Genomic DNA, 72,089 nt, shown 5'->3' on the forward strand with positions numbered 1-72,089 from the left:
GACATTTTCCTGCAGTCTGTAGTCTCAGGAATTGGAGCAAACCTCATGTCCAGAAGGGCACTGACAGGGTTCACAAGTCACAGAGGGGCTCCTATCAGCCCCTCTTCTTCCTTGTGAGACAGTCTCTGGGTGCTCCAGAAGCCCAGCACAGAGGCCTTTTGTGAAAGCTCTTCCCCTCCACATGGTTACTCTTCCCTCTAAATTGTTTAACAAGTTGTAAAATTAAAGGATACTCAGCCTAGCCCAAAGGGATTATTCAAAATTGCCATCATCCGCACACTGTTAACTAGCAGATTTATTTCATGTAGTCTTTCCCCTCTCGTCCACAAAGATGTAGAATCAAACAAGTCACCCAGCTGTTAAGGTACCAACTCATGGCAATATTACTAACTCTCCAACAAGTTGTATTTTCAGTGGCAAAAGTAACAATGTCCTCAGAGTTCAGAGCATTTAGGACTACTATTAACATCTCTATCACATTTCTATGTGTATCCCATTAGGAGGTTTTCCCAGAAACTAAGAATGCTATATTTCTTTTAAAGATCTCCAAAGAATGCCCATTGCTAGATCCAATTCATTCTCCAGCTTATCCATCTACGCCCTCCTTTACATTCAGAAAAAAAACAACTGGGTTCTGCCTTCAGACTGAGATGGCTCAGGTTCCTTCTCCTTCTCTATAGACTGTTAAGGCAGGCCAAACTTCTCTTTACAGCTTTGCTTCAAATGTTTGCTCCACTAGTACACCCACAGACAACGCCTGTAAATGATTGCCATGGAATATATTAAAATGTAAGTGACAGAATTTATCTCACATGGTGGGGGAGGGAGGCATGGTTATTATCACTTAGGCACAAAAAGACTGATTTTTATTTTTTTTTTTAATATAACATACTTTCCAGTATACTTAGAGCCGCTAAGGCAAAGATATTTAAATAGAGAATGTCCACCATAACCTGAGGTCCTCAAGTAACTCCAAAACCATATCTGACATTAGTTCAGGCTTTTGTTACTTATGCATGTAGTCCCACGGAGTGGCGAACAGCCCTTGTGAACTGAGAGGAGCTGTGGCCCACACACCACAGAGTATCAAAATATTCAGTGCTGGTCAAATCCAGTGGGAGACAAGCCTTCTGGCTGTACCATCATCACTGAACAACTCAAACATAAACCACTTATGCATTTCCGTAAGAAAATGTTTTATGCACACATTTCACATGAGCAATCTGTAAAGACTAAATAGCACCCACAAGGTAACCAAAGAGAGATAATGAAAGCATACAGAGGATATTATACCTTTTCCTTCCCCTCTGTAATCACATTTTAGTAATTACCAGTTATTTCTATATATCTTAAGTGATTCACTTGTAAATAACAAATACAGGAATACAGTGCTGGAACACACTATTAGCGTATATATGAGGAGTCAGAATTCAGAAAACTGAGTTTATGAATTATGTTTATATCTACACATTTTATTATATAGTCTAGTGATTAAATCATAAGGTATATTTGCCCTTATCTTAATTAGGAAGGCTGATTATGCAGGCCAAAAGGTAAGCATATGTTTGTTTCTCCATCTCATTTTCATTAGAGCTGAAGAGCATTGTATTATTTGTACTCTTCAAATCACAAGAACCTTCCAAACATCATTTTTACAAAAATAGTTTTTAGAAGTCACATATTGAAAAATTTCACATTTGATCCATCCAAATGAGAGCTGTTTTACCCAGAAGTAAGGCTCTCACTTGTCAGAAAGATACGAGTATACAAAATAATCACAACTTACCACCCCATGACTTTTATCACTACTTTTTTTTTCCTCTAAAATTTCTGTGAGTAAATTTCATCACTACAATTTCAATTATGTCATCAAATGGCCCTCTGCCCTAATTCTTCCAAACAGGAATGTATGAGGTCATTTGATAGAGGTCTTAAATACAGAATCTAAATTAGGATTCAAAAACAACCAAGCAAAAACCCACAGCCTGCAAACCCACAACAGCCCAAAAGCCACTCCCACACTATGTGTTTCATCCCCAGGACAGATGTTCAGGAAGTGAAAAACAGACCCCATCCATTACTTCCTTCCTAGTTTTAAGAGTATTTGATGCTCCTAGTACCACCAGCTCTAATATACCCATTTTCACATGCCCTTCCAATTGCCTTTCTCCTATTTAGAGTTTTGATAGTGAAGCACAACAACTCCAATAATCAGGATTAATTCAGTATTATACATTACCTTTCTGAACTATTTAAATGACCACTGTGATTTCTGCAATCCTGGACATCTTGACAGATGTTCTCTGAATCCTGCAGACGATCTCCACGTAACATGGGTATTTTTTTTTAAGGTAAGTTTTCCACAGAAATAAGCCGTACAATACACATGGAACAGCTGCATTTCTGAGCAACTCTCTTTGCTCAGCAAGGAAGAACAGCAGGGCAGAAGACAATACAACCTGACTTCTGCCATCCCACTGCAGGGAAGGGACCTTCTGCAGAGGAATGGGACAGGTCACTATAGTCAGTAGCACCACTATAGATAATTCTGACAAAGTCTACCTGCCGCAGCACCAAGCAATAAGCTAATAAGAATAAGATCAGATAGCAGATCTACACGTGTTTATAGCCCATGACTCAACTTTCCCTCCTGTACAGTGACCTTTACGGAGGACAGGAAAAGAAGATGAGCATGCTTATATGTTCAATTCATACAATCTATTATCCAAAGAGTAACTGATATCTGAAGCTCTAAATCTCCTTAAGTAGCAGAACAGCAATGCCCTATGATATCCCCAAAAGGCTGCAACAGAGGAAATTTGATTTGTTTCTGTGCTCCTGGTATCTTGTGAAGCATGCACAATTTTCCTCAAAAAATAATAACAAAGTCATAAGGTAGAGCCACAGAAATAGCATGATCATCAGCATAAAGAGAATATTTTAAGATCTGCTTTAATGCTTGAGTTCAGTTTTGCAGATACAAAATACTGCCAGTATTTGCCTAGACAGGGCTCTGAAGACATTAGATCTAGAAGAACCACACAGCATTGTAATCCAAAACACCCAGCATAACCCAAAAAGTAGTGTCCAGATACTGTTTGTCTTCCTTACTGCACTCTGCAAACCAAACTAGAGCAGAGTAATGCGAAAGTGAAATTGCCCAGAAAGCCTGAAGAGCACAGAACAGACCCTTCTTCCATTAAGGAAATTCACAGTACAAAATGGCTAATGATAAATAAAAACTGAGGTCCAGAAGATAAAGTTTGGGAAAGTGACCTTTTATGCACTTCAGATTAAAAAAAAAAATAGTTCAGTCATATGTGTGCTGAGATAGACTTGGGCACACAACAAACTAGCTAACAAAAATACCCCAAACAACAACACAAACCACCAAAGCTTGTGAGCCAGCACTCAAAACAGCTGTGTTAAAGAGCTATATGCAAGAGACACTATCAAACTTCCATGTTTGATATTGCAATCCAAAGACAAACCAGAGTTCAGTAAACAGTAAATGTGATTCTGCACAACCTTGTTATCTTTTCATCTCGACAGTTAAACCTGCGTGAGGGAGTGCAAAGAGGTTACAAAATGCTTTCAGTTAAGTTTATTAATGCTCCTTTTGCATTTATTTTGTAGCAGGATAAAACTTGAGGTAACACAGAACCACATGCCAATAAGTAGAGAGGACCAGGACTGAGTCTTGAGAAATCATCTTGACTTAGAGCAGCAAGGGGCAATAGTTCATCAAGAAATTTTGCATTCTTACATGGCCACTCTTGAACAGTTCAGAACAGATACGTTCTTTGTACGTGAACTAAGCAAAAGTGAATGGCAAAGGTGCACAGATTTTTGCCTTATTTCCCATAAATAGGCCCTGCAGTAACAGATAAAGGACATTTTTCAGCTGTTTTTGACTTTTCACCACACATCTTCTCCATTATTCAGTGAGTTTTAGGACTTCAAAGTATAATCTTGGAATTCAGGTGAAATTTTTGCCTTACTGAAGTCAACAACATCATTCCTTCCAATTTCAAAAGTGAATGATTTTCACACTTATCTGTGGTGTTCCTCCTTCCTACCTCCTCACCCCTTTTAGATCATTATATTCTGGTTTTGAATTTTAGCTTCTTATCCTCTTTCTCACATCTTGCCCAAAGAGAAATTTTGCTTAGCTCTCTTCTGAAACCACCTTTAGATCACTTCAAGTTAGAATTGTTTTTATAGATTCAAGAAAGAGATGCACATTTAGGAGGCATGGACTAGAACCTGAAGCCTTCAGCTCCTACAAAAATGGCAGGGGAAGGACACTTGGTTGTGAATTATTGGGTATCTCCACAAGGTAGAAAGTCAGATAGGACTACTCATTGTATTAACTAGCCTTTAAAGGATATTCTCATTATTGCATAATCAATTGAGCACATAACATTCTAGTAAGCAGAAGTTAGCTACTGCAACAAGAAGGAGCCCATGTACTGCTCTTGTTACAAAATTAATAAGTAAAAGCAAGTACTCTGCAAAATAAGGCCAACATAGCCAGCAGCCCTTGTTGGCCAAATCATTCCAGAAAGAGCTGTGCAGAAAAAGTTGTTTCCAAGTTTCAGGTAGCTTTGTCTTCCCTCACCAAACTCAGCCCAGTCCAGGTCTGGTAGAACACACTTGCCTGGACACCACTACCAACCGGGGATGTCCACTTCTCCAGCTGGGAACCACATTTCTAGAAAAACAACCGTGAGCAGGAGATCAAAAAGGTGTGGGAAAAGAGTTTTTTAAATTGTGCTTGTCACATACTCATCTCTTTGATAACTACAAAAACTCTGAAGTGAGCGGGGGGTGGGGGGGAGGCAACAACAACAACAAAACCCACAACACACACACACCACCACTCAGGCAAGCAATTTTTTTCCATAAATGATGAGCAAAACAACTATATTCAAGGTTGAGGCATACAGATAAGAAAGCAGAGGCCTAGGCCCTGTTCTTTCACAGAATCACAGAATGTCAGGGATTGGAAGTTCATCTAGTCCAATCCCCCTGCCGGAGCAGGAACACCTAGATGAGGTTACACAGGAATGTGTCCAGGCGGGTTTTGAATATCTCCAGAGTAGGAGACTCCACAAATCTCCCATGGGCAGCCTGTTCCAGTGCTCTGGCACCCTCACTGTGAAGAAGTTTCTTCTCAAGTTTAAGAGGAACCTCTTGTGTTCCCGTTTGCACGCATTACCCCTTGTCTTACTATTGGTCGTCACTGAGAAGAGCCTGGCTCCATCCTCATGACACTCACCTTTTATATATCTGTAAACATTAATGAGGTCACCCCTCAGTCTCCTCTTCTCCAAGCTAAGGTCCCCAGCTCCCTCAGCCTTTCCTCATACGGGTGATGCTCCACTCCCTTAATCATCTTTGTTGCCCACCTACTGCCTGAGAAACAGAAAGCAGAAACCAGTAACTTCATGTTCTTCCCTGCTGCTTTACAGTGCTTTTTCACTTAATTTTGGCAGTAGTGGGAATAAAGAGAAAAGAAGCACTGAAGAACAAAGTTCGAATCCCATTCGGGCAAAAAGATGGAGGGGGAATACAAGACATAAGTGGCTGGACTACTTATAGCAATTATTGTCAAATATTTTTGCACTTCCTTCCTTAATGTAGTTCCTTTCCTACACAAAGGCCTACAAATAATTTTGAGACGTTTCCTTTGTAAAACAAGGAGAAAGGAAGACTGTAATAACACTATGCAATGAAGATAAGTTTTCCCAATAATACAAGCTACAGGAAACACATAAAGGTCAAATAAAACTATTATTTGCCTTTTCAAACACTATTTTCTTCAGTTGCTAAATAAAAAACATTATGAAGCCATTTCACACAGTAAAACTTAACCTTATATTAACCTTCCATATTAAGTAAACAAACCTTTCTAGCCAATAAGCATCTCTGTGAACTCTCCAAGATGATAAGCAATACCTTAATTACATTCATTTACATGACTTTGAAATTGTTCCAGACCAAAGTCAATGACTACAAGGTCAGAGAGTATGGAAATCTAAAATAAGGAGAAATCCATAGTCGGCCAGTTCACACAAGCATAGTCCAGCATCCTTTCTACCCAGTTTGTAAAGGGTCAGGGATAACAACCTTTTCATCACTTACATGAAAAAAAAAAAAAATATCCTCTGAAACACCAAAGAGACTATCCAAAATTGAAAGCAATGGACATTGTAGATTTGTTTTTAATGTCTAGTGGCAAATCAAGCCATATAAATTTTTATGCAAATATTTTATAACATACTAACTGAAAGGCACAAGACAAAAGATGATATATTAAAAAAAAAAGATGCAGCCGATTCATTGACAATTACAGAATGTTTGGTATAGTGCCGTTATATTCAGTAATGCTAAACTGAATAGTTTTGCTGAGATTTATCCAATGATGAATGTGGAACACTAGAAGAGAAGCCACCATAGTGACTGCATGCCACTGTGCTTCAGGAACTGTGCAGACATGAAGAGAATCCCAAGCCCAGTAAAAATCACTGCCCAGACTTCCACTCTCATCAACAAAGCTAGACTATATCCTTAAGATACAGAGAGAAAACATCCTGTGTTCTAGTCCTGAAAACAATCCTTACTGTGTTACCTGAAAACCTTTATTATTCAATCTGTGCTATGCTTAGAGCAGGAAATGCTAATTACACTCAAGCAGCAATCACAAAGATTTGAACAATAGCTGTTGCAAGAAACTTGGTAAAGTATGTTCTGGCCTGAAACAGCAGAAGAGCAAACACAGTGACCACCCCATTCCCAAGATATTAGATAACGGCTCGAGCATGCAATCAAATTAGCCAAAATATAGCATACATGCATGCTGCACTAATGGTTCATTTCAGGATTATATTTTGTATATTATGACCGTGAAAATATGACAAATATGCATATATGAAAATGTGAAGTACAGCTTTTGCATTTAGGCAATCCCATATCAATGCACTGCAGCTGACAACATTTTCTTGGTATTAAACTAAATAAATCTCCCTGCACTCTCACTTTACTAGCAAAGCACTTTTTACACAACTCTCAAGCCAACAGCCTTCTGCAATTTAAGTATGATTTAGTGCAAGAGAAGCAATGAGTATTATAAAATTTATGCTTGTTCACCTTCTCTCCCCACAGAGAAGGGCAAGATGTTTTTTCATGTAAATACGTATTAGATCCAAATCATTTAAATAGATATTATTCCACAGAGAACATGATGCTGCATATGCCCATTTCAGCTCCATGTTACTAAATAAACTGGGAGATAATGATGCTGCCTTGCTCATCCTAAAGGACAATGAAAATATTTCTGGGCATTTTAAACAGAAGCAAAAGGAATAGACTTCCACAAGAACAAAGGAAAAACTAAGGTGTCTCTTACAGAGCTAGATAAGGTAAAAACAAGTCACTCATAAATCACAAATTAGTAAATCTCTTCAGGAACAGGCCACTGTTGTTACAGCAAAAGTATAGCTCGTTACATGGAGCAGTTTTTATAGTATGAATATCAAGTCACTAATATCTTCAATTTTTATTTCCATTTTCTTTTAAATGAAGCAAGGCAAAGATGATGCTGTTTGTAAGGATAAAAACAAGAAGGTTTAGACAGGTGACTAATTTTAGAAGTTAAGGTAGGAATGTTAAATGCAAGGTGCCAAATGTTAATGTAATGAAGTTTTATTTCTCAGTTATATAGCTACAAGTGTCACTGCTTCAATGGAGAGGAAAAAGAAAATCAGGAAAACTTAAATGTCATCTAAAAATGAGAGCTTTAAGCATTAAAGTGAACACATACGTATCACTGCTTTTCACAAAATACAAATGAAGTTAATCAGTATGTTATCACAAAATACATTTATAGTTAACAATTTAATTCAATATCGTGTATTTTAAAGCAAGGAATACTGTCATTGGTCGTGATGCTATCTCATACCATTTGAGCCACAGTCAGTTATCTTACAATACAGTCTGACCTCTGCTTGATTTTAAAATAGGATGATCACCTTCAACTATGTATGAACCTTGAACATTATCAAAAACAGTTTTATTGCATCAACGATTTATTAATAGTCTTATATTAATAGTAATGTAACTTTGACTTTACAAAGTCATAAAGATGACGAGAAACACAGTCAAGACTTATTGTGCTACGTATCTTATTTTAGGCTTAGAAGGCAACCTCATGATACAATCAGAAAAACTATCCAGAGACTCACAGCTACAAAGGAAAAAACAACAGAATATGAACGAATCATCCCAGTTAAACAATGGAGTGGAAGGATACAGACAGTGTAATGAAGTTAAGATGAATCCTGAAACCTTTTAAGTACTGAAATTCTTCCCCTAGCCAACTGTCCTTGGAACTGGAAAACTGCTCATGCAGAGGAAGGTAACTTCTGCACGAGCACATCAACAGCAACTGCTCTTAAGAAAAGGTGAGAGCCTTACATCGGAGCACAGTAATTGGGATTCCCCCTCCAAGCAAAGCCCTGCAAGACCACCAAGGCCTACAGGCCCAAATTCAAAACAAGCTCGACAAAGGAGGAAATGTTCCTCCCAGAGCTTTCTGGTTCAAAACGCTTGCCGCAGCAGCCCTGCCAGCTTCTTCCTATTGCACCGTCACTTTTATAGCTGTTAGCCCCTTTACAACACAGTTGACAGTTTAAACAAAGAGCAACCAAGAAAGTACAATATTCTATAACTGGCATTTACAGCACTGGCCTTGGACTTCTAATCTTAACCAGACGGGCATACAAATCAATCTATCAGCTCATAAAGGTGTGCTTTTTTAACCTCTAAAACAGATGGGACTGTCCAGAAACGTCTGGCATGTCAAACTGCTAATCACGGCTGCCCTTTGCACAAAATAAGCCACTTAAGTTGAGGCATGGTTGCACTGTAACAGACATTAGTCTGTGGGAAACCCATTTAACTGTCACATACTCCCGCCACTCCTGCTCTCCCTTAATTAAGCCTAATGCCTTATGCTTTGACCTTTTGTTCTACCCTATTAACCCTATCTAGTACAAGTTCAAATATGTTAAACTTAAAAGTTTGCTGTAAAATATTAAATTCCGAGCTACAGAAAGAACGAGGGACAATTCTCTACCGTGCAAGTTACCAATCCCTTTACCAAATTTGTTAGGCTAACAAAACTGAACCACTATGTTAATTTGCAAAGATAAAACATATCCAAACGCTAATCAGTTTCACAGCAAAAAAGTGAAGTTCTTCCACTTGCATAGCCTACTTCTTCCTCTCTGAAGGAGGAAAAAAAAAAGCGAAACTTCTGTTTGCAACTTCATATCCTCAGGCTTTGGGGTTTTTACCCAAGAAAAGCACATACTATCAGCCAAGATCATACTATGCTGACTCGCTGTTCTCTGCAACCTGTCATTAAACATAAGACGTAGTTGTTTTACAGTGCCCAATTCCTCCTCAATTAAAGGCTGTGTCTGCCAACTCTGCTCATGCTGAGTCACCCCTTGTTCTTTTGACAACATAGTTACAATTACTATTAGTTTTTCACACTCATCTGTATGTTTTCATGAGTCGCATCTTTTGATATTTCTTAAGCTTGGATAAACTTTAAAAAAAAATGATGTAATTTATAAATTTCAGCTCACTGCTAGAGACTTCTTTTTGATGTAAGCTCAGCTTTAGACAGCATGAGTGCCTTCCTCTCTTGTAGCTCTTACTTTATGAAGGTTACACAGCATCAACAGTTACATTTGCAAAGCAGCACTCTTCTGGTGAAAGACCATCCTAAGGGTCCAGAATTCCAATTTAAAACAAGAAATCCAATTCCAGTGACAAAAACAAAGCTCTGATAAAGACAACTGTACTGCACTCCACATTAAAGCTATTTACAACGGTATGCAATGCAAACTCTGATACCAACACAGGTATTCTACAATTAGTGCCTATAACCAGCAAACAAACCTGTTGCCTGCACCTCAAAAAAACAAGACATAGCACATAACAACCATTTTATAACGTTGGAAAAAAAGAATGCCAACTGTGTCAGGATTGCCAGCCATGTATCCACTAAGAAACACATTCTCGCAGATCTGTAGTTCTACTACCTTACTGACAAGCTGAATACTTGGTGCAAGATCCTTATTTCCAGCTTACGCAATTCTGACTAAACAGAATTGCATTTAAACAGAGGTGACAATCTTGAAACAAAGCTTTGAATTACTTTAACTATTTCTGAAAACGTACACACTTCAAAAACCTTGCTGCCACAAGACCTACTGTCTGATAAGTTCTGTTAAGGCTGTATAAGTGACCATCTGCTGCTGATCACAACTACTCAGGTTTTAAGTAACTAATTAATTCATTGTGTTTTAATTCTAAAGTGCCTGTCTTACTGACTCTGAGACCAGCAAGTAACACAATTAACTTTCCTGTAAATACAGTTGCTCAGACAACTAAGAAGCACTACAGCAATGCTAGACTTCTTTTTTTTGAGGAGTCAAATAGGAAACATTATGGGGAAAAAAGAAAAAAATCCCTCATCTTGATTTCCCTTTATTAAAAACAAAACAAAACACACTTCTGGACAAATCTAAATCTCCTCAATTAATTTAAAAAGCGCAGATATTTTCTAACGATTTCACTTTGCTATATTCTATTGTGTTCGAGATACTTAAACTGCAGTACACAGCCCATTGCTATATTCAAACGTAGCCAAGCAACACACAGATTTAAAAAAAAAAAAAAAAAAGAAAAATTGTATATCCTTGCATCTGCAATTTATGTCATTACAGCAAACACACGAGAAGTTTTGCAGGCTGGGATTTGGTATGACTGCCTCCAGCTTATAGACCTTCCCTACTAATGCTGACAAAAGTTGCCACTGGAGGCAATGCAAATGAGTCCTAAGAGAGAGCAGAAACAAAACAACAACTGCTTGTCAACCATTACATGCCCAAATTGTATTCTTTATGCTCATCAGCATTCTCAAGTTCTTAGGCATGCATGTAGGCCCACCGAGTACAGTGGGGCTACTCAAGTGAATAAAATTACTCACAAACCAAAGTGTGTATACATAAGCAATCACTGGACAACTCTCAGGGAATTATTCCCCAGTATCAAAGAAAAATAGGATTTATGAAATGGGAACCAAGGGAGCAGATCCAAACAAAATGACAGTGGTGCTAAATGTCTACAAGCCATTGCAATGCAATATCTAATAATGATTTTACTGTGGCGGTCCCTTGCCACAGCAGCTCAATTTGGATCTGTTTTATTTAAAAAAAATAAGAGAGATTGTAACATAGTTTTATTTCATCTTCTCTTTCAGTCTGAAATTACATGTAAATGAGGTTCTTCTCTGTTTAGTAACTAGCTCCCACACAAGTGGGCTAAATCTTCAAAATCTTCAGGACTTATCAGCATACAAAAAGTTCAAATGCTTCTAAAATGCTTATTTCTCTTTAATTGGCACAGGCTAAAAAAAAAAAAAAAAAAAGTCAAACTAACAGGGATTAACTTGAAAATGTATCACTTTAAAACATATTATCATCCTAAAAGACTTAGGCATCGTAGACAATTGTCTCACAGAGTTGGCAAGACAAAGAAGAAACCCTAAACCAGAGACAAGGTAAATAACTCAAACAAATTATTTACCTTGAAAGTAGTCCCATCAGGAAAACTCTTCCTTCAGGAGTCCAAGGATGCACTGATTTTCTTCCTCAACAATTCCATGTTTGATCTGAAAAGAACAGCAGAAATTGCCCTATGAAAGATCACATACCAACTTTTCCTACCCAGTATACCTCTACCTGCTTTCTTATTATTGGTGTAATAGAAACTGATGCTTTATTTTGGATAGCAAGAACTGCAAATAAGATTTCTATTTCAGAAGAAAAATGTAGGTCCAAACTTCAGAAACCAAAACCTTCCAAACAGAAACATCAGTAAAACAAGGAGAAACAACTCACATTGTCTACACTTGTAATGACTAAGTGGACAGTATCTCTGCAAACAAAATCCATGTTGAACTGTGATTCAGAGCCACGCTCCTCTTTTTCTTCCGTTCAAAAAACAGCTGTAATATGAAAGCCCTTCTTCCTACATAGCGATTAGTGCTGAACACTTCAAACTTGCACCTATAAATGTCAAAATAGTGTTTTGTTTTGTTTTTTGAAGAGCCCCTATTAATTCAAACATATATCTATACAAGGAAAAGAGAAGAGCATAGCAACTGGTAAATGTAATGCCAAATGCCATAAAACCAGCAAAAAATTATAATATTTGCTTTGGGGATATTTAGGAACTAAATAGTACATATTATTATAGTTAGAAGACTTTATCCATCACAAGCACCACCTTAAAAATTCTTCTTAGCACTTCTCTAAGTGAACTTCTGCTAAAAGATGCAAGCTTACAGCTAGCCCCGATCGCAGTTACTTGTACTATTTCAGCCTTGTTCTTGTGATGACCCTCATTATTAGAGGTTATGTTAAACATTCTGCCACCAAGTTACCACCCAAGCAGCAAGTGTATTATGCACATAGTCCAATTTCACAACAATTACGGAAAAAAAAAAAAAAAAAAGGAAGACTTTCTCCCCTATTTGGCTGAACTTTCCCCTCTTCTTGCTTGTCAGAGGGGAGAGTTCCTCTGCTCTTTGCCTCACCATTAAATTCTGGTCTCACAAAAGCTGCATACAAAAGCCTTTAAAACACAGAATTTCTCCAGCACAGAGGACCCCACAGGTGGCTATGGCCATGTGGGGTGGAAAGGGGCAAAGAGAGAAGTGTGCGCATCGGGGGCAGCTCAGAGCATCTCCCCCTTCTGCAACAGCACTCGGGCTAAAGCCAGCTTAGAGAAAACACCTAACTGACTACTGCAATGTGCTACCTGGAAGAAAACAAAACAAAACAAAACAAGCCCCACACCACACAGGTGTTGATAGATGGGCCATCACCCAAAAAAGATATATTCAAAGCTTTCCAGTGCATGAAAGATAACACTGGAAGCACACTGGTCTACTGCCAGCATCAAGACCCAACAAAAACAGCTGATCCAATTAAGCCGAAAAATAAGTAAATACCCCAAAATACTGCATGCAGACACTACTTCAAATCCTTCCCCTATATACATCACAAAATAAAAAGCCAATCTGCATCACAGAACAGTAGCAATCCCTCAACATTTGGATTCCGTTTGGAGCAAGGGGGGATTGGGAAGACAAAGCTACCATTGCAGTCAAAATAAACAGAGAAATAACAGGGATAGTGACAGAGGTGGTAATGAACACAGTTCAAAGCCTCTCCAACCCCATTTCACTGAAAGGGCAAATAATTTGCATGTGGAATCTTTTGTGACCGAAGGAAAAATAGGACAAGAGGTTGCTCAGAGCGGAAGAAAACAGCACTTAAAAATATTCACCTTTTGAAGTCACTTTAATTTGAGAAAAATACTTAATTCCAATATTTCTGTAGTATAGATGTAGACAAAAATGTTTTCTACCACTGACAAGTGGTTTAAGTATTCCTACTTCCAAGAGAAGACAGACTTCTGTTGGAGAGAAGGGCAGGAGGGGAGGAACCACAACAACAATTTCACCCTGTATTGCCATCAAGGTTCAATGTATAGACAGGATTTCCTTTAGGTCAGCATTAAACAGCCCTTTCTGCATTGCTCTAAGTGACTAAAAAAGGTTTATCAGAGGTTCAGAGAAAAAAGAAATAGTTATATCTGGGGAAAACTATGTATTCCTTTAACAATGTTTTCAAAATAATAAAAAAAACACCACCAGAGCAAAGAAACAAACTTTTTTAGAATAATACTTTATTCCCTACATCTTCACAGATGGATCACTTGGTTTGCACACCTTTTAGTTTTTCCTCAATGCTTATTTGTTTCCCACTATAAGTTGTTGAAAGTAGGATAGGTGATGACACAACACCAACAGGACAATCTCCTGTGGCAAGAACGATCATTTCTTTCTACCTCTGAGGCAAGCTCTGCTTTTCTATATCACTGAAAAGGCCTTTTCAGTTTCCTTCCCAACTCCATTTTCATAGTGGGTTGGGGCAAGGAGAAGTACTGGAAAGCCCATGGCCATGAATCTTAAAGTTCACTGCGACAAAAATCAGCATCAGAGTGTCCGTATCAGCCTAGCACCAACAGGAACAAAAATACTGTTCTTCTGTGAGTAAGACATAGTACTTAGACACAGTTCAACACAGAAATTCATTAAGTTGTTGTCAGGGCAAATTAAATACTCCCTTATTTGTTTTCAGATAATAGTTTCGGTCAAGACTGAAACACATTTTATACCTAGTGCTGATCAATCTTGATGGCTCCCTCACAACTTGCTTTCTTTAGAGGAGGAAGGGACACCCACCAGAAGACTTCCCCAACACTAAGCTGCTTTTCTATGCTAAACTCAACTTCTTCAAAATCAGTGACTAACAGAAGATCTGCAGCTTCTGCTTTTAATCTGATGAAGACAAAGATATTTAGAACTAAGTGGTATGAAAACAGAATTTCTCTCAAGACAGGTGATTAAACAGGAGCAATGAGCTCCAGTAACAATTTAAGTATAAGCAGACTATTGCAGGAGAGTTTGACCCAAACTAAGATGGCTAGCAACTGCTTCGTCCCTTTTCTACACATGAATATTTATTTACAGGAGTCTTGGTTCCTATTCTCCTTCTTCAACCATCAAGCCAAGTGACCTGCAACAGAGGGCCAAATAAACTACCAAATTAATTATTTCAAGCGCTAAAGAGGTCTGTTCACATTTTCAAACATTTAAGATAATATAGAAACACTAAAATGCAGACATTCATCTTTACAAACAGAATCCTTCTGCCCGCTTTTCCTGGGGCAGAATTTCCCATCAGATAACACAAGAAAGTTTTTACATGATCACAGATGTCCACCCAAAGTATTGCCTGCCAACCATAGCATGGTTTTTCAAAGGCAACTAGCAAAACTCTAACACTGTAATATCAAAAATAAATGCCAGAAGCCTTTTAAATATTTTCCTCATAACTTTCCTCATATTTGCTTAAGGCAGGCCAGCACAGCTCAGATAGTTACTGTTCTTATCGTTTCGGCCTGTTGGCAGGAAGAAAGAGCAAACCACAAATGCTGTTACCATTAACCTTTTAGTCTTTAGTTTAAGACTGTTTAGACAGACTATCAAGTTTATGTTTTTTATCTTTTTTGGTACACTTGTGCATATTCTTTCATACGTTTTCCTCCTGTTCAGGCCTCATTCCCTACCTGCATTATCCTTCCACTCACCTGTCATTAAACCCCTGCTACGCAGTAAGGATTTATACTTCAAAATTTGCACTTCTTGTCCCAAAAGAGCATTTATCCTTTTTTAATCCATTGAATAGTTATTCTATGTATCCTGCCTACCACTCGTAACCCAGCCCATTGCTTGGCACATCTCACCCAGCAGCTATCGGCCCTGTCCTCCCTGCCCGCAGGTCCCATGTGTGGGAGGTTGGCCACCAAAGCCCCACTCACAACAAGGCTTGTGCCCCACACCAGGTGCCCGGCTGGAAACCCCACGCTCTCCCCAGTCTCTCTTCTCGACCCCCTCAGCTCCCTATACATTCATCTACAGGGGAAAAACAAACAAAAGAACCAACCACCAAACCAAAAAAACCCACAAGCCATTTGGCTTTTTAGGTTCAGGCAAGTTCTGGAAAGCTATTCTAAAGTTAACAAAATATTACAGCCTTCATGTCTTCTATGACAGCCCTGCAAGGAGGTGTCAAGCGCAACCCTTGAGCAAGACAGCTGACTGTGGGAAATGCAACTCCCTGGCGTTGCCTTGGGCAGGTTTATACATGTGCTCGGCACAGCGCAAAACATAGTTTATCTTTTAATACAGTAATGTCCTGCACTGTCACTGGTAAAATTAACAGTGCTCTCACTGCTAACAATAATACAACTGGTATTACAGAAACCTTTTGCCAATGTTCAAAGCCAGAAAAAAAAAAAAAGTTAGTTCTGAAAAGAAAAACAGAAGCTTTAAGCAAGCAAGCCTTTTTTCAGCTCTTTTAAACCAATCCCACATTAAGCAACACCTACAGGCAAATATGATAACCATAAAGTTAATTCATGTTTAAGTTCTATAACCTTTATTGAATCACTTAAAAAAAAAAAAATTAAAAAAAAAAAAAAAAAATCAAGGCTTTCCTTGATGCCTTCTACAGAACGGATTGACCCTAAATACAGCTATCAAACACTGCAGACCATACAGCTAGGTTCTAAAACATCAATTTAAGTTTACAACAGAAAAACATTAGTTCACTTTTACTTCTTTATCAACACAGTTTTTATTACTGTAATAAATTTTGGTTATTTCATTTTCCTCCAATTTTGATTAGCACGTATTTCACTTCAGAAGAAGAAACAAGTATGGGGACCAAAGAGGAAGAGCTTGTTTTCATCTGGTAATTTTCTACCCCAAGACTAAAATTAAAATTAAAAATAATAATAATAATAATCCCTCTAATACGATTTGGCATTTGACAGTATCTTGTCTTCTGTACATGCAGGATCTACAAAAATCTGAAAACGACTGACAGCTCTGGCTCATTAGATAACTGGGAACTGTAGGCCAGTCTAACAGGAGGTCAGATTTCACCCCTGCCTGAAACACGCAGTCACTACTTGTTACCTCTTCCACGCACTCAACAAAAGCATACACCCCTACGTATACATTTCACTCAAGACAAACTTGCTGTCTTGGAGTCAACATCAGCTCTATCTCAGGAGACCACTGATAAAATAACGAGTCAGACTTCTCAGCCACAAGTTTGGGCAGACAGTTGCCCCAGACAGCAGAAGCCCTAAACCTGCATGAACACCTTTCTGGACAAGAACTTTTGCTCTCCCAGACTCCAATTCTTGCTGCCTATATAGCAACAATTATTCAGATGTCATTAGATCAGATTTTAACCACAAAATATCCTGAGCTCAGAAAGCTTTTGTCATATGGCATCTTAGTGTGTCACTTTCTAGAGTGTTCAGTCAGCCCCAGAAACAGTAAATCACATTTGAATATTAAAGAAGAAGGTTTTCTACCACTCACTCAGGGATATACCACCCCCTTTCCACATCTGACTGCTCCCTCCCCATGGGTCTTCACAGTCTGGATTTGCACTCTTTGTTAAATAAAGCTTTACAGTATCTCTGAACATTTATAGTGTCATGACTCAGTTAAATTCTAATCAGACCATGAGCTGTCAGACGCTGCAGGAAGGTCCCCTCAAAATAAAATAAGTAATGATATAGCCTCCAGATTCCGGAGAGACAAGGCAGAAAGGGACAACTTCCACTTCAGCTTTCCTAACATCAACATAATCCCAAAGCCAGAAATTCCACAATTTTTTTCAACATCCTCGACACGTCAGGCATTTTACTAAAATCTTCTTTAAATTAGAAACCTAATAAATCATCAGAATGCACAATACAGGAGAAGAAAAAGAGAGATGCAGCACAGACACAAGGCTGTTGGCATGTTACAAAGCTGCCCCTTATTTTGCCTATGCCCTGACACTATGTTTCTTTAGGTTTCATTACCTTGCAACTTAATTGCCGACTGACAAAAACAACAGCCTCCAACAACATGTTCCATAGGGAGAAAGGGAGGGGAAAACGAGGGAAAAAAAAAAAAAATCACCTTCAAAGGGCTTCAGGGACACAAAAACACGCCTGGAAAAGTAACCTTTAGTCTAGAAGGGAAACAGCGACGTCCCTAAGGAGCTCGAAGCGATGAGAAGGCATCTTTGGGGGATGCAGGGGGCCGAGCGTGTGCCGCCTGCAAGCGGCAATGGAAAAGGTACCCGAGACACAGGCTGCCCGCTCGCAGGTAGCGGCGGAGCGGGCAGCAACACGCAGTCGGGGGGACAGGCGAGCAGAGGGCAGCGTGGCCTTGCCCGCAGCTGCTGGGGAAGCAGCCGGGCGGCGGGAGGCGAGCGAGGCCGCGGCCGGCGGGGCCGGGTCTCCCCGCACCCCCGGGCGGCCGCCGGCGCCTCCCCGGCCGCCGCAGCCGCTGCGCACCGAGCCTGCGGCTCTTTAAATAATTCACACGCACACCGGGAGGAGGAGGAGGGTGCCCTTCCGAAACGGGGGCCGAGGCTTGCAGCCAGCGCTCTGGAGAACACTCGCGGGTCTCGGGGGTAAAGACTAGTAACTTTTCCGTCCCTCCAGCTCCCTCAAACCCACCCTGGCCGGGCAAACTTTCAGCTCGCACCGGGGGCTGGGGGTGCTGGAGGGGCGGCCGTCACCGGAAACAGCCCCCGCCGCCGCGGCCGCCCCCTCGCCGGGCTCACCCCGGCATTGTTCCCCGCCGCCGCCTCCTCGCCCGGCAGCGCAGCCCCAGCCCGCCCCGCTCGGCCATTTCCCCCGCCAGCCAGCACGGCTGCCGGCGGAAGAGCGCCGCACTCACCCCGCAGCGGGCCCGCGCACCCCCCACCGCGGCGGCGGCTCCTCCCGGGCGGGCTGCCTGGTGCCGGCCTCGCCTGCGGGAGGCTCCGGCAGCGGCCCCCACGCAGGCAGCAGGGACACGCAGCGCCCCGGCCCAGCACCCAGAGCAGCCTCCGGTAGCCAGTCCCGGCGCGGAGGTCCGGGGAAGCGGCGGCGGCTCCCAAAGCCGAGGTGGGCGACTGGGTCCCCGGGCTAGAGGACAGAACGCGCCGCCTCCCCGCTCCCCGCGTCTGTCTGTCCGTCCGCCACCCCCCTCCCCGCCCGACCCCGCGCACATACACAGCGAGCTCCGCTCCTCTCCCTCCGCGCCTCTCCGCGGCTCGGGGCTCTGCTGCAATGCCTGTGAGCCTGACTTTCAAAGCCTAACCCGCAGCCGCGATCCTCCCCGCCTTCCACCTCGCCCGCCGCGGCGCAGCCCGGCCCCTCCCCGCGCCGCGCCATTCATCTCTCCAGCCAAGTTTCTTAACCCTTTTCTAACCCCTGGCGACGGGGGGAGAGAGAGCGGGAGCGATGCGCCCGCGCCCCCCCGCCCCGAGCCGTTTGGGGAAGGAGGCTGCGGAGCAGGTTGCCGCGAAACGCGTCGCACGTACGCAAGTCGCGTCGCCTCCTGCCCTCTCTAATTAATCTAACTGAAGGCGCAGAGCCCCCGGGAAACAAACTTACGAGCGATAGCACCGGAGGGCCTGTATTTAATAAAAACAGCTTAAAAATAACTTTTTTTCCCGGCTCTCTTAGAATAATGGGGGACGCTTCCAACGGTTACAGTTTCTTGTCGCTTTAGAGCTTATAGTTTCAGTGCTAGAAACTTTTTTTTTTCTTTTTTAACGAGAAGCCGAGAGCCTCCCGCCAGCGCACGGCGGCCGCTGCCGGGGGAGGGCAGCGGGCTCCCCGGCACCTGCGGCGGTTCCCGGGGGAGCCGGGAGGGCCCTGCCGCCCTCCCCCGGCCCTGCCCTCACCGCTCCCGCCATGTCTCGTTATCCCTCGGCCTCTGCCTTCCAGCCAAGGCTGCACGGAGACGGTCGCCCTGCCCTGGAGGAGAGAGGGGAGACGGGGGAGCATCCCTCCGGGCTTCAGCCAGGGCGCCCGCCGGTCCGTGCGCCGCGGACAAGGGGGTAAAGCCGGGGGTAAAACTGCTGAACACTCGGAAGCGTTTAGAGAATCGAGGGGCAAAGCGACTCGTCAAAGCTATGCTGCTTGACCACGTGGCAATAACTACAATTTGGGAGAAAACCCAGCCTTGGGCAGAGCCTCCAAGAGGAGTCAGCCCTCCTCCATTTTGGGAGGTGGCATCACCATCCGTCTGAAGACAACCTCTGTTGTCAGAAATGGCTTAACACCTCAAATTCTTTAGACTTCATTCCGATCAAAGAAGAAAGTATGTGTAGATATACGCTGAACTTGGCTGTACAGGCTGAGCTACAGAGTGCATGTGACCTTCATCACATCTTCCATGTGCCTGTGTTTAACAAGTCTCAACGCTTTGCATGTTGTTTGCCAAATGCTTTACAGAACAACCCATGATACTTCTTCCAAAAGTTAAAAGACTGACAAAAGAGAAATAAAGTTGTTTACAAGTCGCTTATAAATTGTGTGATAATATCTGCATTAGCATATGCCACTATTTAAGTTCTAAAACTTAGTAAAATAATTATAAATGATACAATCAAGGATCTTATTATTAAAAGACTAATATTGTTAAAGAACATGAATTTTCACTTTAAAGAAACCAAAAGGGAGCACAACACTTGTGAAAAGTCAAATATTTTAACCTAGGGATACCATGAATGAAACTAGATGTAGAAATGTTAAGCAAAACCTCTTTTGCTTTGGAATGTACGGATTGTGTACAGGCTTACAGTGGAGCTAGCAATGTATTACTTGACCTATTTTTTTTAAGCCAATGAAAGATTTAGGTTAACTTCATCATCATGTGTTTTTAACCACTTTCTTCCAGAAACGCAGCAGTGTTTTCTAAAGCTACTGCATGTCACAGTGTCTATACAACAGTCTCTTTTTTGAGAATATGTCTCATAATATAGCCTGATTATGCTTCCATTAAAACAATAAGTTTTTCTCTTCATTTCCATAGTAGGCTCATTTAGCAAATTCTGATTGTGAAGAAATGATCTTTAATTTTTTATTTCACAAAAAATCTTTATCTCAAAAGTGTTTCAGTGCTAAGCAGCTGAATTATCTAAGGGAAAGGAAATTTTCTCATTACTGCAGCAATTTAGCTGCTATTTCAATCAAGAATGTCTGTAGTAGAGACCTTTCATTCTTAACCTTAGGGAACGTATTGCGTAGACAAGAGACCTACAAAAAGGGGAATCTTGAACAACCATCAGAAAAAATGTGCATGAGGAGTATCCATTAAAATTATTTTTGTTAGGTAACATATAGTCGGCTGAGGAAACAAGTTTCTGTATGATACAATCAACTGAAATTGTTTTAAACAATGCCATGTATGTATTTAGTGGGCTATTTCCAGCACTTATTATTCATATCACACATATCTCCTTGTGCCACTTGCTCATACTTAGCTAAACTATGAGAATTCAAACAATATACAAAATAAATGGTACACTGTACAAGTGAAGGAAAAATTCCAGCACGCAGTGAAACCCGTCTCTCAAGAAGTATGAAAGTACTGATGTGTGTTTGTTGTTTCTTCCTATGCAGTCTTCAACCAAATCCAAACAGACTCTCTCTAAGCCTAAAAGCTGTGCATCTACCAATGTACCTACCTATCTGACATCTCTGGGTGGTGTCTCTGACTTCACTTCATTGTAGATGTTGCAAAAGCAGATTTTTAAATTTTTTTCAATGGGAATTATTCACTATAGGATGTCTGTAAGTGGAAGGCCAGTTATGACAGGAAAACATAAACTACTTTTGGATTGGTCTTGGGAAACACTTATGGAAGGTACATTAGAAATTCCCCAAATTGTGAGCACTTGGTCAAGAGCTGTTGATACTATGCTTTGCTAATATCAGTGAACCACTTCTTTTTATATTTATTAAATATATTATAATACACACATAGATACACACACAGCCCTACCTTTACAATTGCTAACCGGAAATCTCAAGACAGAAAAGTATGGTTTTGACCTATTAGGAATTTTGTCAAAATCAAAATATAATTGTAATTTTGACATTCTTGAAGTACAAAATTCATCTGTATGACCGTTTAAAAATGGCCACATAAATTGTTGGCTTACCCCCAACTTTTTCTTTGATTGTTTTGATGATTACATGTCCTGAGAGAGAGTGTATGGGGATGAGATAAGAGAAACTGTGACATTACAATAATGCATTTAAAATTTATCAACAAGATTACAGTTTCAATAACAAATGTTTGTCTTTTTCTTGCTGAAGTAAAACATATAGGTCTGTGCCATGCAGTAACAAGAAATATACTATTTTCAAAAAGAAAATGAAAATGCAATTACATGATTCCCAAACATTTTTAAGCTAATGCTAGCCCATTTTAAGTCACATGAAGTGCTTTCAAGAGCAAATACAGTTGCTCTTATTTTGATTTTCCTTTAAGATTATATCAGCCTCTCAAAACACTAACAGCTCTGAAACTACCTTTTTCAATGAAAATAATTAAGGCCTTTTTTATGGCATCCAATCATGATATGAAAGGCTTAGGATGTTGCCGAGAACCTCACTAGCTTTACAGGAATTCACTTCCAGACTAAACCTTACTCTAAAATAGTTTGTCAGCCTTACATAGACAAATAATGAAATTCCATCCTTGACTCAGCCTAGTTCGATTCATGTAATATGTCAGATTACCCACTATTTGGAAGGTGCTTTCACAGATTATTAAATCACCTAATATTCTAGAACTTATATAGGCACACAAAATGAGAGATAGATGATAGACAGACAGACAGACAGACAGACAGATAGATAGATAGATAGATAATCATTATGATTCTTACTTATTGAATAATTGACTTCAAAGGAAATTTGCCTAAATAAATGATAATCATGTAGCAGTGTTCACCCCTAAATCTGAAGCAGTAAGGTGGGAAAGTCTGCCTCCGTTCAGGAGTACCATCTAGGGCTCACTGAAATCAAAATGGGAACTGTACAAGTGTAATCAGGGGAAAAACAGGTCCAGAGCAAGTGTTTTGCAGGGTGTACCATGGTGCATGTCCTGATTTGTTCATGACAGCAGAAAGTCTGCAGCTGTGGGAGGTAGAGCTGAATTCCACAGTAACATGTAAAGGGAAGAGTAATAGACTCTCTTTATATAACTGAAAGATACCATGAGTACATACTGCTTGTTACTTTATCTACCTACATTTAAAATTATGAAGATATTTGTATGCTTACATAACTCATATCTTTCCCTATTGGAGTTGTTTTCTGCCTTTTTTATCTTTTCCTAATGACACGGTTTACTTCTATTTTTTCCAAGTACTTTGAAGCAGGTCATCTGAGAGAAATGTACCCGTAGGATCTCAAGTTTTTGTGGTGTTTTTTTTTTCCTACATTATTTAATAGTAAACTTCAGATCGTGACTTTTTGATCTAAGAGTAATAAGCAAAGGACCAGATGCTAGAGCCTTTTCAATTACAAAGACATTTAAAGACAGCTGTACCATATAAACTCTTATGAAGGAATCATATGCTTGCAGCATCTGGTGAGTTTTGGCCATGCCTCTAGTGCGCTGTATCTGCTCTGAGGCATGAGCTAGGGTGAGGCTTACTTTCCCATATGCATTTTTGGGGTGGGAGGGTGAATATTTTGACTACTGACAGGAACTAACACTTTGTGTCTTGCATTTGGTGGTAGGAAATAAACACTGCTTTCAGCCCCTGTAACACCTTTCATGGAAGAATCAAAGGGGCTTATGCTAAGTTGGTGTGACTACCTTACATTAATTGTTAATATTTTAACCAGAGTAAAATACTGGGGTTTCTAGCCAGAAGAACACATCTTGTACTTGTGAATTTTCTGCAATTTCATCCCACTCACACAAACATGAAAAATATACTTCTGAGAACATTGCTCTGATGAGTCACGTTCCTGGTAGTGGAAGGCATGTCCAGAAAATAACCAGCCTGGAGTTACTACTCCCAAACTGATGTGACAAAGTACCAGGAGAGCAGGTATAACAGTTTGAAAACACTGTTACTGCCTGTGGGTTGATGACAATAACATTTGAGCAGGTTATATGCGTATAGCTGAAACCATTTAGAACATGTATATTCCCTTCAGACTTTGTATTTTCACTTTTTCTGTGACAAAGATGTTCCCCATGTCAGCAATAACAGATTGAACAAGGACTGAAGAATCATGCCCTCTCTCACACTCTTCATCTAGAAGTTACTCTCAATCACAATATTGTTTCACAGCCCCATTTTTCTGGCTGGCTATCATGAAATCTGGATAACCCTTTGTCATGGTTCTCATGATGACACAAGCCATGTTGTTGAAACAGTATGTTCTAAAATAAAGTGAACAGTACGTACAAATTATACATACGGCGGTCTGGCAGCCTGTAACACGCTGCAAATGAATAAAGTTCTGGAAAGGACCATTAGGAAACAGATTAAAAAGCGGAGATAAAGCGTCCTGTGTTTGTCCTTCAAAATAATAGAGGTACGAAGCTAATGTTTTAAAATATTTGAACACTTTAATTACATATTAAAATTGTCATAATATTCTTTACTATAAATGATCTTCTGGTGTGACTCAAGTAAATTAAACTGCTATTTTAAGCTAAACTGAATATTTTATGTATTTTAAAAAATATATTTACCTACTCACCCTACTACTGTATGAACAAGAGAACCTTTGATGGAAAACCAACGATATAAAATACAACTTATTTAAAGAAGCTTAAGCTGTCATTCTACCCACCCACTAATTTGCAACATGTGCTTTACTAACATTAACTCAAATTTTCATTTATTTATTCTTTTTCTTCATTTTTTTTAAAAAATAATAAATAATAGCTTATTTTATTTAACAACAAATAAAAGGAAAGCAGGCAAGTCCAGGTTTATTTTATCTGATTTCAGCTAGAAAGAACCAGAGTTCAAAGATGAAATTTCTATTGTGGCATAGGCTACCTTACTTTAGCCAGCTTAGTCCTCATACCTCATAAGAATGGCCTTTTATTGATGAAATAATACAATGCCAGTATTTTAAATGCTAAAGTAGCATCTTTTCCATTTGTCTGTATTTTTTTCAAAGTTGTTGATTGTTTTATTTTTTAAATTTTTTTTCATTGTGAGAGTTGGAGGGAGGGGTGAAGGAAAGAGATTGCCCTCAGAAGATCATTCGAATTCAGAAGTACTGAATATGTTTATAATTTTCTTGTTTTATAATTAAAAGGAAAAAAAAAAAATGGAAAAACCTACACTTAACAGTTTTCACAAATGCACAAAAACATAACAGAAAGAGAAAGATATGGACTACTACCCATCATTTCCTAACATTACTCATGAAAGCCCTCAGAAAAGTAACAACTAAGAAATTCTCTAAAAATATCTGGCTTCTTTGGCTAGGTACCTAAAAGGTGACTGTTTGGAAAACATGGTCCCAGTTCTCAGGATTAAATATTCTCAAAAAAATTGGTGGTTACCTACCTAATGTCATACATTTAGTCACAAGTGATTACTGGTTCTCTTTACTTACAGGTGCCTAATGGGAAAATCCATTTAAATTGTGTATCAAAAAATCTGAGGAACACAAATCACTGGGACATGGAAGCTTAGATAAGTTTCTGCTTGTTTGTATTTTATGTGATTAGTTTATCAGAATCAAATTAGCTAGGCTTTTATAACTGATCCAACTATGTATCTCTGCATATTTTTATTAGCATACAAATATGTAGGTTTTATTAGGAGACATTAGCTTCACTAAATATTAGATATATAGCAAATCCAGCTTTGATGCTGTTGATCATCATAACGATATTTCACACGTGACATAAAGCTGGCAGAAGCACAGGAGTGATTCAGCTCACCATAAACCTGATAGCAACCCTTATGTTCACGTAAGTTACATCCCCTCATAGAGCTGGGAAATTTCTCTTGCTACTTTTTGCATATATTTGAGAGGCCTGCCTAGCCATGATTGCTCTTGCTTTGAAAAGCAGGAAGTAAGAACATGGGGATACTTCCATACGTAAACAGCGGATACTATAACCTGTTTCTAAATATATATACAATTCTAATTTTCAAATAATTGCATCTCATTTTTCTTGTATGGTGTGTCGTAAAAAATATATGAAGGTGTTTTCTGTGAAGGAGAAAATTCATTCCGAGTTTTGATGACTTAGCACAGAGAATGTCTCAGTTACGTTCTTCATTTGAACTGCATTACAATTGCCAAAACAACATTTTTAAAGTAAATGCTGGAGTGGACAAAAATAATTACATTTTGTGAATAGCTTGAAAGTTTTGTTTCATATTTATTTGGACTGAGAAGCAATATTTTAATTCCTCCACTAGTGTTATAATTATAGCCCACTGTACAATTCATGTCAGAAGCCAGGACCTTAATGTTGTTGTCTTGATAAAATATTCCCAGACGAGTCTCATACAAAATACAAATGGATCCATGTTTTTTCTGGAAAACACTGTTTAAAACTACTCCATTCCCTAAATCCCCTTATTTAATGTAAGTGATACTGAAACTCTTGATACATCTGTTCTTTAACACTGTTACTAACTTCCTTAATAGAAGGTTAAGGACTCACACAACTCCTATGTTATGTCTAAAATACGTTATGTTCTATGTCCCTAATAACAGAAATGTATAAAAAAGTTTACTTGAAAAAATACATTTGGGAAAAAAACAAGTGTGTGTGGTTTGTCTAGAGCAGATTTAAACTCTTGAAAATGTGATCACTATTCACAATTATTTAACGAGTAATTTGTTAGCTGTTAAATTTGCCAGGATAACACCATATACATTAACTAAATACATAAACATTTCTTCAAGTCTCCAAAGTCACAATATGTACTTGTTATGCGTAATTTTCTACTCATGCTGTCTGATTGATGTTGCTCATATGGATGCTTAAAGAAAGCTAATAAATGAAGCAACAATTGAGATGAATTCTTGGCATTTTGAAACAGTTTCATATCTTTTCCAGAGTTATTCCTTTGATTGTAAATAGACTTTGTTTCATTTCATTTCTATAAAGAAAAAGGCAGACACAATTTACTGTGTTATGCCGCTCACTATTCTCTGCTGAAATTCTCTTTGCCAGTATCAGAAATATACTGTGGTTCCACTAACAAGCTGTACTTGGAATTATGAGTAAAACACACTGTAAATCATGGCATGAAGACATGAAATTCTGTTTTCTGATATATCTATATATATACATATTTTTTTTTTTAATAATGGATTAAATTGCATGATCCAGACCATGCAAAAGAGGATATACAACCTTTCCTCCTGTTGTACAGCTTTTCTCTTACAAGTTTTCCTTCCTTCTTTCCCCTATCTCTTCACTGGTGGTTGAAATATCAGTGAACATTTTTATAAATATTATCTGATCCTGGTAGAATACTTCTGGTAGAAAGAAAATCTATAAGCTAGAAGATAAAAAGTAACCTGTTGAACATTTTCTGAAATCCTTAACAATTGTTAAAAATCAGATTTGCAGAATGTTTCACCCAATAATTACAATTAATTGTCTTTTTCTGGTCTCTTCTGAGGTTAAATGAAAAATAGTAACAATAAGCATTATTTAGTTGCTGGAATCTGAAAGAAATCAAGAGATGCAACACCATGCACAAATTCTCTTATACTGAAAAAAAGAGCTGTGTTGATGCATAACACAAAGCATGAAATGCCTCCATGAATTACTATCTTATTTCACATCCCCATAATCCAGCATCACCAAAATACATAAAAGACTTACCATTGGCTTAAGTGAGTGTGGAATTAAATTCTGTATTTTAGGTGGGTTATTTTACTATTTAAAATTTTCAGCAACACAGCAATGAGATGTAACCTTCTCCTAAAGACAGGTTCTCATTCTCCAGCAATTCTCATTTTGCTGGATCTTAATGTTCTTCTTGAATGCCTGAGGGACTTTATCTTCCTGTTTGGCACAGTTCTAAATTGGCTTAAATCATATTTATCCAACAGTTACCTGCATTATATTTTCAAGGGTAATTTGTGTCCTTCTCCTAGAGCATTTATTTCTCGTGCTCTGTAGGATTCCATTTTGGCCCTGTTCTTACTCAGCAATCCAAAGCTGCCTGTGCGCAGGGTTGTTCATTGTCGTGATGCTGGGTTTCATTTCTATGCTGACAAGACACAAATCTATTTGTCAACCAAACCAGCAATTTCAAACTACGCTATTACTGTATTGACAAGCTGGTGACTATAAAAGCCTCTACGAGCACCAATTTTCTTCAGTTAAAATCAGACAAAACGGAGCTGTTCATGGCTGGCTCTTGCCATCAACCCAAACCCACTTTAACTTCTAACCCATCTTTAAAATTCAGCCCAGGTTCATTGGTTAAAAGCCTTATGTGTTTTTTGATTGCAAGCTCTTCTTTCAGTATTGCAGTCAAAAGATTAAGACTTGCTATTATTACTTGAAATAAATGTGCTTTGCTTATTGCTTTTATGTTCCCTAGACTAGATTATTTTAATGCCCAGCTTGTTGATCTGCTGATGAGACTGATTATCAAATTTCATCTTGTATATCAAGTTCTGTTTCCAGGGCAATGTATTATACAGACTAACGCATGTTTCATACCTACTGCCCTCTCACAGTGGCTACTAATACACCACAAAATCTATTTAAGCTATTACTGCTCTTGCCCTACGAAAAGATACTCGTCAAGGGGCTGATCCTACCAAGTCAAGTTAATGGAAGCTTTATCACCAACTTCAGAAAAAACGAACTGCAAACCCATGTAGCCTCTGCTCATGTCCTTAAGGCTTCTGCATGGACAGTGAGTGATGGCTTTCTGCTCATATCCTATATATTTTTCAGAAAGAGTTGGTATATACCAACTGGCAGACTCAGAAGTGCTTTACAGCTCCTGAATCCAGGTGCTTGTGTCCTCTGGCTATATGCTACATATTGAAATGAGACTTGGGTATAGGCACTGTTTCTTTGGAATCCCTGATTTTCTTCTGAAGGAAACCCTCACATGCAATAGCCCTTCTGTCAGGGTAATCAGCACAGGGACTGACAGAGGCAGTTTGGGCTACTGTGCCTGATCATGGTCTGTATGCCACAAGCTGCATGAGATTTGCATTGTTTTCTGAGGAGTTCTGGCTTGGGAAGGTGTTTTGTCTGTCAGCTACAGAGCATTAAGAAGATGTTGAATTTTATTTTGGTCCTTGTAGTCATTTGTAGGAATCTGAGCTAACCACTCTTCACTATTAACTAATAAATAGATACTAAAATAACCCGAAGCCTACCTGGCAAACAAACAACAGAAGCGTTAGCAGCCCCTTTTTTCAGGCAACCTTATTCCAACAAGTACCTTACTTCTTGGGTGGTGCCACTGAAGTCAGTGAAAATTCTCCATAACAAAACATCCTATAACCTAAGTTTCTGCTGGAAAGTTGGTAGCATCGTGGTCACTCAGGTTTGCACACTCAGGTGTAGTTGCACTGATCTGAGGAGGGATCCAACTTTAACATATTTTATTATCTATGTTTAATATGTTCTTATCAGTATAAAAATTAAACAAACAAACAAACCCCACACAGACAAAACAAAAAACAACAACAACAAACAAACGAAACATTAAGAGTTTTGTTCCCAGGATTTGGCTTTCAAATGACAAGAAATTAAACCTACAAGAATAGTGTTATTAGAACCTTTCCTGAGAACACAGAAATTAGAAGGTGAGTAATGGAGAAAGGAAAGATTTATGACTATCTAGCCACTGACAATGAAGGTAATATCAGAACAGACTGCAAAACTTGTTTATAGAAAAAGTCCTTACGAAGGCAAGAGTTGCTGCACAAAGGAGTGGTGCTGTTAAGAAAAAGACCGGTTGGAGAACCCCTAAAGTTGTAGCTAAGAATATGGTCCTACGGGGATTATACCGAAGATTAAAATACTTTGGCTCTAGTGACTGCTGTAATGAGAATACATATAGAGACAAACTGACAGAGCTGAAAAGTATTTAATTTAGATGACAGCCTACAAAAATTAATGTGAAAATGAGAATTGCTTAGTGGTAATACATTGAGGGTACACGATTCATTTTCTAAGTGTTAACCTTTTACATGACAGTGTGATACTGTAATTAAAATGGCAACATTCTTTGTTTGGGGAATTTATTTTACATTTCTAATTGCTTTGTAGTTCCTGCGTTAGAATTTTTTTCAAGCAATTTCTGACTGACAAAAGTCAAAGATTTTTCACAGCAATACAATGGATTGAGAGAACTTCATTGTACTAAGCAAAAAGATTAAGCAGCAACTTGTTTTAATTGCTGTAAGTAATTAAACTATTCTTACACATTAATATTTGTTCTGGTCCATGCTGAATATGAACATGGAAATTCAATGAATTTCTTTCTAGTAACCCGATCCTTAAGAACTTGCCCCAAACTTTGAGAAGCTTTGATGTTCAAAGGCTTTGGCTGAGATCAGAGACGAGAAGAAAAAATGGGGACCTCTTTACTATATTTTTAACTTTGAAGTCTCAGGTTAAAAGTACTATTACTGTTTGCTTAAACAAGCAAAAGAATGAAGGATAAGATAATGAATTAGAATAACAGACAAATGACAAATGTTTTCATGAAGTACATTTCCTTCTCAAGAGATAGAGTGTTCTAACAGATTTCCGAAGAGATTGGCAATTTGTAGAAAGTCGGTTGTAGGGAAGAAAGAGATATTTCATTGTATTTTGGTTTTCACCATTTAAGTGGGAATTAATAATTCATTTGGAATTTTTCACTTTGTTTTCTTCTACATTTCATAGTAATGGTAGCAAACACGCACGTTATCCAACTGTCAACAAATCCCCTAGACTCAAGCCTGGAACAGCACATCCCACATCTCCCGCATGAAAGTCTTTCATGAAAGCTCCTCTGTCATTCAAGATCATACTATTCCCTCCTGTATTTATTTCTAAGTGTCGCTCAGCTCCATTCCACCAGCTTGGAAAAACGTCAAGAACTTTTATCTTCAGAGTCAGTTGCCAGTTCTGTTTAGTGAACAAGCCAGCAGGGACCTCTGGTGCCATCAATACAGCTCAGTCAGTGCCCCTCTCTTTAGGGATGGAGTATATCATTATCCCGATGGCTGGACAGAAAAAAAAAAGAAAAAGATGCATTTTTAGAATAGTTCTCAGGGAGCAGTTACTGGAAATCTCCTCCCTTGAGACAGTCTATTGGCAACAAGTTTTGCTGCTGTGACATGAGGTATTGCATCAAGGCCCAATCCTGTCACTAATAAAGTTAGTGGGAAATGTGCCATTCAACAGGATTAATGTAGCAAATAAGAGATAAAAAATATACCTTGCATCTACAAATGCAAATAGAAAGTCATGCTGCAAGTGTGAATGTCATTTTATGTCTGTTTTCAGAATTTGGCTTTGTTTCAAATCAGAATAAGCCCCTTCCCCAAATTTAAAACTGACACTAAAGAAAATTGAAATTTTATTTTCATATTACAACATTTCCATTTTGGGGTTTGAGGGCATTTATTTAAGTTTGTATCTACAAAAAAGTCAGGAACAGGCTGTTTCAGTGTTTGACTTGTTTTCCTCTTAAAAAAAAGCCCTTTTTAGTTTCCTCTAAAATGAGGCATAGACAGTGTAGAGGATTTTCGTTTTTAACAAAACTGGTTTTGGACAGAAAACAGTTTACTTGGAGTGTTCCCTTAACCATCTCTAGCAGGCTCTCTTAATTGCCAGCAGACACATTAGACAGCTGTGCTAGAAAACATTACTTAACCTGCTCAGCCTGAATGGGCAATTTCTGTTGATTTCAGCTGTCAGATCCACGGACCCTTGCCTGCACTAACAGGTAACAGTTCCACTGCCTCAGTTAGTGAAATTTTCCTATACAGAAGCAACATGGTGCTGGGATTACCTTTTTTTTTTTTTTTTCTTTAATAAGTGTTGGTTCATTTTTTTCATAACATATTATCATACTTGGCAATACTGAGTTTAATTCCACTTAAAACGACAGAACTGAATTGTCATCATTTTTAATGGGTAAAATCTATGCAGTTCGTCAGAGGTGCTGTAAAATCTAATCAGAAATTAGACTGTAAAATTAATAGGCATCTATCCTATATAATACTCTTTTATGAATCTGGAGCTGTAGCAGATTTGGAGTTTCACATACAGTACAATTAGGCAGGGGTGGAATCTTCAGTTTAAACAAATAACCTGTGAAATAAGCAGTACATGATACTAAACAGTTAGTGCCTGTGTTTTACTTTGAGTAGTAGGGTACCCAATCCATTAATTCCACTTCTGGGCTTTCATATTAGTGTATTTCCATACTGTAGCTGTGGGATAACCTCCCTGCACTTTATTTTTACACAGCAAAGGTTAAGGATGGCTGTTAGATACTGGTTTTGACCATGCATCCCTTGTGTGTGAATGTCCAGGTGATGAGAGGGCAGTGCTCACCCATCCCCTTCATTTGGAGCAGAGTAACAGGGAAAAATGGACCAGAGAAGCATGAGGCAAGCTAAGGAAGGAACCAGCTGACAGCTTTTTCTTACCAGCATCACTGAGAAAAAGGGCAGCAGAGCCAGTGGCTCCCCAGCACTGCCTTGCGCAGGGGAGGCTGCAGGAGCCTTGCCACAGGAAGGGAGATGGGTGATCATAGAATCATTTTGGTTGGAAGAGACCATTAAGATCATTGAGTCCAACCATAACCTAACTCTAGCACTAAATCATGCCCTTAAGAGCCTCATCTATATGCCTTTTAAACACCTTCAGGGATGGTGACCCCACCACTTCACTGGGCAGCCTGTTCCAGGGCTTCACAAACCTTTCCATTAATAATTTTTTCCTAATATCCAATCTGAGCCTTCCCTGGTGCAACTTGAGGCCATTTCCTCTTGTCCTATCACTAGCTACTTGGGAGAAGAGACCAACAGCCTCCATGCTACAACCTCCTTTCAGGTAGTTGTAGACAGCGATCAGATCTCCCCTCAGCCTCCTTTTCTCCAGGCTAAACAGCCCCAGTTCCATCAGCCGCTCCTCATCAGACTTGTGCTCCAGGTGCCTCACCAGCCTCCTCACCCTCCTCTGCACTCTCTCCAGCACCTCTGTGTCTTTCCTGTAGTGAGGGGCCAAAAACTGAACACAAGATTCCAGATGCAGCTTCACCAGTGCCACCATCTCCTCCCTCCTTGGGCTTTGCCCGCCAGCACATAGGTGCGCTCACAGAGCCCAGGCCAAGGGTTCCCATGCCCAGAAAGCAGTACAGGAAAATCTCAAGCAGGACTCCTCAGGATTTTCCTCCCCATCACAGCAGAAGGGTGTGAGGGGGTGTGTTTGTTGTGTCCCGGCCCAACCCCCGGCAGAAGCGGGCAATCTGGCTAAACATATGTAATGTTACGTAAGGCCATAGGAGCCGCTGCTGTTGATGGTGAAGGATGGGAAGGCGGCAGTAAGCTGATAACTAACCTTACTTTTCTGTGCTAAAATGATGCGCTCCTAATGGTAATTTGCACCATTTTAACTCCAAGTACCTCCCATCTAATGATTATACAGTGTTACTATAAAACCTTAGGGTTCATCTGCAGAAACATTTCTTATGCTGGTGTTCTCTGTGGAGATATACTTATAAAAAATGGTATGAGGGGAAGATTAAATAGATAAGAGCATAAAAACAGATTATAGAATAAATAAAGTCTTGTAGATCAGCTTTATCTGGGAGGTGGAAGCTTACACCCCTGATTCTCCTGCTGACTTCTGTAATACTGGACAAATTGCATCATCTCTTTGCACCTCGGTTTCCCAGATTTGAATGCAGGGCAATGCCTTTTTCAACACTTTCTTTACCTTCATTAGAGACATAAACATTCTGTCTAGCCTATGGAATCTGCATCTCAGTTTAGTCTTCTAACTTGAAACAAATAGTTATCAACATATACACATTTTTCTTCTTGGTTTGTCTTTTCTTTTTTTATAGATCCTGCTATTCATTCCATCTCTACCTCCATTCCAAGAGCAAATGAACAGTATTTGACAAGAGCAAAAGAGCAAAATCAGTAGGGAAGTAATTTTTATTTATTTATTTATTTTAAACCACAACAACTTGATAGAGAATAAAGCATGGTGAAAACGAGATTTTTTTTTCTTAAAGTAGTTTTTTATAAAAAGCTTTAGTGGTGCTTCTTTATATTAATAAAGCCATTCACTGAAGTAATCTTGCCTTACATCATTAGTGCATGGCAATGCAAAATAAGGTGAAAACCTTCAAAAAGGTGATTAAAGGAATAAAGCTGTAAGAAAGAATACACTTTCTTGCTATCATAATTGCACACTCAAGAGGCCTCTGCTTTACTGGTGACAATTCAGAGCGACAACGTTTAGCTCAGTGCTGTCATCGTGTAGCTACTATTATAGAAATTGTAGTTGTACTACTTTCGAAGTGAGTAATTTTATGAAGTTAATTGTGCAACATTGTTTATGAATTTAAACCACACAATTAATCTATTATTCACAGACATGCATAATGGACTCTTTGCATTGAATGATGGTTTAAGAAAAAAAAATGCAACTGATTTTGGAGCTACAATGATTGATTTATGAAATAAAATTAAAAGTGCTAAGTATGTATTACTTGGCTACTCACCAGCTTAGTGGATGGGGGTAGTATGAAGAATATCTATATACAGCTAACTGCAATGTAGGAATATCAAGGAATCAGAGAAATTATTTAAAGCAAGGGGATTAACCTAGAAGTAAATGGTGAAAATTTAAGAAAGGCAATTGGCTATCAAGAGAAACTAGACAAGAATTAGATATACTTGCCTATAAAAATCTCTGTGATGTAAGGTAATGGAAGCTTTATTCTTTGAAATTTTAAAACAACTGGATCAAACAATATAAAATTAAAAGACAGCACTCCAGTAATATCTCTTATTAATATCTGTTTTTTTAAGTAGATAGTGGGACATTAAATGGAATGCTACCCAATATGAATAATGGAAACTACCTGTCTCTAAAGAAGAAAGGACTTCTGTGGTACCAAGGGATCTGACTTCTTGGTCCTTAGCAAGAAGTACTGGAAATACTTTCCATTTTTAATTCATTTTGAAAAAAAAAAGATGGATGTCATTACAGATGGTGAATGTCACAGGAGTTCATAGGCAGTTCTATTAAAGAGCTTTACACCAAGTAAAAATTCACAGTTTAAAGAAAAGCTATGCCCCAGTATTCTGCTTTAGCTTTTTATACTAACAAATATTAACTGAACAACAAATTGAAGAAGTCAATTGTCTTCTTTTCACCAGATTTTCTTCCCTGAACTGATAGTTAACCAAAGGATGTAAAATCATATTAACATATGTGACAGATTTGGAAGAGATACACCAAAGTAATACACAAAACTTGCTTCTTCCACCATCCTCTGAGTTCCACAAACATCCCACTATCCCATCTTTGAGCTAGCCTGCTTCAGAAAAAAAATATGCATTTCCATGAAAATTACTTTAGTAAAGGGCAGAAGGAGATGGGTTTAGCAAGCATGTTTATATAATTTAATAAAAAAAAAGTCAATCTAAGTGTCTCCATATCAGTAGGTCTTGATTTAAGCTCTAAAATTTAGGAAGCTCCACACAAACCTAACACTGCCAAGTCCCACTAAACCATGCCCTTAGGAACCTCATCTATGTCTCTTATAAACACCTCCAGGGATGGTGACTCCACCACTTCCCTGGGCAGCCTGTTCCAATGCCTGACAACCCTTTCTGTGAAGAAACATTTCCTAATACACAATCTGAACCTTCTTTGTGCAACTTGAGGCCATTTCCTCTTGTCCTATCACTTGCTACTAGGGAGAAGAGACCAACATCCTCCATGTTACAACCTCCTGTCAGGTAGTTGCAGACAGCGATATGGTCTCCCCTCAGCCTCCTTTTCTCCAGGCTAAACAGCTACCAGCTACCAGCCCCAGCTACCTCAGCTGCTCCTCATCAGACTTGTGCTCCAGACCCCTCACCAGCTTCATTGCCTCCTCTGAACTCTCTCCAGCACCTCAACGTCTTTCTTGTAGTGAGGGGCCCAGAACAGAACACAGGATTCCAGGTGCAGCCTCACCAGTGCTTTTAGGCTGAAGTAAAATAACAAGTGTACTTTGCCTCAACTGACAACTGTCACATGTTTTGAAATAGAAGCAGGACAGATGGATCATATATTAATCTGATTTTAGATATGTAACTCCATCAAAGTATTACAAAGCAAAACCATTGCATCAACATGGAGCTTTTTACCCCTGAATTGCCGATGAGAAAAATTAAATAAAATCCACCCAGCTCTTGTGATTTTTGTCTTCTGTTGAGTACGTTTATATAAATGTCTAAGTTACAGAATCTTTGTGTATAAATTATGTAACATATACATATATATATATATATATATAAAAGCAGGGCTTTTTTTTCCCTCAGAGCCTTATTACTGCCTATTCCATATTACTTATAGCTGAATAAGTATTAACTTCAGTTCGTTTTACAACTCAGCTTTGTATTCATTCTCCATTAATTCTCCTGCTAAAGCAACCTGACCCTTCTTCAACCTGAACATTAACAGGTATTATAAGCTTCAGTTCTTCCTCTTTCATCTGGAAATTTTCCTTCATACTTTGTCAACTTTATATCTCATATTTTCATTGAGTTTCGGTTATGAGACTATAACAGGTCCGAGTGACTATGTTTGAGTGTATGTTTACACTCTTTGGTCATGTGTGTTAGAATCACATTATGAATTCTCAGAAGAAAAAGCAGACCATGTGTACAGTATACAGATAATTTTTATAATATTTCATATAAAAATTAAATGGAAGTTCATAATAATCTGACACTATTGCCTTTCCCGATGCAATTTATTGAGCTTATAGCCAATTGAAATTTGTGTATATGCTAACAGTTCTGTTCACCCACTCCACTGGCTGAAGTACGGTTATATTCTCCCCAAAGAATGAATGGCCATTAAGCACAATATAATAACTAATGGAAAATTTCATATGTAGCAATATAGGAAAATACTAATAAAATGTAGGGTTACAAATAAATAGCTGAAATTGTCATTTAAAAATCAAAAACAAAAACAAAAAACAAAAAACAAACAAACAAACAAAACAACTTATCTGCTAGACTTCATTTGTTATTGAAAAAATTATGGTACAGTCTACTACAGATGACCTGGTGGCCTTCTAGGATTACAGACTAGAGCATGGGCTATTCAGCCCAAAGGTTAGGGCCCGTGTCCAAAACTTGGAAAGGAGATGAATGTTCATAGCCAAAAATCAGGAACCAGAAAGTCAAACCAAGGGTCAGCAGCCAGAGATAGGAATAAGCATCTGCCCAGGAATCACGAGCTGAAATCAGAAACCCGCAAGAAGAAATTACAATCGCAGGGCACAATACAGATGTGGGTCTGAAAATGTACAGTATGATGCACAAAAGGATGCGCTCAGGTTCTGCCTCAAAGACCTGCTTCTGAGTCACTGGCTGCTGTGCTCTGGCTAACCCATTAAAAAATGGGTCCGAACTGCAGAGAACCTGATTTACTGCTACAGAAGAAGGTTTTATCCCAGATTAGCAATACAGAGGATAATGTGAAGATAAGGCAGCTGGTATATCCATGTGAATGGTACATGCGGTATGTATTTTCATCGTGCTGCAAATGGGACAGCCATCTACCAGCCCAGTGCTGGTGGATACACAGTCTGCACTGGCTGACAGGCATGGTTACTAGCAGAGAGAATTACCCCTAGCTTCTCATAAACCCAAGAGCTAGCTATAGTAGACATACTACTGCAGAGAGTGAGTGCAAATAAAAAAACCTCCATCTCTGCATCACAGTTGCAATTAGTCTTACGACAGATTCTGGGTTAAACATGTTCTTCTTTGATGCTTGTGATTCTGAGAAGAGGTACAGAGGACCTGAAAGTGATGAGGGGTGGGGTGGGGGTGGAGGAAGAAAGCTTAAAAACCTCTTGGTATAAGAAAAATTAATATTCACATACCTTACATAGATCTACAAGATTGTCCAAATGAGTAGTAAAACAATTGCCAACAGAAGACTATCTTGTTGCATCAAGATAATTGCAGCCTCTGAAAAATTTTCCATGAAAATATGGCAAATAAGCCAGCCTTCTACCCTTCCAAATTGTCTGGGTGTTGAGAAAGATGGAAACTCTTTTCTCAGTATCATACCTGTTAGGTAGATTAATAGAAGGCTACCATTTCTGCTACTGCTGACCCAGCAGGTTTCAGAAGCATTACATCCAAATACCACTTTTAAATTAGGTACTAACATGCGATTTCCAAATCTGTTAAAAGCAGGAATTAATTAAAACAAACAGATCAGTGTTGCAGTAATTTGATAAGCCTTTGACCTTCCTAAGGCTTTTGCTTAGTATCACTGCAGAGAGCGGTGCCAAATGGTCAGACTGGACGCCCACCTGTAATTCTGTATGCATGAAGCAGCAGTGGAGGAAGACTCTACACAACAGTACCCGTTATGAAAAATACAGGTCAAAAGATCAAGAATTAATCCTGTCCCTTTGGATTTCCCCAGTGAAGAGCTTTTTTGGCCTTGGACTGATACCTTCATCCTGCCAAGTCCAAGGCCTTTACTCTGCTGGACTAGTAGCACACAAGAGAGGGCAGCTCTCCAACCTTGTACAGTTTGTTAAAGGACTAGGTGAATTGAAGGCCCTGCATGCTCAGGGACACAGTAACTCCCATGAGTCCTTACAAGTGCAGTTGTCTCAAGTAAGACAGCAGATTGTTTGTAGAGCAAAATGGATTTGGAATATAAAAGTAGTTTGAAAAGGAAACCTGTCTCTGGTGTGTTGGACTGCACCAAGTTCAGGGGAGAGAGTAGCTGCTTCATCTGTTTTCTAGATTCAGACAAAGTATGGAAGTAAACTGACTGTGGATGAAAAAGTAAATCTAAGGCAAGCAAAAAAGGAATTATCGGCAACTGGAGCTGAAAGGTTTGGTGTGCAGGAGAGTAAGTGGCAGTATATCTTGAAGGATGGCTTTTTTGAGGGCTGGCATAGGGACCACCATGAAGTACTACTGCCTGAGTGCACAGATGGGGCTGAGGGAGACAGTAGCCCCTCACTGCCAGGAGCAACCAGCCTAGCAGCAGAGGCATACAGAACTGGTCTGAACCCTTTAGTACACCATCATAGAATCATAGAACAGTTTGAGTTCGAAGGGACCTTCAAAGCTCATCTAGTCCAACCCCACTTTAATGAGCAGAGACATCTGCAACTAGATCAGGTTGCTCAGAGCCCTGTCCAGCCTGGCCTTGAATGTTTCCAGGGATGGGGCATCTACCACCTTTCTGGGCAACCTGTTCCAGTGTTTCACCACCCTCTTTGTAAAGAATTTCTTCCTTATATCTAATGTAAATCTACCCCCTTTTAGTTTAAAACCATTACGCCTTGTCCTGTCACCACAGGCCCTGCTAAGGAGTCTGTCCCTATCTTCCTTATAGCCCCCTTTGAAGTGTGGAAAGGCTGCAATAAGGTCTTCCCAGAGCCTTCTCTTTTCCAGGCTTAGCAACCCCAACTCTCTCAGTCTGTCCTTACAGGACAGGTATTCCATTCCTCTGGTCATTTTTGTGGCCACCTCTGGCCGTTCCCCAACAGGTCCATGTCTTTCCTGTGCTGGGGACCCCAGAGCTCCAGGAGGGGCCTCATGAGAACAGAGGTGCAGAATCATATCCCTTGACGTGCTGGCCACATTCCTTTTCATGCAGCCCAAGACAGGATTGGCCTTCTGGGCTAAAATTACACATTGCCTGTCCAATCTTTCATCCATCAATACCCCCAAGTACTTCTGACTATGGATGCTGCTTTCAATTGCTTCATCCCCCAGCCTGTATTGATACCAAGGCTTGCCCCAACACAGGTGCAGGACCTTGCACTTGGCCTTGTTGAACCTCATGGGTTTCACATGGGCTCACTTCTCGGGCTTGTCCAGGTCTCTCTGGATGGCATCATGTCCATTAGGTGTGTCAACTGCACCACTCAGATTCGTATCATCCACAAACTTGCTGAGGGTGAACTTGATACCACTGTCTATGTCACTGGTGAAGATAATAAATAGTACTGGTCCCAATACAGTCATAGGCCCAGGTTCAAACTCCTTCCTGCTCTGGTTCCTCAGGACTGGTGCCTCACATCCCTTCAAACAGCACATCTGGTTTGTGCATGGCTGTGGGCCAAGAGTTCTTGTCTGCGCTACATTAGCATGAGAGTTTGGAGAGTTTGTGTTGGTGAGATACACTGGCATGGTTTGGTATATGTGTGAGGGAATGGTGATGAACAGATGTTACTGTCGCCACTACTTCAGCACGCAGTTCTTGTTGAAAGTGCCAGCTGTAAGGTACATCTGTATGAGAAGAAAGTTGGAATGGTGGAATGGCTCATGAGCTTCTCCCTACCCATACATACATCTCTGCTCAAGCAAGCTTTGGAGGCACTGCCTTGGAAGTGCTGTACATCCTTGGACTGGAGTATTCTCCACTACAGCAGTGCGACTCCTTACTATAACAGTTCTCATTAAAGTCTTAAATGGTTAAATCTAGCATAGGTGTATAAGATATCTTAGACACATAAGAATTCAAATATGCAAATATTGTGCAGTGGGTCAGACCACCAACATCTTTCTTAGAAAATACCATGTTGAGGATTTTGTTATGACTTCAGCCTATTTTTCTACATGAAAGAAAAATATTGTCTGACTTCCTTCATAGCATATTCTACATCTTATTGACAAATCACTTATGACACTAATTTATTAACATAAAAATATTACTACACTCAAGACAGCCTGCTTTGATTTACTACATCAGGGTTTTTCATATGCCAAGGTCCTATCATCTCTGCTTGATCATTAAAAGTCTCTTGGCCTTTTTTTTTTTCCAACAGAAGAGTTTTACCCCATTGCCTTGGCTAAAATCCTGAATATCGGAATGGCTTTGCAGCTCAAAGGAAGATTGACTCAGCTGATATTTAAGAAAAACAGGATGAGTGTTTCAGAATCACCTTCTCTAAATTAGCTCCTCGCCACAAAAGTCAAAAGCAAAGAAGGGAAAAAAGGGGTATGTAAATCCAGAAAGTAAAATCTGATGACACTTACAGACAAGATGCATAAATTGCAATGTTATTTTTATCCTACTTATGTGAAAATAACATTTATTACATGCAAAGGGAAGGAATAAAGCTAAATACACATATCCCTTTTCCATCCAGGTAGTGTTTCAGGGGTTGGTATCTGCTTGGTTTTGTGAAAACATCAACACCCTATTATGGAATCTAGACCCACTGACTGTTTCCAGAGGTGCCTACTGAGTTCCACAGAAGACAGAGACATGAAGAAACATAAGAATTAAAATCTTTTTGCCAGCATAATTTTATTACAAGGAAGATGGCTGGCTAATTTCATTATTCGGTGTTGTAGGTTTTTTCTGCTCTTCCATGGGTGTGCCCTCCCCTGCCACCAGCTACATTTCACTAGGGAAGTCATGCACAACCAGTGACTGACTGCTCATACTAGTCACAGTGAGCAAGCCCTGCATCACTAATATCCCAGACTACAAGAGTCCAGTCAGAAAACATATTAAGCATAGGAAACTGAGACTAAAATTAAAACTTGCACTCTAACCTTTACGTAAATTGATTTGTTATTTGGAAAAATAAATCAAAGTCTCATAGACTTAAAGCTTATGACTTAGATGAAATCCATGAAAAATCAATTGGTTTATATTTAATTCAAAGATCTTTTTCTGGAAAAGGAAAAAAATACATCTAAATACATAAATTAAGATAACCAATTATTTTATCTTGTTTCCACTTCCTCAACCAACAATAACTGAAAACAAAAAAGCCAAAACAATTACACCATTATTTAAAACCCAGCTACCTAAATGGCATATGAATAAAAAAAATCAGTCATCTTTAATGCATTCTCAGAGGTTTTTATATACATTTCAGCAACTGCCATTTTAGCCATAGTGATAAATTTAAACGCCCATTGTTTGTGTAATGTGTACCCACTGGTCTCTCAGCCAGACCAGATCATGCTATTAGAGAATATATTTCCAAAGAGTATGTTCTTATTCTGTCCAAAAAGTAAACAATTCATCTGCTTACAAAGAAGCAGGTTTGCTTGTGAACATAGGAAATAAAAGCATGGTGCTGTTATATATTCAGCATAAAAATAGCACAAAGTTTTGAAATATGAATAAATATATCAAAATAGTATATAGGTCTAAGTTCAATCCATGTAAATAAGCAAAAGCTAACTAGTAACCATTTAATTTGCATTATGGAACATACCCTACACATGCAGGCACACACCTTAAAAGCTGTGAGAAGTACACTTGCTCCTTTTGATCTTCACACCACCCGCCAGCACGGCTGATAATCTACTGAAATTCCCCGATGTTTTCCCTTCCCTCTCCCATCTCCAACAGATATGTAAGCACAGTATAAGCCCAGCTGCGCCAAACACCCCTTCTGAAATAAAATCTTTAACAGGAACTTTATACACGTATATATCAAAACAGTCAGCACATCTCATTGTCACATACGCAGCACATTAGAAAGCTTGTTTCTGTCCGAGGGTTGCTGAGATACTTGGCAAGACAGACGGCCAGTCTCTCTGTCTCCCTCATGGCGTCTGCATTGCTGCAGATTTGTCATGTAATTCATTGAGTTGAACTTGGCACATAAATTTTCAGTTATGACTAAAAAGTTAGAAAATTCTCCACAGATGAAAACTACATGTGCATACTGATAGTCAAGCCGGGAGTGCTGTGGGGAGTGAGAGCAGGAACAAAAGATCAATTCCAGAGTGTGAGAGTGAATTACAGAGAGGAAGAATAAGCTAAAAGAAACATAAATTCTGAGATAACTTTTTAAGATCTTTCTACTTCCATCCATTTTCTATCAAAATATAATTCAATATTTAAATCACTCCCACTTTGGGTGGCAGTTTATTGAGATTTTTTTTTTTTTTTTGAGAACTGAGATCCCGGTAAACCAAAAGCTTCTACCACAAGCTGAACTGTGAATTTAAAACCAGCATCTTCACATAGCTCCATCCTTAACTATGGCAAACCAGAGCCTGACAAGAGATGAGATCATGCAGAACCTTCCATTTAACACAGAAGCAATAAAAATCTGTGTTTTTATATGAAACCTCATGTCAGACAGAAAGACCAAAAGGAGCAAGGTCCTTTCGAAACAAAAACTTGAAACTTTCACCAATATTATGACATAATTAACAGGTTGCAGACAAATGTAATTATTTTACTCATTTTTTTTCTTAGAAAACCATACATTCAAACATTATTTTACATGGGGTAGGCTATGCTATAGGACTGAAGTACAAAAACCTGAGGTTCTTGCCAGTAAAAGATTTAACCTGGATTGAAGGAAAAAACATTAGTTTAAACAAATCTTTGAGGAAGTTTGTCAAAGTCCTTACATAGCAAATTTATGTATACCCTTACAAATAATTTCATTTTAATCCATCCTTTCCTTCTAAATTTATAACCATGTCACTACTCTAAGGTGTGCTAGTTTCATTACTACCAATGTATAAAGTACTGAGCTACTCAGAGATCTCTTCTGCTTTTAACATTTACCCAGTATACATTTTTGTTCTATTTGAAATATTATTTTTAGAGTTAAATTTTTATATTACTAAAAGTCTTAGTACACAAATAGTTTTACTGCATAAATGTGACATCAGATAATATATGTTAATTTGCTTTACTGAGCATTGTAAGTAATTGTACAAGCACCTTCCTACTGATATAATACAGCCTGCATTAGGAAGAAGCAAGGGGTAGTAGAGGGTTTGCCTAAACTACACCAGCAGAATAAAGCAGTACAACTTTAGCTGCCGACAAGCCTGTTTACTCTACCACTGCAGTGGGGACAAGACTAAATGCAGAAGACATGTAGAAAAGAAAAATTCTGCAGAGAAAACTAAACAAAACAATCAGAAACAAATAAAAACCCCAGCCCAGGGTAGTTGTGTCAATCCTGTTTTGGACTATTCTTGTTTATTTTCTTCCAGTATTCCTGCCAAAGAAAATTCCTCTGTATTTTCTTAAGACATTTGAATTTGAATGAGAAGAGCAAAGCTAGATGGAAGGAGGGCTTTTCTGATAGACTTACCTGAAGGAGTTTAAAAACAAGGGCTGGGGAACGTGTATACCGAAAGTAAAATTCTCAGGCACAGATTCTTAATGGAAAGATATTAGTTTCAAGATAAAAAACCCTGTAATCATAGCTGAATGCACGTAACTTTTTCCTGTGGGTTTTTGTTTTTTTCAGAGAAGGGTAGATAGCAACAGTACTATTTGAAGGGCCTGAGCCCTTTGAATAAACTCTAATTTTTACTTACCTGTTAGGTCTCTCTCAATACTAGGATTCCAGTAGAACTGTAGGCAGCACAGTCCTACACCAGGATTGGTTCTTGGTTCAGGTAGGCAACAGGTGGGATGATTCTCAAACTACCTGCTGAGAAAGAAAATTAGTAATTGTAAACAAAGGCAGATATAGACAAAAGAAAAAAAAAAAAAGAGAGAGAGAAAAAAAAGAAAACAGGAATTGACCTAATTGACCTGCAAGTAATTTTCCTGTTTATTCTTATATTACTAACTGCAGCCAGGTGACATGAGCACAAAAGACTATCATGAAAACCGAGGGCGGAAAAGCAAGAGGGGGAGATGCAAACATTCACGTATCTGCTTCAGCAGAGCCAACAACCAGAACAGTTGCTACCTTGCAAACCTGGTCCAAGTTCCTGTTTTGCTTGATTTGAACTATGTACCTGAACTTCAGCCTACCCCCCGAGCCCATGCAACCTCACAAACCACAGGGCTAGAGGGACTCTTCTCCTTCCTCCTATTATACCTTCCCTTACAAATATATTGTTAGTAATGTGTGGTCAATGCCAAGAGAAAAATACTGCAAGAAACTCAGTCCATACAGTAGGTAAGAGCTTCACAGGGAGACCTTTTTGGATGAAGCAAGACAAGGCTCAAATCTGTAGTTACCACCCAGCAGAGCTATATCATCTGCAGGACTTCTATCAGTGCAGTAAGAAATGTACATGTTTTACACCTGTTAATTTCATCATCTCCTCACCTTTTTTAAGTAGCCTACAGTGATGGGGAGTGTAGTGATATGAGTCAGAGTTTCTTAGGAAACAAAGATTTCAAGGCCAAGCATAATCAGTCTAGCAAAGAGATGCCAGAGACTTGGGTGGAACTTCAGCAGTAGGAGTAACAGAAACTGTTACTCACAGGTGCTACTAAATCAGAGGTTTGCATCAGTGCAGACCAAATTAACTAATTATGGATGTGCACTGCCAGTGTCACTACCTACTACTGGTCTCAGTGACTTTATCTGTTCACTACAGTCATTGCGTTCAGACAGCAAAGAATAACAGAAAAAAAGCCAAATACTCCTGAGTTTTCACAGTCCAGGACAGGAATGGAATATCAGAGGTACAGTTCCTGTTATTTCTTCTTCCCTATGTCCTCCCAGGATGGGCTCAGACATTATAGCACATTATTTTGAAACTTTGGACCTTGGCTGCCTTTTTTTTTTTCTTCTTCTTTTTTTTTTTTTTCTTTTTGAGCACTAAGTAGCTCATGTGCCCATCCGAACCCTTACAAGCCGTGGTCTGGAGTGTTCACTGCAGGGTCTCTGTTAGTTTAAGTACTTTGCTCAGAAGTGGAAAGTTAGAGCTGGGGTAATAACTAAAGCATGGGACTAACTCATCAGAGGACAGTTGCTCTGCTCTGGTGTTTGATGGGCTTATGATTGTGTGCAGGAAGGGAAAAAAAAATGCACACAAATACACAAATCTTTTGGTCCAGAGCTCATGTTTTGGGCTACTACAGTCCCTCCTTCCATCCTGTTTTTAACTGTGGCTCTATGATGAAATTTACTGAGCTCTGAGAAACAGAACCTGTGATACAAACAGGGCAGACCTCTGATGTCTGAGAAAGCTTTCTGAACATCCATGTTCCTTTCAGTGAAGTGAGATGACAGCAGTCTGCTCAGACCTGCGGCGTGCTGTGGGCATGGAGCACTTGGTTTACCACCCATGGTTTACCATCCTTTCCTTGAGAAAGGATGTGGCCACAGATAGGAAACTTTTCTCCATCTGTAACACAGCTACAGCACTGCCTGAAACATAAATTCCTCCAAGGATGTTCATACCAGACTTAGCTCTCAGCCATCAGTCTTCATTCTGACTCAGGGTCTGTGCCTGGGTACAGTAGCCTTTGATATGACCACAGCTAATCAAAAAAGCTGCACAGGTGGGGTTTACAGTCCTTCTGAATAAGAAAAGTAGGGTTAGCTTCATGAAAAGCCTTTGAAGGAGGAGAAAAAGGGAGATTTGAAGGCAGGATATCCAGATGTATTAAGTTCTTTTCATCCTCATGGTGTAAAACACCATTATCACGACACAAAGGAAACACATGGACTAGCTGCTTTTTTTTTTTTTTAAATAAAAAAGGGAGTTTCATTTCATCTCTTTGTATATAGAGAATTATTTCTTTTGCTTCATTTTTCTGCATTTAAATAAATCTCAGGAGGAAGGAGAACACGGACAGGCACTATTTCCCACGTGCTTATTTTTCCTAGTCTGTTCCTTCAGTGAGGTTTGGTTAGGTCACTCCATTATCCAGCACATTATTTTTAAACAATTCAGTGACTCCTTCCAAAATGTTCCTTGTTTAATGAAATCCGACACATGAGAAAAGAGAACGGGAAGTTTTTCTTGTTTGTACTTATAATCATAAACCAACTATTGCTCATCCCGAACGTGTCAGCTAGCAGGGCAGACAGAGCCAGCAAGCCTTCAGACACTGAACTCTGAACTTCGGCCAGACCTTGTCCCGGTCAGCTCTGTGACAGGAAAGCCGGCAGACTTTGAACCCCGGGGCCCTGGGGCTGCTGTAGGGTTGCAAGAAGAGAAACAGCTGCACTTTGCAACACGAACTTTGTACTTAGACACATGCACATTTAATCTCTAGAGCAGAGCCTTTGTTTCATTACTTATTAACATCTCCTCCTTGAGTAAAGTTCTTTGTTAATGAAGCTTTAAATCATGGTGCGAGGGGTTTTTTTCCATCTTCCTCTCCCAAAAAAATAAAAGCCACCACCCAACTTGTCAGGATTATATTAACTATTAAAGAGTACCAAAGAAAAAAAGTTAGATTTTATGCACCTTCTGAATACAGTGCATATTTGTTGTGTGCTCTCTTCTGAGCTACTCAGCTGTAATAACCAGAACTAACTACAGAAATCCAGCAATATTCTGGGGTCTGTCTTTGCAGAGATCCCCTCTTGAGATGATACCCACAGTAATTCAGCCTGCAGCAACATTTAACCTTATTTAGCAAATCAAATTAAAAAGAAAAAATAGTGGAAAAGCATCAGCCAATTCACACTAACAGCCATATGTCAAGAAAGTGTCATGGGATAAGTTGCACAGCTTTTTGCTACTGCATTTACTTTAGAGCAGTGTCAGTGCTTGCCTTCTGTGTATTTCACCATCGTGTATGCTAACAGACACACCACAGCAAATAGGTAGTGAAGATTTTCAAGGCCTAGATCCATTTGTGCCCCATCTGTTTGTTAGCCCTCACTAAAATCAAACTTTCATCAGGAACAGAAACCTGCCTAAACAAGGACCAAATGCCAGCCTCAAGAGAGGGGCCACATAAGATGTTTAAATTGTTTCTGTATCAGAAGTAAAAGCTGAAGATGCACATATGCATTTACTGTAACAACACCTAGTAACAGAAAGGCACTGGAAGATCCTGGCAATGCCCCATTGTGTCTGTGTTGTCATAACAATGTAAAGTGGCAAAGAAGATTAAAACTAGAATAAAACACACATTTGGATGTGTGTTTTATTTGTCCACAGATACTACAAGTATTTGTCACAGCCTGTTTGAAAGAAGTTATCCAGAGACAGAGGGATCACAGTTATATTCCTCCTGTTTTCCATCACTACCATATTTTTGACATGGATTTCTTTCCATGCCATGCCTCTATGGTCAGCTTTTTTCTATTCTTTTTTTTTTTTTTTTCTTCCATATGATAGGGGGAGATATGCCCACACGCCATACCCCCCTCCACCCTCTTCCTTTCCTCTTCGTTAACAGAATGATAGAAAAAAGGAAATTTTCAGCTACTCTAGAAAGACAGGAGGGAAAATAATAAATCCAGTCAAGCAATTTCAGGCTGCTCCCTTGCATGAAGCTGGGCTGGTGGGACTCAGAAGCAGTTGGGTGAGGATGGTCATTTCCTGAGCTTCCTTGTGAGAAGCCCATGACTTTTCTCACTTGGATCTATTTCTTACCCACCACCTTCAGTGCTCTGCTTTGAAAACATCATCATTTGTCTAATCCTAGAGTTTGATACACATTCTTTTCAGAGAGCAGACTGACAGAAAATGACTGAATTACTTTTCTTGTGTTACTACTATTTTGGGCAACAGTACTGCTGCTGCCCTCCTATGACTGCAAAGCAGCTGGCACAACTACAAGAATGTTGCACCTTATTATTTTCCTTTTTATATCCAGAAAGCCATGATTTCTCCTTCTTGAGGTGCCCCTCCGTGATAAGGCATGCATTATGCATGCCTTATCACCTCAGTCCTGGAACACAGCCCTCACATCATACGGGTCTGCCATGATGATCATAAGATTTAGCTGCTGCTAAGAATAGACACAATCGTTTGGAATAGATCCTGCTTTATTTCTGGGTACAGTTTCTGAATGGTGCTAGACAATAAAAAACTTTAGGTTGGATTCTGGATAACACCTACCTTCTCTTTCCCTCAGTTCATCAAGGGCATCAGATCTCTGCCTGTGAGGGCAGGCATGAAGACCTGTACCATCTGCTTAGCTAGGGATAGCCGCGGACGTGACCATGGGTGAAGCCAAGCAAACCATAACGTCTCTGTGAACAAAGCAGGCAAGCCTCTGGGAAACTACAATACCTTTAATTTAAATAAATAAATAAAGATGAACACACTTGGAAAGAGTGTAGAGAAGAGCAACAGCAATGATTTAGGTCTGGAAACAAAAAAGGCTCCTTCCAATGAGACACTGAACTGTGTTTTGCTTCAAAGAGAAGATTATAATCTTTAAGGGACTAGACAAGAAGAAGATAATTCAGAAGACTCTAAATTAGTGGGCAGACACAGAGCAGAATCCAATATTTGCAAGTTCAATCTGGAGATAAAAAGCACATTTTAAGTATAATTAGCTACTGAGATGAATTGTCAAAAGATGCAGTAAATTCTCCATCACTAAGGAACTATTTTAATTATTGTATGCTTAGCTTACACCAGAGCCCAGAAGTCTCAGTCAACACAGGTCCAATAACCTTTAAGTTTATCTAGTTTTGAGCACAAGCCACCCCCTCTGTCTGAAAATTGTTCCTGATGCTTATTCCATTTTTTTTCCTGAGTAGTCCAAAGTGGGAGAATCATAACAAGTGGATAATTAGTGCATACAATATTAGGTCACATAGACATTATTTATATAATACTAGCAATCCTCAGTCCAGTGCTTCCAGAAAAAAAAAAAAACCAAACCTGTATATATTCCCTGATGTCTAATTTTGGTTAGACAACAACAACAAAACCACCCAACCAGCCAAACAAATGTTGTGTATAGTATTGTAAGGTGTTTTTATCACGTACGAAATCCACCACAAAGAGGAAAGGTTTCAGACTAGCTAGTATCAAGCACTCTACCCATTCACTCCCAGGACACTTTGGTATTATTCTATACCCGAAAAGAAATATATAGTTAGCAGAAAATTATTTCTATTTGGTTCTCTAGGAGTTTACATGGATAGCTCCTACTAATACTAGCCAGACTTAAGGGCAGAAATCCCCCATGGGCAGCCATGTTGTCTGGGGTATGTGCATAATTAATGCTATAAGAGTCTAATTTTGAAACAAAGTAGTCAGGCTTAAGATGAGTTATATTAAGATCAATAAACCTCTGACTGCATATTTGCCTATATATATATATATATATATATATATATATAATCTGCTGTATCCAATGTCAGACCAATGCACAGTTTACAGCTCAGCTTCTGATAAGACAAGCTATCTATTGGCTGTATTTGGAAAAATGAAATACAAATATACAAGAAGAAACACAGTGGGGTTTGTTTTCTTTTTGTTTCTTAATCTTCTTTGTAGCACATTGTTATTATAAATGTTAATGCTCATCGTTGTTCTTTTTCACATTGTAGTGGCCGGGCTCAGCAAAGCTAACATAATCCTAACACTTCTGAGGTTACAAACTAAAATTACCATGCAGCCCCATGGGAATATTTGTAACATCAAAGATGTGGTACAGGGAGTCAGTGACAAGTACACAGAGGAAAGAAGAGGAAGCTAGATGGCTTGAACATGAGTGGTTTTGCAAGTAAGAGATGTTGTAATGAGACAAAGAATACAAAATAAAATTATGCCAATGGAATTTGGTTTCAGTATTATTTAGAATTTCTGTCACTGAAAGAGACATTTTCAAGCCTGTGGCTGCTGATGCTCCAGTAAAAATTGATGCCCTAGTCATACATAATGTATTATACAACACAGTATATTAACTCAGCTTCAAAGTGTTAATATGTCACGAAACTCAATTCAGATATCATAGATTATGCAAAGGAGAGAAAGAAGTGGAAATATGCTCTTGTTTCTCAAAGGTGTCAGCCAGACTGTGCTTTGTGTCCTCCAGTCCAGGAGGACGTAGCAGCAGCTCTCACTAAACCTCTCTCACAAGGTGAGGGGCTGGGTGGCTCTTCTCTAGCAAAGAGATCCAGTACTGAGGGCAAATCAATGCATTCCCCAAAAAAGCAAAAGCCTTCAAATATAAGACAATAGCCCAGGTTTTCTAGTGCCATAGCTGCAGATACATTTTATACTGTAGATTTTAAAATTGCATAAAGTAAACACTGAAGAATTTATCATTTTTTTTACCTACAATAAACCAAAGTCCTAGCTTCAGTGTTGTATGGGTAAAGAATCCAGCTGTGCTCTCCGAATGCACACATACATACACAAAAAGCCAAACCCAGAAAGACCACCCCAACTTTTGAAATCTTCAGGAATCTACTTTCAGTTAATAAACTGTGGGGGCCTAAGCCCTCATGATTATCTAGGCTTTGGGTTTTTTTATTGTTTGTACTAAGTTGAGAGGGAAAAGGGATGCTTCCATTATTGAGACTTAATAAACACACCAACAAGAACAGACTTGGTTTAGACTAGCTAGACAATCCAGTGGATTTACAAACAAGCTGGGACAACAGATGAAATCTAGGATTCTCTGGAAGAAAGACCAGCTCACAGGACTGATCACAGCCCTGTAGACTAGCTGAGGCAGGACTTATGCCCAATTTGGGGAAGGTGGGAAGAAACAAAACGAAGCAAAAAGCTGCTGTCTGCAGGAGACAGCTTGCAGGGGGAAGCTGCGTGCAAGAGAAAGTCCACACACACAACAGAAATCTGGCTATTATTTAAGAATGCTGAGAAGTAAAAAGAAGTTGTATTTTTTTTTTTTTTTCTATAAGATCAGCATCCAATGCTACCAATCCCTTGAAAAATAATTTCCTTGAACATACACTGAAGAGAATACCATTCATGGAGTCTGACAGACACTTTGGAAGCCTGTTACGCAATCCTGTTACAAATACACACCACCAACATAGAGCTAAACATAAAAAAAAAAAATAAAAAACAGCAAACTCTATCACCAGATTATACTTAACAGTTTGCTTCTCCATCAGCTACTTCAGGGGGCATCCAGCTCTGGCCTGCGCTCACCGACTGACTTCTGTCCCGTTTCTTGGTAGCAGGAGCTCCAGATTCTCCTCATCTCCCCTTGGCTGAGCCACAGTGTACTGATATCTCTGAGGTACTCCTCACAAGGGATCACTTCTTACTTTCTCCTCTAATGGCAATCTCATTCTGGAGCTTCTGCCAAACATGGCTGTGAAGGCTTAGTTTTCCCATCACCTGTTTTCTGCAATTAAACTTAGGATATAATAAAAGACCTAGGATATATAATTAAGGCTTAGGTTGTAATAAAAGGGATGCTCTTTTGTTTAAATTCTCTGCCCTACTGTGGCTGTTTTAAATTTGTATTTCTATCATTCTCTAATTAGTATCTCTCTTCTGTCTTTAGGCTGGCTTTTCCTGTTTATAAGACTGTGGTAAAACATCATAAATCATTTAACCTAGAAAAACTGATCGTACTAACAATTTATGAAAACTACATTTATCAGTTCGCTCTCAATATTACCTAGAGAATAAAGATGACAATAATTCTAACAGAAAATGGGTATGGGAAAGGGTATGAGACTCTTCTTCCTGCACAGACAGTGGGACTTCCTCACTGTGAAAAAACACGACCTCTGTGAGGCTAATTAGTTCAGGTGTGGCAGCAGGCTGATGAGTCTCGAAGGTAGTTCACCTGGAGTCGGTTCAGGTATTCACCCACTACCAAACAATATGAACATATTTTCCCCATCTCTCATGCTTCTAACCTTGTTTCAGCAAGCATCCGGGCATGCAGGAAAAGCAAAAGCACAGGAGCAAAGACAGCAGGCTCACGAGGACCAGGAACAACCCATTAAAAATACAGAAAAGGCAGAAGAATGTGGTAATGAGGAACACATGGGAGTCATTTCCCTCCAATTCCTCTAGCCCATCCATTTTCCCACATTCTTCCCCTCATTTCTCTGTGACAGATCTATGTGACAGGTTGTACAGTCTCTGTTCTGATTTACCCTACCTGTTTCCCCAATATCAGAAACAGTGAAACAAAGCAAAGTCCCAAAACAAGTCAGCCATCACCTCTACAACAGAGCACTGCAAAACACTAATTCCCTCTTCACCTTTTGTTTCCATTCAATAAAACCATCATATTCAGTACACTCTTCACAGAAGTAAAAAGAATTACTGTCAAACACACACAAACTCTCTTCTTCCATCTAAAAAGCACACATTTTCAAATTGCGTCCTCTTCTGTGACAAAGAAAGTGCATGAAAATAACTACATGCTAAAATGGGCTTCCGATTCAAAATAACCCAAACATAGAATATATACCTTCAACTTTACAAGCCAGTCAACTATGCATTGAGCACTGCTCAACAGAACCAGTCAAAGCACAGCTCTGACAGCCATTCAAAGTAGATTACATAACAAATAAAAAAATCATCTTCAACTTCTGCATCGTGATATGACTCTTGGTTCTTTGAGGCTGGTCCATACAGTAATGATCTATTGCACACCCTTGATCCTGCACGCCAGCCTCTGCCAGCAAATCCACTTTGAGGATATTCCTAATGTTCCAAGCCTTGAGAAGCTTTAATCTGTATTAACTAATTAAAAAAGGAAAAAAAATAGAAACAAATTTAAGATATATCTATGTGCTTTAGGGCAATATTCAGTCTGATTCCACTGACAGCTTTCCTTAATGGGTTTGATATCCATCACCTACTTCAAGAATAGGAGCTTTATGGCAGCCTTCAAAAAGAAGCTTCTACCTTCAACACAGGAACTGTAGTTGCTTCGGTGACAGATCAAGGTCTCCATGAGGTACAGAACAGCAATTACCCAGTGAATATAACAAATACGCCAGCAAGCGTGTATGAAAAAGAGTATGTGTAAAGAGAGAAAACTTCGATAACAGCTAGTCAAAACTCATCCCAGAAACCCTTTTCTGAACAACAGTTCCTGGCAGAGGGGAGGGGAGAATTAAAACAAGTCTGGCTGCACATCTTGCAGTTGCTGAAGTCTGAAGACGTTTATACCAAACACAGTAATTTACTCATAGGGGCTGAGTTCTTCACTTTGTTTGTACAATGGTTAGATGCAGGAAGAATGGAAAATTCCTGCTAAGAATTCCTTTTCCTGGGTCAACTGGACCTAAAAGGATTTAAGAGAAATTGGATGCCTGCTCTAAGGCAAAAGCGCTATCAAAACACAGGAGAGTTTCCACCCCATTTACAGATGCCAGAGCAGAACATTGGACATGGACTCCTTTGTAAACCTTTTACTAGAAAAAGAATCACCGCTTTAGCTAGTACAGAATCAACACACAGTCAACAAAACAGACGCCTTAATCATGCCAAAAATATCCCAGAATTTTTCATTTTTCAGGGGAGTAGCCAATTTAGAACAGGTCAAACCTAAGCATGTCTTCCATTCATTCCATATGAACGCACCTGTCAGATTTTCTTTCTACCTGAGTTACAGTGTCAGTTGTGAGGTGTAAACCTCACAGTGTGTATCTGTGCAGTCAGGATGGGTAGATCGCTGCGGGAGCTCTCTCCCTCTGCCTATCATCCCTTCCAAAACAACACCAAAAATAAATGGCTGTAAGGTCAGTTCTGAAAGTTGTTTCAGAATTATACAGACTACTTTTTAGTTTTTCATCTTAATAATTAGTATTTCAAAAGTATTTTATTGATCAGCCTTGTAACAGGTAAGGCCTATTATAAAGTTTGGATTACTTTTTAAATGCTTTTGGAGACTCTTCATTATTAAATCACCATTGAGGTTTCCAGAGCTGCTGTTACAGAGCTTGTAATAGCTTGATACCCACCACCCCTCTTTCAATTCCAATTCACTGTCTAGGTGAATCACTACCTGAATTTATCAGTAGCCTCTCCACATACCACTATCTAGAATAATCAGGCTCCTAATACTTAGCAGACATAGTAATAACATACCTAATTTTTAACTTTCATGATAGGGTCCCTCTGGGACAGAAGGAAGATTATGTATTATTAATATTATCAATAATTAAAATGAATAAAATATACCAAAAGTGGAAAGTGCAAACCAAATGAAGAACGAGCACATAAGCCTTAATGCAAACTATTGGCTCAGTATCTATTCAATACTAGCCATTTGCGTTCTGTACTCTTGTCCATCCCTGCAAAGCATGCATAAAACCTTACTAGATCCAAATTATATAATTCTCCACTCATTTTCCACACATGGAAGTATCTACAGAAGGTGCAAGGCAGGGGACAGAGTGGTCAGTCAATCGTGTTTTAATTTATGGCTATTTTTGCCTAAGCCCTGAATGGCCTGCCAATTATGGATAGTACCAGCTGGGCTGTCAGGAGAGCAGGCGAAGAAGGACACATGGAAGAAGAAAATAATAATAATGTAAAAATAAAGAGCAGAAGAACACTTTGGAGTGGGGGAGACCTGATGGAGATCCCTATTCTGGTACTAAAATGCTTCACTACAGTCCTATCTTGCCCAACCCCCAAAATAAAAAGATGATCATCATTATCTGGATGTAGGCTTATAGCACATCTCAGACTACATCCTAGACTTCTTGGGGCATAGTCCAGGTACCTAATAAGGACGAGGATAATTTGAAGGGTCTTCTTTTTATTTTCAAATAAGTAATAACAACTTACTGGTTTGTGGGGTTTTTTAACATAATTATTTTACATGAGTGTTATACAAATTATCAAAAAAAATAAAGATTTTCAGTGTCATGCAGCCCTCCTGTTTTTAAGAAACTCTTTACCCAGCCCAGGTCACAGGGACAACATCTAAAATAATTCTTCTAAACAAAATCCAATGAATGCCCATCAACAGAATCATGTCTTGAGCAGCTACTGGGGGAACAAAAAATAAACACTATCATTAAAAGACAAAGATTTTGTTCCGTTGCTGTTAGGATGTCAGTGCTGGATCCATGCTGGTGTTTATATAGAGAGAAATATTTGCATTTGGCAAGGCAGTAGTTTTGGAAACCAATCTGCTTTTCACTCTTATATGTGAAAAAAAAAATAAGAAATTTACCCCATGCTTTATTGTAACCTGGTTATTCGTGAATGCAGATCAGTTTAAAAAGGAAAAGTATGTTTATGCTCATGCATTTCACTGTATATCAGCATCACACTGATAAATTCTCCAATAGCCTCCCCTCCTCTCGTTTCCATAGCCTTATAGGAGAGGCAAGGCAGACAAGCCACTATGGAAAGCCAGCAGGCTATAACTCCTCTACTACAGACAGGCGACAATTAATCACATTCACCAGCTAGGCAGGTTGCTCTTGTCCTTTAACACTGAAGGAAACATAAAGTTCCTCTCTCTGAGCACTGATTGTCCAGGTGATATTGGAGCTCCCAGAAGCAGTTATTGAGCCACTGAGATACTTAGAAAAAGGTAAACAAAAACCTAAATATGCCAGTTTTCTGCTGTTTTATTAATCCTTATTTTTCAAGGGATCATTGAAAGCACAACCAGCTGCTGGAATGGAACACTGATCACCATTTTTCCCTGCAAGATCATAAGTTGCTCCTCCTGCGCCAGGAGTCCAAGGTCCCTGGGGCTCATTCAGGCTCTGATCACAGCACCGCTGCCCAAAGGAGAGCCAGCCCCACTCATGGCTGTGGGACTGCAGCACTGGGAACTGAGATACATCCCCCTTCCTTGGAATAAGAAGGAAGAGAATAAACCATAGCACCATCAAATGCATCTACTGTGGGACTAAGAAGAAAAGGATTATTCTTTTTTTTGGGTTTTGCTCTCAAGCAGCTAACCTTTCTGTTTTAGCTTTCTCCATACATGCATAACTCATTGATTCATTCTGACAATTACATAATGCTTTTGAAGTGCAAAGAGAGACCAAAAAGCACATCCAAAATCTGGGACACCCATAACTCATCTGTTTCTTATGGTTCCCTAGCATAGGTTTTATTTCCAAATGAGTCAGTCATGTTTCAGTGAGTGTAACAGATTTTTGTAACCCTTCCAAAAACCCTTTGACTAAGACTTGATGATACACTGTGCCCTTCGAGGGGGAAAGGGCTACAGATATGATTTCATGAGACCACACAGAAATGTTAAGATTAACTGTGGAATCTCTCCTTCAGTCACTTAGCAGAACTAAAGCACTCAGAAAACCACCTTTTTGAAAAAAGATATGGGTCTTATTTTAGCTGCTGAAGATTATTTAACCCAGGACTACTAGATAAAAAAAAAGTCCACATTGCAACTTGATCCCCAAGTCGAGGGAGCCCTTCGTTGGCTTTGCTAGCTCAATTGAAATCCCCCTGAAAGAAGAAAACTGCAACACGGATGCGTAAAATGAGAAGTCCTGTTTATTACAGAAGAACGCTCATCTCACTTACACACAGGCTGCAGCCTCCTGTTGACCCAAAAGCTGATGAAATGAACATTTCAAGCATGTAGGCTGAAAGCATAGGCAGAAATGGGTGATGTCAATAATGTCACACAGCTGGAATGCTGCCCAGTCTGTGGTGAACAGCTGTTCTCCAAACGACTCATCACACAAGAGGAGTTAGAACACAAAATTCCCCATTTTCAGAGAGGATACTGCTTCTCCTAATGCCACCTTTTGTAACTAGCTTCTCCTTTTCCTTCCAGTTTCATGTTGGAATAGTCTAGCCAAAATCTGTAAAGAAACATGTCTCATACATGTGTGAACTTCAAGAGTGTCAGTGTTTTGCCTTCAATAAATTGTCTAACCTAACAGCTGTGCTCCACTCCAGGTGTGGAAGGATTCAGTGATCAGCAAATTATCTTCTGAAATTCTTTGGAAACAAAAGCAATTTTTATGAGTAAAATATTCTTCCTACTACTGTTCAGTTGCAGACAGAATATAAAGTTGTTGTTGGGTTCTAAAACAGTCCAACTCCAAGGTTCAGTGCTTAATCTATTGATATTATCACTTCAGTAAAGGACTCACAAAAGCCTAGGACCAAAGACGTCCCACGGTGGTGTATATATTAGAAACCAGGCCATGAGATATAACAGTTTGGATGTACCTCTGCTGTGCAGCCACAAATACTGGGAGGAAGTTTTTTAAAAACTCAGAACAAAATGCAGGAAATGCTTTTTATAAAAAACTGAGTCCATCTAAATGCAATATTATTTCCCAGATGCTGAAAGATAATAGCAGGTAGGATAATGTCCATAAAGCAAAACAGAAAATAGCTTTCATCATCTCAAATGTGTTTGAAAACTCAGCCCATTCCAGGACAAAATGGTTGGAATTTGCCTCTAACCATTCCAGTCATCCTATTTTTGAGGATCACAGTGATAAACAATTCCCTGAAGTATATTGTAATTCTGCAGCACTGATGAGCCCAATATCAATGATAAGGGCAAGTTCAAAGAATATTCAGCAGTTGCTTGATAAGCTTCTGTGAGAGGTCATTAATTAGGACAGTTACTTATCCACTTCACTAAAAGTTTCCTTTTTGTTTTTTTCTTAGTCAAGATCCCCATTTTAGGGAACCTTCCCCATCTGCCTAGGTACAACTGAAGGGAAAGGCACACATATAACAGTAAGCTGGTACTCACGTACTTCAGCCTGTACAGCAAAAGCATGTTTGTGGTTAAGGACTATTAGCACACGAGACCAGGAAATGGTTTTAACTGGCTGAAGCATCAAGCTCTTATAGGACTGATGAGAAGACAGGAAAGCAGCAGGAAACATCTGCAGGGCTTAGGCTAGTGAGAAAGTCATTCCGGGAGATGCTTTGGGTAGCTCATGGTGATACTCATCTCCAGTAATCAAGCACAAGGTGTAAACAAAACCAACCAAATGAGAACCTTGGTGGTACCTCATCCTCCAGAGTGAACAACTGCTGATTAAACCTCTAAAACCACCAATGGTTTGGTGTGTTCCTGTGCTGGCCCTGCACATAGAATCACAGAATAGTTTGGGTTGGAAGAGACCTTCAAAGGTCATCTAGTCCAACCCTGTGCAATGAGCAGGGACATCTGCAACTAGATCAGGTTGCTCAGAGCCCCATCCAGCCTGGCCTTGAATGTCTCCAGGGATGGGACATCTACCACCTCTCTGGGCATCCTGTGCCAGTGTTTAACCACTCTCATTGTAAAAAAATTCTTCTTCATGTCCAGCCACATGACGTGGTAGTGGAGGTGACCAGCCTCAGCCTTCCCAGAGGCAAACAGCTGTTGTGCAGAGCATTCATTAGGACAGCTCTGATTGTTCTTTAGATGACTCCTTCCAGCCATCAGTCTACAGAGTCTGTAATAGTACCAAAGTAGCCCCTTTCTGATACAGGAATACTGCTCTACCACACCAGCAGTTTTCACTTAATGGAGAAACAAAACAGAAGCAATCTGTCTGTCGTGACTTCCACCCTCTCAGCTGTCACTGTCAATGAGCTATTACCAACAAGCCACTCTAGTAAAAAGTTCCAACTGTGTCTACACAAGGTGCCGGCTGGTCGGACAACACTAATCCCTGTAACCCTGAGCAAGACATGCCTGCTCAAGTCCAGCACGTAGACGTAGCTCCACAGCTCTGAATAAATGACAGTTTTGCAGTGGGTCAGCTACTGTCTAATGCAAAGCCCAGAGGCTCCAGCAAACATCTTTAAGCAGCTCTAAAACCCAGAAGCAAGCATAGTTGCCCGAGGCCATCCCAGGCATTGGACACAGACTAATTCATCATGGCAAGTCTCAGAGAGTGCATGGGGTATCTCTGAAGGATCCACTGACTGTGGCCTGGACCCTTGGAGCAGAGGGAAAAGCATGATCCAGAGGAGCCATGAGTAAGAACGACCGTGGGAAACAGCTACCTGAATGGATGCTCGAGATAGGAAATACAAAAATTCAAACCAGAAAATTCTCAGTTTTCCAGTTTTATAGCAGGAATAATTCAAGCAGGAAGAAAACGCAGCTGACAAAACCAGCAGGACAGCATTAAAGACACAGGAAGGAAAAGAAGGAGAAACCCCATCCCCTCCAGCTGCAGCTGCCGGGGAGCTCCTTCCTCCCCAGCAGCGGGGGGGCGAGGGGGACGTGACAGCAGGAGAAGCTGTGACCCCTCTGCAGGGCCCCGCCAGCACATCCGCACACCTCCTGCCACCGCCTGTCCCCCACTGGCAGAAATTTTGGCTTTAGGAGTCCTGCCAGGACAGAGCCGGGGAGCACAGGGCCTGGAGGAAAGAGCTAATATAAATATTTTTTTCTTTGCTTTTCAACAGCTGCTTTTAGATTGCCGACTTTTTTGTCAAGTGTAGCTTCTGAGTATGTGTAGAGAGCAAACACAGTAGATCTCGTATAAAAACACTATCTTCAATCTCAGAAGGTCCCACCTGGGTAACGTCATCAAGTCACCTAGGTTTTGGCAGGAAAGCTTTACCCTCCTAGGAGCTGCGCACAGACATATAGGTACCCGCTTGCAGCAGGGGTATACGTGCCTTCCTGTGCTGGTGGTGACCCCTGCCCGTGGTAGCAGCTACTCAGGTAACACACGCCATTGCAAGAATCACATTTTCCAGCCACGAGGAAGCAAAGTACAGGGGAAAGCTACCAGATGCTTCTAATAAGTGTCGCCGTCTTTTTCATGCCTGGGGTTTTTGAGTTTCTAACCGATTTCTGCAGTGCCAGCACTTTAAAAAACTTGCTCAAGTATATGCTTTAACCAAATTGATGAAGGAAGAGCTCTTTGAAACAATCTATAGCTACTCTGAGCAGTCTATTTAGCTTAGCTGATCATCACTATTCTGGAAGTTTAGGTTACATGTATTGTTGATACCAAAAAGAGTGCTGTCAGTCTGTCTCATTTATTCAAACATCCCAGATTCTTAGGAGCCTCCGATACTGCCTTTCAGGGAGAGAAATGAAAACAAAGGGGCAAAAGCAGGGGAAGGGAAAACCATCCAGAATGTGCACTTCTTTTTATACTTCCCAACAGATGCTCCTCAGAGAGGGGCTGACAAAGCCTGAATACTGGAACAGATGAGTATTTCTATCTATTTATAATAGATCCACACTTCCCCACCAGTCATTAGAAAATACATATCCAATGGAACAAGACTTTTGCCCAGAAAGGTAACATTCCAATCACATTTTTGAGCTGTGGAATATTTTTAAATGTGCAAAATTCCAACAGTATGTATATTATGAGATTTCAGAATAAAATACATTTCACATTTCTAGGGGACATTGACTACACTGAAAGTTTAACAACTTGAAAAAAATATATCGTCAAAATTGAAACACAGCAACTCAAATTCCCTGAATTTTACTGGTAGGTAGAAGAGAAGGATTGAGAGAGGATACACTGTTTGATTTTCCTCCCCAGCAGCCATTCAGCTAATGCTATCGAAGAAACAGTTTTTGAAATCTCCAAGACTCTTACACAATAGAGAAGAAAAAAAAGCACAAGCAAATCAATCACCATCCAGCTGATAATATTGCAGAATAAAATCCATTCAGAGATCTCCTAGAAGCAGAACAACACTTCGGAGCTGCAGCAAATCAAATTTGGCAATAATAGAGCTGCTCTTGCTTCTTCCCTCCATGGCAAATGGAGACATAGGTTATCTAGTCCAGCATACAGCTGAAGGAGCTCAATTGTAGCAAGTCAGTTTTTATTATCAGTCCACCTACCTAAGGAAGCCAGTTTATACAACTGCCTGTGTAGGTGTTCCTATCCATTTGTCTATCTAGCAAAACAACCTCCAGTTTTCCAGGGCAATTTCAATGCGGCTTTGACAGAATGGTAGTGGTTATAAAAATACTGTGTCTGATAGAGTTTTGTACACGTATAGATGGTAGGGCAGAAGAAAGATAATGCTCCTGCTGAGGAAGACTTGCTATGTTAATTTATTAGACACAAGAAAACTCACATATTAAGCACAAACATATAGGAAGTCAGACTTCACAACTTACTCCTTATACTTTTTTCCTGGGCTTGTGAGATACCAAAATAGCACAAAACCCCAGGCAAACAGAAAGATGCATTTTGCAATGTATCACCACTATCTTTTTTTTTATATGAAATAGCAAATGTAGAATGTAGAAGTAACTGGGCTGATACAATAATCTAATAAATCTGCAATGAAAGCACATAGACCAGATGAAATTAGAGAAGGGTCTAACAATAAAATCTCTACTTTGATTTTATGGCCTCCAGTGAGTTTAGGCATGCTTTTATACAGGGATTTGGCTTAGAACAATCTTGTGTACATATAGGATATCACAGGGAATGATTATGGAATGTATGTCAAAATGATGACAGTAGTCACATCTCTAGCAGATGTCACTTGTCATTTACCAACACGTTTGCTTAAGTCTGTCCAAATTTTTATTCTGAGTGAAGATTTCATTAAGTATAATGGAAATCATGGTTTTTATTAGGTCTTTAGCCTCCAAGCTAATGCTATTCTACTAGGTCTCTGAATAAACTCTAAGTAGGGAAAAACAAGCAGAAGCAAATGCATTTTTAGTTTCTATTTCAACCAAAGAATCAGATTTCTCAACAAGGTTGTGAATATTGTGCTACAAATTATTATAGAAGGTCAGATTTCTTATTTCCTCTGCAGGTTACTACGTAAAGAAAAAATAGCTTATTTTTGTATTCTATCAATAATTGTGTTTTGTCTGCTGAAAAAAACCACTAAGCTATTTTAGCTAAAGGCAAGGTTATCTAGCCATCCTTGATTTGGGGCAATCAGCCATCACAAAACAATTCCTTGGAGTAAACACTAGAGTTAGAGACATGCAAACAAATACTAGAATTACAAATTATGGTACCACACATGAAAGAAAAAGAAATCAAAGGGATTACTACATGAAGCAAATCGGTATTATGCCTCCTACTGAGTCGTTATATTTTGCACGTACTCTGCTTCTGGCGGTTGATGTTTGTTTGTATGTTTATATTGTTGGTGGTGTTTTTTTCTCAAGCAAAACCACATGTTCCAACAGGGTAAATCAGGTAAAACCGTTTTTTAATTTTCATTTTTGGAAATGAAATACATTTCTGTATCTGCCTTTCTTCCATTATACCAGTCTCAACACAGAGCTCAAGAAGACTTAACCCCAATCAACAAGCAACAAAAAACAGTGCCACACACAGTTTAAGGTATTGCCAAATGGTTAAAACTCAGATAAAATTAAAAAGTCACATGAAACGAAGTATAAATTTCCTATTAGTTTGTTACTAGGTTGCTTTTATGTAGTCAATCAAAGCAATGGAAAGGGTCATTAGTCTGTCACAGGCAATGAAGCTACTTTGGTCTGCACCGCTATTTGATTTGGCCAAATATTTGGGAGAGACAATTATTGCTTTAAAACAGGAGGTCTCTTTGCTGGAACGAAGAGGCCCTGTTGAAAAAGTTACTAGCTGAGCAGCACATCAGTTCTGAGTTTTACACATGAATCAGCCTCAGGGAAGATTCACAAATATAGCCTTAATAAAATATTTTTCCACCATTCCACCACTCTAAAAACTTAAAGAGAGGAATTAATTACATAGGGACAGATCTTGAACTCTCAGAGCTATCATTAGTTGCTAGGCATGTCCTGTGAATCAAAGATTAGACCCCAATACATAAAATAGCATTAATGTCATTAAAGCTTAGAGTCATTTCAGCTGCTAGTAAGAGTTATAAAAATGTAAAGCATTGCCTGGGAAATGATAATGTATTTGCTTTTTGAAAGACTGGTGTGACTGTACATGTAATCAGTCAGCTCAGTTGCTACAACTGCACTGTAAGAAGCGTAAGAGTAGACTTGCTGTAGATAGACACTGAGAAAAAGCGATGACAATGGCATGCAGACACATCAGAAGCTTTTTTTCCCTTACATAAGGTCTCCATCAATTAAAATCGTAATTAATGAACAACATCGATAACAAAATAAGACTCCTGAAAATTTGGCAGTAAAGTGGAACACAAAGTGGATGCTCTGCATTAAAAGGCAGTAGAGTAAAGAGTCCCTTTGCAGCCAGGCATAGCAGCCCCATAAAAGCTACAGAGTATCAGAGACTGCACTGCTGTAATTTACTTGTCCCTCCCTTTCTTTTTATACTATCCCAGCAAAAGTGACACTGTAAGTTATAGAAAAGACAGAGCAGATCCATGCAGTGTTTGAAGTACGGTAGCAGTTTCTGTACTAAGGTGATCCTGCTTCGCCTGAGTTAACACTTCAGGGCCTCACAGATGGGACCAACTTCAGATAAGTATCTATATAAAAATAAAGGTATCATGGATGAGATCACACTATTAGTGTACCCATGTTGGAGCGAAATAAGGACTCAGCAAAACAAGTCGATTCAATGTGAATCACGCTAAAGCCATTTATTACAGAAACAAGCCTCCTTATATATGCAACTATATTCTAATCACGCGTCCACGCTCCAAGCATGGATTCGCTAAATGTGTATCATGGGCTGCCCATGTGCTGGAGTCTCACTAATGATATGTCCGATGATTCACGCCACGCCAGGACCCCGCTGATTGAGAAACGCCCTTCTTTCTCACAGCAGATTCTGTTCTCAGCTTCTCGAAGAGTCCTTGAGATTCCTTTGAGCCAGACTAATTCAGCAACAAATCTTTATCTATCAAGACCCCTCCACATACCCAGACTTGCTTCCATCCACCCAGAGTGTAGGGAACTGTAATCTAAATTGGTGGAAGCAATTGCATCAGGCATACACGTGAGAAATGTCTGTTTCTGGATATGGGATAATCTACTTTATGATATGTTCTTATGTTCTCCAGTTTCTTCTTCCCACATCTGTTCTTTTTGGCTCTATGTGTACAACAGCTGCATATTTGGGGGAAACTGATTTCAAACAAAGGAAAAGTATTCCTTGCTTTTCTAATAAATCACTCTTCAGATGGTAATGTAACTCCAGAAATTCAGATAATTAGGCCAAAATATCAGCTATCTTTTCATAAGAAAATAGCATTATTTCCATAGTGATATCCCCCCTCTATGTAGAAAATCAAATAGATAGGTGCCACATAGAAATAAATTTGTTTATGTCTACTTCTGTCCCAAAAATTAGTGTTCAGCCTTCTGTACATACATCTCGTACAGTTTTATCATGCCCTGTCATTACACCTTTCTGGACTGGATGGAAGCTGAACAAAAAAAACCAATGAGAATTATGATATTTTAACATAAGCAATAGAAATACGTCGTGGTCCATAGAGAGGAGGGTGGGATCCAGGCTCCTTCGCTGAAGAAGAATAAGGATATTGACCTCAGAGCAATTTCAGCCAGCATGAGGCTGTTGCTTCTCAAAAGGCATTTCTCAGGCATAGATAGTGAACATGACAGGAGCACGTCACTATCAACAGAGAAGAGCTGATGAAGCATTAGCTCTTCTGAATCCCAAACCTGTGTATTCCTCATTTGCTAAATTCTGAAGTCTTCATTCAGGTCATATTATTGCTCAACTTAAAAGGAGTTACCATTAAGGAAATATGCAGCAAAGTTTTAATGATCAAGGATAACATGCAAGCACTACATCTGCCATATCATTAATAATTCTTTAATAGAAACAAAATAATGTATATGTTTACATTTTCTTGCTTAACCTTTTCATATTTATACAGAAAAGAAGTGAAGACACTGAGAAAGTGTTGCACAAGAAGTTTCTCCTGTCCATTATATGTTCACGAGACAGTTGAAAAATGAAACAAGAATGTGAAACTCAAACCAATAAACTCTGTGCCAAATGTTACGGATTCCATAAGTTTAACATCCTTTTCATAATCTTTCATAAAAATCACAGTACAGCTTCCCACCCAATTCATTAATGACCGCTCTTTTAGTTTAATATCAGGTAGCCTGCAGGCCTTTTGTTTGTTTGTTTTTAATTCAAAGGCTGGCTAGGACATCTAAGGTGTGTTAATAACAGCCCTGTGCACTATCTAATCTTTTTAGTCTATACAGTTTGACTATTTTTTTTTTTTTTGAGAGGATTAATAATGTCCTTTGAGTTTATGTGTAACAAAACATGGCCGGTGCTCATTAGACAAATACAGCAGAGTATTTGTTTTTAAAAGACAGTACCAACCAGACTATTTTCTGCATAAAGCAACTCCTGCATGTGGTAACAGCGTAGCAACAGTACAGTGTAGATGTACATGTCTGACATGCAGATTTTCAAACTGCATACATCAATTAGAAAGCCATATACAACGAGCATCAGATGAAAGCTCACAATCTGTCTGAATAATACAATTTTAGGCAGCCCCTGCAAATGTATGCTCAGCCTAGTGGTTTTGTAACCCTGCTGTAACTTAGAGGAGACCATACTTCACCACAAAACCCCACTGTGCAGCATCAGTGGTCTCCAGCTTGCTGAGATGTTAAAAGCTGTTTGCAGTCAGGTCTGCTGGCTCCACTGAAAACAAACAGACCTTCCCCTCAGATTAACAAAACCGGTCTTAACTAATGCCAAATACCAATGGCCATTACACTGCAAAAATCTCCAAAGGCAACCAAAAAAGCAACCCAATCACATTAAAACAAAACAAAAAAAAAAAAAAAAAAAAAAGCCATAACCAAAACTTTCTTGGCAATGGCACCGCAAATGGGCTGGAAAGGAGAGAAGTTTGTGCTCTGCCATTTGCCTACCCCTCATTCCTGCTTACCAGCCTCTGGCTTTGCCTTTCGGTATGCTTAGTACAACATTTTGCAGCTGCTCAAAGAGAATATTTCCTCCCCAAATAGTGTACAACACCAGTAGCTTGGAAATTCTGGGACCCAGCAGCTGGGGAGGTCAGTGTTGGCGGCTGAGCTGAAATGCTGAAACGTCTCTCATCACAAGTGCGCAGAGCCAGATTCCAAAGTTGTTCGTCAAGCACAACTCAATGGGAGGTTTGCCCAATTAAGTAACAGAGAGTTTGGCTCGTTCTAGCACAGGTTATACCACAACAGCAGAAGCCCTTCAGTATGGAAGGCTGAAGCTATCCCCCTCTTTCACTGTACTGTTACACCCCCTTCCCCTTATCTTCACCTCCACTAATCCCTCTGAATAGGAGACTTTAAAAGCAAACTGTAAAGTGATGCCGAGAAAAGCATAGATGCAGTTAAAAAAGAACATGGGACATTTGCTTGTTAGTTCTGTATCTCAGTTTTACCACCTGTCCTATTTGCACCATAAAAATCTGTATTCTTCCCCTATCCCCAAATAATTAGAGAACACAGTATTTATGTCCACGCTGAAGCATAACCGTAGTCTACTCAGGTGTACCTCTCCAAAACCCCTGTGTAGCCTCCCAGTCCCATGCAGTTTGTATCCCTTTGCGTTTCCATTACTGAGATCTTTCTTATCTCTCCAGGGGGACTCTCAGTGGGGTTGTGCAGCTGCAAACCCCCATCAGGAGCACCCTGAGCCATGGGGATCAAAGCAGAGACAAGGGAAAGCCCAGCACCCCTCCACCTGCAGACAAGGGAGTTACATTTCATGAAGGAGTTGATCAATGTGAAGACATGGACACAGGTTGGTGTAACTGAGATGCATTTTTGGCTTAACACTCCAGCCAAATATAATCCCTTCTGGTCTCTCCTTCTGCCACAAAGCATTTAGTCTACCATAGTTCTCATTGTTATGGGGGTCACACAACAGGAATGTATCTAGATAGGATTGAGAAGCACGTGCAACTTTTTATAAAGAATAATGGATAGCCTACATTATTCATAACATAACTGATTTCATTTGCATTGTGCTTTACTTTCCAGATTTTTAAACAAGGACATCCTAATAGGACTGTACAGGTATATTTCTAAGATTTATGCTCTACACTAGAATTAGATGTCTTCCACCAAAACTGTTATTAAAATTAGCATTACACATTGTTAGATTGTTGCCTAAAATAACATGGTTAAATATTGTCTACAACACCTGCATCTTCTGTTTCTCTAACACAGAGAACAGATATAAAACTTAAAAATAATGACAAAGACAAAAAGTCAGGAAAGCAAGAAGAAATACATATCTGAAAGCTCTTATAATGTAACGTTTGAGGGCTGCTTAAAACAAAACAAAACAAACAAACAAAAACAAACAAACAAAAGATTTAAAAAAAAAAAAAAAAAGAAAGAAGGAAAAAAGTCTCAAACAAACCCAACAACAGAATAACAGAATATCCAAGGCAATGGAAAGTGGCTTGGAGTAGATAAGAGTTGATTCCCTCCCTTAAAAGTCATAACCATGTTTTTTTTCCCCAGAGATATTCTTCTTGTGCAGTGACTTCACAATATTTTCTTCAGAAAAAGAAAATATTACATGTAAATGCACCTGCATTTGTCACTGTCTACACTGGGACTCAACTAATTCAGTGAATCTGTTTTAGAGACTAACATTGATAACCCACTGAGAAGAAAACACTGATCATCTTGAACCAATAACGGACATGGTCTTTTGCCTCTTCTACTGAAAAAAACAAAACAAGCAAGCAAACAAGCAAACAAAAAACACACGAAAAAACCCCACCACACAAAATCCCAAACAAACAACAACCAAAAAAAACCCCAAACCAAACAACAACAAAATCACAGACACACACACACAAACCCCACGAAACAGCCCACCATGGAAATTACAGACCTCACACAAAGAGAAAGCAGAGCTGACTGCATTCTTCATTCTTGATACCTGAAAAATCTGTTCTCTTCCTTGTATTAATGTAGAATTTCCCTTGGAGGACAAAGTAGAAGGGAGTTGTCATACTAGGCATTCTCATTTGCTCCTGCAGTCTTTCAACAACTGCTTTTTTAAAAGACTGGAAAGTTTGGTTTGTTTGTGCTTTTTATTTGTTTATTTTGGGTTTTTTTGTGGGTTTTTTGTTTGGTTGGTTTGTTGTTTTTTGGTTTTTTTTTTAATTTCCTTGCATTCACGCACAATATTAGATGTTGTTTAAACCCAGTTCAGCCAATTGGAAATGGCCCATCAATGTCAGCATCAGAGAATCAGGCCCTGAGACCCTGTTCTAAAGTGCTGCAGAACAACAAGAGACTCCTTTAAAATCATCCAAGCAAAAAATGAGTAAAAACAGGCATTCATGAAATGTTATTGTCCAAGATAAAATAGCAGAGGCTAAGGAGAACAAACAATATAAATAGAGAACATGTTTTTCCTTGCCTGCTTCACAATAGCTAAGATTCTTTAAAAAAAAAAAAAAGAATAGGTAGAAAGATAAGACATGCATGCCTGATATTGAAGAAAAGACTGTTTGTACCCAGCACACTGGATAAATTGTTCAAGAACAGTTCAGCCATGTCAAAAATGACCCTCTCATGCTGCCAAGGTCAGTCAGACCCATAGCCCGTGTTAGTCAGAACGGTCATCACCACTTGCAAGTTTCAAATATATTCACCCGATTTCTCCTCGGACTTCACAAACTTAATGCAGAGTAGTCGGGTAGGGGATTTTAGGTGTGTTATGGTTGGCAGGTGTTCTATCGACGGATCAAGAGCTGTGCTGAAGACTACCAGAAAGCCCGTATGCTGCTGCGGACCCCAATTATCTGCCTAAGAGGACTGTGATAGATATGTGCTGGGTGCACGTACAAGGTCTGCTTGCTCACTCACACATGTACACATCACCATGACTAGTAATAAACTATCTAGCTGAGGCTATTGCTGTATAGCCAACACACTAGCTTTTATGTTCCAACTGAATCTATTGAATCTCTGTGTATTTTTTTAATACCAGGAAAGAAAAGGAGAGGTCTGACCCCTAAACTCCTAATTCCTGGTTAAAATCCCACTTCACTCCTAGTGTTCAGGACAACATCTGTTTTGATTTCAGCCTGATCTCTGGAAGACCATCTAATGTTTAACATCACAAGGAAAAAATTCCGATAAAAAATCATTATACAGGTGCATCCTGAGAAGCAGTTTACTTGAACAGGAAAAACAACAACAATGCATTAAGATGTAAATTAGATGCATGATGGTAGTTAGTCTTCTACTGAAGCAATTCCCAGTGTTATTTTGACTTATTGATCATTAGAGGAATGCTGGAAAGCAGCACCTTTAAACATTTGCTAATCAATTCTACTATTTCTGCAATTCGGTAGTTTTGTTTAAAAATACTGATTTCAGAAGAAATTTTAAGTTAAATTGTATAGCTAAAACTGTCTGACCCTTGCATTGGAAATGTGATGGAGCTACGTTGTGGCAGAAATTACATAAAACACTTTGTGGTCCTTACCTGTGTGTGTAGAAAGTTGAAAAAAAAATTAAAGGGAACAGTTGAAATAACCAGTGGGAATTACTTTGTGGGATCTCTTTCTTTCCAAATTTTAAAGCTGCTTTTTGAGAGAGATGCCTTGCAGAGTATACAAGGAAGGGAAGGCTCAGCTGGAACACCTCACACACAGCTTGAAAGAAATAGCATTTGGCTACACCATGATCCTCAACATCATTTCGTAACAATTCTAGCAAAGATTTTCCCAATTCTTATGGAATTCTTGCCTTCAGACAATAAGTCTTCTGTTGTTGTCTCATTTTTCTAAAGGAGACCTGTGTGTGATTATACCCACACATCCATTGTATACACTAAGTAGGCTGGATCCCTATTGAGCACAGAGGAAAACTGAGGGTAGACGTGGAATTATGCTATTTTAAATTAGCTGTAGCTTTGTCCCATGATGTCTAGTCAACAGATATGCATCATTGCTAATTGGCTGTCCAGTCTCATCTGTCCATGGTTGAAAGATAAAAGTGTGAAACAAACTCCTCTAGATTTTAGGGCCAGAAGAGACTAAAGTTCAATTCATTTTCATGTGGGTTTTTTCCAGTGTTTTCAGAACTTGAATACTGAGCAGATTTCCCCAGAAACCTTGCAAAAAAAAAAAACTTCCATAGGAAGGTTTTTGTATTTTTGTTTTTTTGTTTTTTTGGTTTTTTTTTTTCCCAAAAATGAATTCACTGTCGCCTACTAAAAAAAAAAAGAAAATAAAATTAAAAGCACCCTGGAAACTGCAGATCAAGAATTTCTCATTTGTGCTCTGCAGTATGCCAGCAGTTAAGGACATTACAGTGACTTAAGTGAGAGGTAATATGTAAACAAAGAGAACAGAGGGGGAAGGAGAAGAGCCTAGTCTGCATTGAATAACAACAAAAATCAAAGTGAAATGAAATTAAAATGTGCTGGCAACCTCTGATTTTTGTCACTATTACAGAACCAAAGTACTCCTCTGTTGAAGCCAGGACTTTTGATTTTCCAGATTTTCTATTAACTGTACCTGCCAATGATTACTTACTAAAAAAGTTTTTGTATACATGCTGGAAGTATATTGCACAGGGCAATTACTGTCCTACCTCAAGTGTGATTTAGCAGAGTTCACGACACGAACAGACGGTGCTGAGACTCACTCTACGTTTCTCATGGCCCTTTCATCAGATATACCCTGAAAGGCCCTTCCTGTGCTCTTAGAGCACAGCAGTGCAGATGGTGCTTAACATCCCTGCACTGTGCTGCCTGCACACAGTTCTTGTTTACTTTGAACAATGATTTCTAACTCAAAGCTTCAGAGCCAGCTCATGCCACTTTCTGCTCCTGAGCTAGGACACCCAGTTCTCTGCAGCACTGAGCTGCAGAAGCCATCTTGAGCTAGCATGGGTATTACCTGATTTCAGAAGTCCTTTCTGTGCTACTGTTCTTTCCTCCTCCTCCTCCTCCCAACATATGTGGGCACACAGCTGTGAGCGACACTGACCAAACACACACAAAACAAACACAAAAGAGCTCTTTTTCAGTTGATGCATAACTGAGTGGAGACTAAAGGGCTGGGGCTCACTTAGCCTGGGGAAGAGACGGCTCTGGGGGTACCTACCAGCCACCTGCCTGGACCAATAGGGCAGTGATAAAGGAGATGGAGCCACACGCTGGCATCAGTGTGTGGCAGAATAAGACACAATGGCTGGAAGTTGAAACAAGAGAGGTCCAGGCTGGAAATAAGGAGCAACATTTTCCCCATGAGGTCGGGCAGGCAGTGGAGAAGGTCACCCAGCTGGGCTGTAAAGGCTCCATCACTGGAGGTTTTCAAGAGAGGCCTGGACAAAGCCTTGAGCAGCCTGGGCTGATCTCACAGGTGACCCTACTTTGAGCTGAAGGTTGGACTAGATAACTCTTGACATCCCTTTTAACCCAAATTACTCTATTGTCCTTCAAAAAGAAGTGAGTAAATTAAATGGTTTGGTTTATATGCACACCTGCCATTGCTCTGGTACACTACAACTATGATCTCAGGACAAATTGCTTCTTCAAAGTACTCCTACTGGTGCGTGCCTTGTAAAGGCAAAGGCTTGGGTGTCTCCTGGCCCCTTTGCACAGGGAGCACACGGGGAGCTTCCGGAAGACCAGGACGGGCCATTTTGAAATGTGGGGAAGCTCAGGTTACTGTCAGACACATGCTGACCTGTTTGTATCTCAATGTAAGATTTTTCTTGTATTTGGTAGGCAGTTATGTCATTTGTTGCTGACAGAACAGAACCTATACCGGTTACAGGCAAAAGCCTCAGAGGCTTAATTGTTTAATGGAGAGAT

The sequence above is a fragment of the Nesoenas mayeri genome (assembly GCF_963082525.1).
Source record: "Nesoenas mayeri genome assembly, chromosome: 1".
Taxonomy (NCBI): domain Eukaryota; kingdom Metazoa; phylum Chordata; class Aves; order Columbiformes; family Columbidae; genus Nesoenas; species Nesoenas mayeri.